Source organism: Bidens hawaiensis, unplaced genomic scaffold (genome assembly GCF_021521415.1).
Source record: "Bidens hawaiensis isolate Kalapana, Puna unplaced genomic scaffold, B.hawaiensis_p1.1 tig00001032_1, whole genome shotgun sequence".
NCBI classification, from domain to species: Eukaryota; Viridiplantae; Streptophyta; class Magnoliopsida; order Asterales; family Asteraceae; genus Bidens; species Bidens hawaiensis.
Genome location: NW_027491060.1, coordinates 3123585 through 3195673, shown reverse-complemented (window position 1 = coordinate 3195673; position 72089 = coordinate 3123585). Strand labels below are relative to the sequence as shown.

Here is a 72089-nt window from a genome sequence, read left to right as displayed (position 1 = left end):
ATTGTTGTTGATTAGGTTGATAACATAAAACGTTAAAATATGAAATCAATGCCTAGTTTTTTTCCATATTATTTCTAGATGGTATATTCTGGTCTTTATTTTCTATAAGTTTAACTCTTTAACATAGCCTGATTTGGTATATGTTGGCATGTTGCAACCTTGAGATTTATACACCTCCTTATTACTGTCCATCACCTGTCCTCTTTGTCAGTGAAGAATTTTCACTACACTTGAACTAGCTAGGTAGAATTTTCACAACTTTAGTACTTTCAGAACTATGTTATATTGGGTTAATTCTAGAATAATTTTAAAGGTGTTTAAAGATTTGTCTTTTTTGTTCAAAAAACTATGTTTTTATTAATTAAGATATGTTTTTTTGTTAATATCTAAATACTAGTTATTAAGTTTATTATGTTTTATATTTTCTTTATTATTAAATATTATTTTTCATCAATTACTCATATAGTATATCGTCTTAAAGTTGGTATATATAATTATGCAACAGTGTATATGACATATATTTTATATATATTATTCTATGTTAATGCTAATGTACACTTTTTAGGTTTGTTCACACTGATAAATATAAAATAATTTCCACCTTAAAAGCGTCATAAACAATTATATGTTCTCATGAAACATGAACAAACAAAATATGTTCTACAATTTGGTCGTTTAATGTCTTTTATTAAGAAACCCAATATATCACATCCTAATATCCCATGACAATATTTTGCTTTTCAAACACTTATTTATATTTTCTTAATTAAGGTCAAACCCATTTCAAATACTTAAATCTTTTTCTTCATTTACGATATACGATTCATCTGTTAATCTTTTTTAACAACAAAGATCATGACATCCGGATCACCTAACAAATAGATTTGAATTAAATTATCATAGTCACGGATAATATTTAAAAATTAAAATATTAGAAAAAGAAACAATATTTAAAACTTAAATTATCATAGAAACAATCTGAATTGACTTCTAAAATATGAACCACAAAATTCAAAGTCACGAATAATTTTTTTTAATAAAAACAAACGATTCCCAACGAATCCACGTCTTTGTTTGTCGGGTATAGTCATGTGAGGTGCACAATTCACGTCAGAGTGAAACATGGGCTGTACATGTGGGCTAAAAATTGTAGCTGGCTCGAGACATAATAGACCCATGGTGTCTAACCGTGGGGGCCAGTGTGAGCACTTGGGCAGTCAATACTATTTTGCCAACCTTAAATTAGAGCAAACACAATATCAACACAAGTGAACACCACAAAATTGATCAAATGATATAAGATCGCCAGTGAATAACAACCAAATGCGTATTGAATTATTGATCATTGGACTTAGTAGGTGTACCCTACTATATTTGAGACTCACAACCTAGTCACTATAGTTAACTTTGGCTCGTTACGTGTATTATGTTAAAAGATACTTGTTTAACGAGTAATATTTACAGTTTTTACTTTTGAAGACATGTTAGCAGATGGTTTGACCGTTGTAAATTGTTAGACAGGATAACTTATACAATACTGAATGCTACGAATGAAGAGATGGAGACTGGAAAAGAATCGGGTGTGACAAATGAAAGTTATCAAATGAGAGATTGGCTCTCTCTTAAGTCAAATGATACATGTTTGGTAAAACAATATAAAGAAAATACTTGTCAAAACATCGGATATGAGTTTAACATCGTTGACACCTATTTGAAATGATCTTCCCTTAGGCTTCCCAACTTTGAACTTTATCATTGACTAGTTTTAAGTAGCTTGGCATTAATCTACCATTGAACCCCGCCTTGATTTTTTGGCGTGCTTTTCTGATGTGGTCCGACTCGTGATAATTAAAGCAAACCCCAATACGAATTTGGCATTATGGGCAAGTATAGTCCTCGGTGTCACATTTCAAAGAAACGCAAGTACATTTGATATTCCTTTACATCTTGATTTCAATCTAGTTTTTGTTCGAAATGGCACTATGGTACATGCGATGGTTGTGAGCCAAACAAATAATTATCATAAACAATAAAGATAGACAATAGTGGATCGAAAGTTATGACTAAAATTAAATCCGAACATAAAATTACTTAACTTTCTTTCCAACCCGGATGAGCTCTCCCAAGGTGGTGGCTCACTGAAGAAACACTAACCGGACCCCGGACAGATTACTGGTAACCTGGGGGTTAGATAGATGTTTCCCACGAGGGGTTAGACCCTTGGAAGATGGTTCTTCTGATAACCTGCAAAACAGACACCGTGAGCTCGTCACTGAGAAGGGGGGGTTCCTCCTTGTGACCACCCTCCGGCGTGAGAATCAGACTAGATTGCTCTTTAAATATAAAAGTATATTAAGAGATTGCTAGAGCAGATATCAGGTATATTATGATGATATAAGATAATGTAATAAGATATGATAAGATGAGATGGTCATACCATTTGTGGTATTTATAGCCGAAGGTAGGTTTCCAAAGAGGTATGGCCGGCTGCAACAGTGTTCCTGTTCCACCAACAGTAGCCTACGCACGTGCCCTGCTGGTAGTTGGTGGGTAGGTAGCGGCTGATAGTGACCAGGCCTGCTGTATACTATTCCTGTTCCACCAACTGACGGCTACGCACGTGGTATGGCAGTAGTTGGTGAGTAGGCAGCGGCTAATAGTGATACAGTACAGGAGCATGCTGCTCGCCATACTGTATCAGTGAGCTGTCGTATCTCTGATCAGATCTTTCGCCCATACCTCGTCAGGTACAGTAAAAGATCCTTCAGTATACGGCCTGGCTTATTTGGGCGGGAGTATTCCCCCTCCTGCCTCTGTGCGGGATTGCTCCCGGCTTGGCTCATTCCTTCAGGTGACACTGAATGATCGAGAGCTAAGTGCCTTGTGCGTGTAGCCATGCTGCGCGGGTGGCCTTCCCTAATGGCTTGTATCCGAGGCTGCGGGGACAGGCGGAGTCCTTCACCATTGGGAGGCATTTCCTGCGGGACCAGCTTGCGTACTGCGCGTAAGGACGTCACGTCTCTGAGCATGGTTGGTCATGCGGATCCAGTTGGTCTCTGCGCAGACGTCCCTGTTTAAGGTGAGTCTTGCGGGTCCAACTGGGCTCTGCTGGGACCTACCTCTTCAAGTCCCCCAGTCCAATGTTCTTCTCATGAGTGTTTAATAAAGTGAGGTGAACTTTTGGACTTGAGCAAAGGGTTTTGAAAAGGGTTTTGTAAGGTTTTCCATGGGGATTCTTTCCGCGGAAGTCCTTGTCACTTGCAGAAATGCCCGAGTTTCCTGCTTGGTCTTTGGGTATGATGCGGGTAGGTCTGTAACCTCCTCGCAAGTCAGGAGCATTGAGTCCCAGTTGTATGTATTTTCCCTGAGGTTTTGGTAGTTTTGAACATAGTGATCAATTATGTTAAGACCACCAATTCCATCCTGGAGCTTCAAACAACGTAGTTCTCGACGTTCCCGCTATGCGGGGATGTTATTTCCGTTTCCGCAAGCATTGCCCAGAAGATCCTTCTTGGTTTCAATTCCCAGCGGAGCGCTAGGTATGTGAAGGGTTTTGCCTTAACACTGTACCTGCACTCGTCTTACGGTTACTTTACTTCCAAGGTATTCCTGGCGTCAATTCCCTGCGGGTGCTAGGTATGTGAAGGGTTTTGCCTTTACACTATACCCGCACCCGTCTTATAGTTACTTGGTTGCCGAGGTACTTGGCTTCAATTCCCTGCGGGTGCTAGGTATGTGAAGGGTTTTGCCTTAACACTGTACCCGCATCCGTCTTACGGTTACTTGTTCACCAAGGTTTTCTTGGCTTCAATTCCCTGCGGGTGCTAGGTATGTGAAGGGTTTTGCCTTAACACTGTACCCGCAGCCGTCTTACGGTTACTTGTTTGCCAAGGTTTATTTGGCTTCAATTCCCTGCGGGTGCTAGGTATGTGAAGGGTTTTGCCTTTACACTGTACCCGCATCCGTCTTACGGTTACTTGCTTGCCAAGGGGTAAGGGGTATTTTCCCGCTTACTTTTTAATATTTTCAAATTTTGAATTTTGAAATTCGAAGAGTTGGTGAAAAGATAACAGTCCAAACCTCTGAAACGTCGTGCGACGGTTTCTTCTGACTGTGTCAGGACGTGCAAGAAGTTATGGTGACGTGACAGAACATGGTCATTCCAGTCGCTTTTTCAGGCGCGTGGGCGCGATTTTTCGGGCGCGTGGCCGCGAAATTACTGGCATACGTCCTTTCAACAGCTGTTGCCAGCTTGGTTTTTGCCACGTGTCATAGTTTCATTGCACATTCGATTTCTCTCTCCTCCGCATTAATTTCACCGCATTAATTGCGATTACTATATAAAGGGGGAGAGGGTTATTTGCAATTCACACTTTTAACTCTTCTCTTCATCTTTAAGGCGATTTCCGGCGAATACTCCTTTATTCAATCGAGCATTCTCTCGAAATCGTTCTCTTCTCTCTGCAAGATGTCTTCTCGTGATGCTGAAGCTATAGCCGATGACAGGGGTACTGCTGGCGAGTGCCAGTGTGCTCTGCCCGGCGATCAGTACCGGTATGTTGTCAGGAAGTTCATGCTCGATCATCTCGAGCCTGAGTTTCCTGAATCCCACCAGACCGTGTACGATGCCCCCAGAGGCAAGATCGGGGTTTATGCTGCATTTTTTGTCTATGGGAATCTTAGATTCCCGTTGACAAAATTTGTTTACCGTGTCCTTGAGAGGCACGGTGTCCATTTGACCGAGCTGCACCCCATGGCGATCGCCAAGATTCGCCATTTTGAGTGGGTGTGCCGGATTTTGGGCATCGAGCCCCATGTGGACCGCCTGATGACCTTCTATACCTGGAGGTGCATCCAAGGGTGGTACACCCTGACGACCCGTATTAAGGGTCTGAAGATTTGCGACACCGAGCGCAGTCTTCGCGCGTAGAAGCAGGAATTCTTCTACATTTCTGCCCGCGCCATCCCCCTTGCCATGAAGTTTAAAAATGGCCAAGCGATACCGAGCCTTCACGCCCCCAACTACCAGGAGGCGGAATGGTTTTCGAAGATATCCCGGATCCAATCTCCGGTTTACCGGTTTGCGGAATCCGGGATGGTTATGTTAGGGATGAGCCGGGTGTGGAAAGATGCGTCTCAGGTTCCCATCCTTCTCGAATACGGTTTGAACTCTATTCCCTATGGTATGTCTTGTCTTTCTTTTTGATACAAGTTTGTCTTCTAACTGTTTATTTTCTTTCAGAGGGAAATAATTTGGAGTCGCTTCTGTTCCCGCGGGAAACCGACGGTCCCGCGCGGATGGGTACTTGTGCTCTGGACGAGGGCGAGTTGCCCATCCTGGAGCAAACGGCGGATCGTTTTGTGGAGGTCTATCCGCTGGGCCACGAGATCCTGAGCCACCGGCGGCCAGGTAAGGCGATATTCTTTCCTCAACCCCTTAATGCTGTACCCGCTGTTGGAATTCTTGACCTGTCTTCTTCTGAGGAATCCTCAGATGCTCCTCCACTGGTGCGGAAGAAGAAAGCTGCTGCCCGGCGGGAAAGGGAAGGAGAAGGCCTCCACGGCTGGTCCGGTGGTTCTATCTGACTCGGAGTCAGATAGTGAAGAGGTGGCGGGGAACCCCGGTGGTGAGGAGACCACTGCTCCGGAGGCAACGACCGTTACCTCCGGAGAACCAACGAAGACGACGGTGACCGGTACCAAAAGGCCGGCTCCATCGGGTTCCTCCCCGCCCGTCCGTACGTTCAGGGTCAAGAAAACCCGTAAGTACAATCGTAATGTCTTTGCAGATTTATTACTTCATAAATTTATCTAACACTTTCTTCTTTGTGCAGGCGTGGATGTTGACGCATTCCGGGGTGAAGCGCAGAGGAGTACCCTTCCGCCAATGACGGTAGGCTTGGTCAGCCTACCTGAGGCGTCGACCAGGGTGCCTGCGCCTGCTACCCGCTGGTTCAGTTGCTCCCTCTGAGCAGACTGTTCCAGCTGAGATGACGTCACCGCCGGCTGTGAGTGCGATTTTTACAGCATCCTTCACAGAGCCGGCGGTTACTGCTGCTGCCTACGAGGCGGCGACCGCGGCGGCGACCACCACGGCGACCTCGGCGGCTGCCACCATGCCCGCGCCACCGGCACCGATGGCCGGACCATCAGGTACGCGCAGGGCTTCCCGCCGATCTTTGCCACCTTCCCGTCTGCCTGACCTGTTGGATGGATTTCCTTTAGGTTCAGGTGATGGGTTTGGCGGCTATCGGCCTGTCATTGACCCTACAGGTGCGTAGGGTTCCTTTCTTTTCTTATGTTTTTTATCATCTTTTCCTTACTGCCTTTGTTTCTTTTGCAGTGTCGGATTCCAATGAAGTGTATGTTCCACGATGGAACATACGCCGAGGAACAACCCTTCGCACACCTGTGGAGTGCGTGGACTGGGCTCGCCACGCTGCTCCTCCGGGTGCGTTGGGGGAAGCCATGGTTAGCTACCAGGAGGGTAGGCTAACTAATGAGCTTCGGGTTCTCCAGGCCCGGATGCAGCCGCGCGTCGAGCTGCTTTGTCGTGAAAACGACAAGTTGAAAGCAGCTCGCGCCAAGGACATATCTGAGGCGCGTGCTCTTCGGGAGGAGAACCAACAGCTGGCGGCAGCTGCCGCCGACAAGGAGAAGGCCTTCAAGGCCCTCGAGGTTGAAGTTCAGGCGCGACTCGAGGCCCGCTCCAAGGCTGCCCAAGCTGTGAATGAACAGCTTCGGCTGGCCAGGGAGACTGCGCGAAACGCAACCGAGAGGGCTGCCAAGGCTGAAGCCGTTGCTGAGCCTTTGCGTGTGGAGAATGAGGAGCTCAAGGCCAAATTAGAGGCTCTCCAACGCGCTCATGATGCCTTGGCAATGGAAGATGCCAAGAAACTCCAGGAAATCCTGGACCAGAGGGGGGTGCTTGACCACACCGAGCGGAAGCTTATGGGCGTCGAAGAGGCTGCCGCAAAGGAAGTTTTACTTGCCAACCTTAACAAGAGCGAAGCCGAACGCGCCCATAAAGAAGCTCAAGCTGCCCTCCAATGGCTTCTTCTAGAAGCGTTGCCTCAGGTATGTTTAGTTTTATCTTCACGCTTTTCTTTTGTAAGAAAAGGTTCTAATACTTGTGTTTTCTATGTAGGTTGTGCGTCGGGTCTTTTCAGAGACCTCTTACGATGATGCTATGACCGCAGCCCTCAACGCTTCTCATGAGGATGGGGAAAAGGCCGGCTTCCTGCTTGGTCTAGGGTTTGTTGAGAAAGGCGTCCCGCCTTCCAACTTCCCTTTGTTCGATGTGGATACCGAAGCCATTTATGACCAAGCATTGAACCAATACGCCGCCTTCCCGCATCCAGTGGTGGAGAAGGTGGACGAAGTAGCTGCTGCTGATGATGGGTTAGCTGTCCTCAAAGCGTTCCTCGAACCACCCCGTTCTTCTGACGGAGCGGGTCCAAGTGGAAGCGGCCCTGAAGCTTGATCCTGAAGATCCCTTCCCATTGCTAAGATAGACTTGTATAGTTTTATTCTTTTGGGCGGGTAGTTACCCGGCCATTCTTGTAATAGTTAATTTGTGAAATATAAATCTTTTTGCGTATAAGATTGTTATTTCCTTCTTTGGGTTCCTTGCTTTATAAACTTATGACTTGCATACTTAGTTTAAATTAGCAATTTTCCAAGTGTTTAGAATAAGAACCTTTGAACGTGGTTGATAATGGGTTAAAGTTTCGCTTCCTCCTTCGTGATTGTGCGGGTAGAACCGTCACTTGCACTTGGTAGGATGGCTAAACTTTAGCCTTCATCTGACCTGCGTGTAGGTTTTCCTTTTCGAAATTTCTAAGGCATTAAGATAAGTTAACCTTTGAACGTGGTTGATAATAGGTGTGAAGTTTTGTTTCCTCTTTCGTGATTGTGCGGGTAGAACCGTCACTTGCACTTAGTAGGATGGCAAAACTTTACCCTTATCTGACCTGCGTGTAGGTTTTCCTCATCCTTTGAGGATAAGTTAACCTTTGGACGTGGTTGATAATAGGTGTGAAGTTTTGTTTCCTCTTTCGTGATTGTGCGGGTAGAACCGTCACTTGCACTTAGTAGGGTGGCAAAACTTTACCCTTATCTGACCTGCGTGTAGGTTTTCCTCATCCTTTTAAGAATTTTGTTTTTGACCATTCGACGCGCGGTTGTCGATAGGTTAGTGTTCAGTTTCCTTTCATGATTCATGCGGATAGACCGGCACTTTCATTTAATGGGAGAATTGAACTTTTCCTTCAACTGACCTGCGTGAAGGTTTGCCACGTTATTGGGTTCGTGCGGGTAGGACCGCCTTCCCACGCAACGACTTCACGTAATGTGAATGCCGTCACCAGTGTTGCATAGTTTAACCGTTCGACGCGCGGTTGCGTGAAGGTTTGTCACGTTTTTTGGGTTCGTGCGGGTAGGACCGCCTTCCCATGCAATGACCTCACGTAATTATGCGGTGAAAACCGGCATATTAGTGTTCAGAAAAGTATAAATGTAAAATCATCAGCTTCGATGTTCTTAAAAGAGAATCATTTCCATTAGAAGTGGCTCTTGGCCTTTTCTTTACAAATTGGAATTGATTTACATGCAAACTGTGTAAATGAGCTCCCTTCCATGTTAGGATGGGAGCGCCATCGAGCCGATACGCACCTGGTTCGGGATCTCGTTCTTTACGCAGCATGTAGTCTCAATGTTGAAGCTGGAATTTTTATTCGTTTTCCCCAGCTGGGGTTCTACACGCATCCGCCTGCTCAGCCTTTATTGCGCCACGAGGTGCGCGAGCGTCCCATCTCTGACAAATGCTTCGACCATGTCATTTACATCTATGCATTCTTCAGTGTTGTGGCCCTTTGTCTTGTGAAAGTCACAGTATTTGCTCCGATCAGCATCGTGACGATGTCGGATTATCGGAGGTTTTGGCCATGGGAGCTCTTCAGTGGCGAATATCTCAGTGACGCTTTTGGTGAGTGGCGTCCATCTGGAGTTTCGGTGCGACTGTACATTATCCCTTCCGCCCACTCTATGTTGCAAGCCGGATGAGGTGTCAAAGTTTACCCTTGACTGCCAAATGCCTAGCTTTCGCTTTTTATTTAGTCTGGCGGTGAGGACGTTGTCCTCTCTCGTCCTCTGGGTGTAGAGGTTTGTGCTCTGTGGGAGATCTTTACCCAGTTGCTTCTCCGTTTCCGCATAGCGTTTTGCTGCTGTCATGATGCCATCCCATGTGGATGGCATGCCATCTTTACCCGTTAGGGTGCGGATGAGCTCTGGGTCATGCGCGCCCTGGATGAAGGCAGCGCGAACAAGATCTTCGCTGATATTGCCCAAACTTAGCTTCTTTGAGTTGAAGCGAGTGATGAAGTTTGGCAGAGATTCATCTTCTTCTCGTATGCATTTGAGGATTGTCCATTGCTCCTCGGTATACTTCCGTTGCTGGCTGAAGTGTTGGCTAAACTTCTGCTGGAAGTCTGCCCAGTCGTAAATGTGGTTGACCGGTAGACGATCAAACCAAGCTCTAGCAGCCCCAACAAGCGTCATTTGGAACATGTAACACCACGTGGGTTCCGTCCAATTGCTGACGGTTGCCCCCGCTATGAACCTGTTCAAATGATCCATCTTCTCGGAATGACGCGAAACTTTTTCCTTCTAATTGTCAATAACTTTTTTAAAATTTCCAATTCCAATCTTATTTTTTTATGGCCTAGATTATTTTAGTTATTCATCTTCTTTTAGCGTGTGTTTTTATTTTTGTTATTGGTAGCTTACCGATACTATATTTCTAGTACGTTTTGTTTTCTGATATTTCAAATTCCATGAGAAGTACTTTTAAGTCTAGTATAATTTCAAGTCCATATATATAGTTTTGGAGTCTCACTTGAAGGAATATCTCTATCCTTTATAATAGTTTTTAATACCCCGCCAATAGTTGTGCTATGGACGTGCACGTGAATTTACTTGGCATGCTTGTATTGTTAAAAGTGATTTTAATCAATAATACATAACATATATTATATAAACAATAAATAACTATAAAAAACTAACATATACAATAGCAACTTCAACTTCAAGGTGCACTCCGAAGTGTCAACTTCGGCCCAAACATAGGCCTCAAATAAGAATAACGTACTTGCTCAAACTTGCAAAGCCCAAAGACTGAAATAGAGTATACACTAGGCCTGTTCACGAGATGAGCCCGAGCCAGGGCTAGCTCGAGCTCGATAATTATTCGAGCTGGCTCGGCTCGAGCTCGAATCTTAATCGAGCTCAAAATTTGAGCTCAAGCTCGGCTCGGTTTTAAATCGAGCCGGCTCGGCTCGGCTCGGCTCGATTTAGCTCGAAACCTGTAAGAAGAGAAAGAGTACGGCGAGAGAGAGAGAGAGAGAGAGAGACGGGAAGAAAACGAGAGAGAGAGACGGAGGGCGAGAAAGAAAGAGAGAGAAAGAGAGATCGGAGAGCAGAGAGAGAAAGGGAACAGAGCACCGCGGCCACGGCGGCCGGCTTTCCGGTAGCCGGAAATACGACCCAGAGAGGGAGAGAAGGGGCTTTTGGGTGTGGGGGTTACCGGAGAACCGAGAGAGGGAAGGCGGGTGGCCAGAGATTGGCGTCGGGGAGACGGGGTGGCCGGAAGTGTCGCCTATCGCCGGAAATCGGCTAGGGAGAAGATGGAGCGGCTGGCCGGCTGATAGTATAATGAGATTAGGGTTTTTTTTTCCTTTATATATATATTACATAGTTTCAAAACACCCCCTCAAGTTTCATCAAAGTTTAAAACGAGTTTAAAGGTTCGTAAAAACTTATAACGACTTTACGCGAGCCAATCGAGCAAGCCTATCGAGCGAGCTCGAGTCGAGCCGGGGCTAGCTCAGGCTCAGCTCGTTTAGAAATAGAGTCGAGCTAGGCTCGGCTCGTTTAGAATCGAGCCGATTTCGAGCGAGCTTTCTCCGAGCTTTTTTCGAGCGAGCTTCGAGCCGTGAGCTTTTTGAACAGCCCTAGTATACACTCTTAATGCACCAAAATCAAGTAAAGGAAAATTAAACGACCAACTCAAAACAGTCATCGAGCAAATCCAAGCTAATATCCTTCAATTAAGCTTTATAGGGGTGGATGAATATGGTAAGGATATTGTTATATCGGTCTCATATTTGATTGTAAAAGTGTCCCAAGCCTGTTCCAATATCCCTTAATTATCGAGTTATTACCCATTGACCCATTAGGTATCAGTATACCCTTTATTTTGTTAAAGTTACATTATCACTATATTTGTTTTAGGGATTTTCTAACATAGAAAACATTAGTTATGATAATATTCTTGTTAAAACTATATATTTATATTACTTACATTAATAATTACCATATTTAACTTTATATTTTTCTCTTTTAAATTTTACACTCATTAATGACTACTAAATAAAAAAATTTTAATTCTCTCTAAAATTACTATTTTATTTCCCACCATTTTTATAGTCATTTACATGTAAAGAATATTCAAATATGTAAGTGACTTTCGAAATTCCTATAACGTCTCCAAGTTTTGAACCCCCCCCCCCCCCCCCCAATTGCAAATAGGATCATTATTTTCTGTAAAAGATTATGTAATATCCAAAGTTTTTTCTTGGTGTAATTAAGAGAGGTTATTGAATTGAGCCTCTTCTCGTCTCCATCGTGATAGCCAATAACTAAAAGAAATTTCAAAACAACCTGTATAGAGAAGAACACTCAAAACATGACGACAAAGTATCATGAGAAATTCAAAGTTTTACAAGTGCTGGCAGCCATCTTACCATACAAAATAACCTTATGCCATCGAGCTGCTTTGTAATGTTTGACAACAAAACTTGTGTCAATTTCTTTGCAAGCCGAATATTGAATCGCTAGAGCAAGCTGATCTTGAGTTGGTTCAACAATTGAAGACGTTATAGGAATTTCAAAAGTTATTTTCATATTTGAATATTCTTTACATAAAAATGATGGGAGATGAAATAGTAATTTTAGAGGAAATTATTTTTTTTTTATTTAGTAGTTATCACTGGAGGTAAGATTTTAAAAAGGAAAATATAAAGTTAAATATAATAGTTATTAATGTAAGTAATATAACTATATAGTTTTAAGAAGAATATTACCATAATTAATATTTCTTACATGTGCCTAAAGGCACATGTTAGAAAATCCCTTTATTTTATTATATAATTTTATTACACAGTCAAATTCGAACTCTATAAACTAAAATGAGTGAATTATTAGATTACTATAATATGCAAAGACAAAATAAAAATAAAAAATACAAGGGGTGCAAGTAATTCAGTTGGGCAGCTTGTCGCACCTAATATAATACCCATCTCATATAAAATTAATCTCATACCGACTATCTCTTGCAAATATTTTGGGTTTCAGGATTTTTTTTTAAGATTGGGTTTCGTTTCCCACCTCTAAGCTTCTATAAACAATATACAAAGATCAAGTTTTATACTGTACCTCATCAACTATACTCAATGCAATGGTCAAAGATTTGATGTCGAGATAGGTGGCGAGACCTCGAATGCAACCAATATATATATTTTTCGCAGTTATTATTTACATGTAGGCTTTCATGTTTAAATGGCCATTTTGTGCATGCTTTCTTTTAGTAGCACCTAAGGTGTTTGAGATTCCTTATTTTCATCAATTTAAAACTTATAAACTTTTTGAAAAGTTAATAAGGTGTATAAAGTGTTTGGCAAACTATAAAACCTTATAGATTTTAACTTATAGAGAATGCAAAACAAAAGGGTTTTGAAAAGTTAGAAATGTGTAACTTATTAACTTAATGAGTTTGATATATCTATTACACTCCTCTAACCCTCAAAACCTATTACATCCATTTTAAAAAAGAGTGTCTTTTTTAGTCATTTTGGTTTCCCCAACACATAAGCTAATCCCAACATTTTTTTGAAAACTTCTTTTAAAAAACTCATAAGTTAATAGGTTTTTTTAACAAAAAGTCCATTTTCACCTAAATAAGCAATCCCAAACACACCCTAACTTTTGTGTATGCTATTTATGCTAACTTTTGTGAACAATAATGAATTAAATACAATCCATTAGTCTGAGTCCGATAACCCGGATCCTACCCGAAATATTCATGTTAATAAACCCGAACATCGATATTTAGTGACATGTTAAAAGAATTTCTGATTCCGCTACTTTATATTAGGAATATTGTTGTTTGGGTCAGGTTTTGGGTTGGTAGAGAGCAATGAAAGAAACACGTATGCTGAACTAATTAGATATCTTCCTACTAGTATTAAAAGGTATAAAGTTTCAAAACAAAAGGAATCAAGTTTTTAAACAAGAAAAGGTAACCAAAATATAGCCAAAAAAAATACGTGTGCAATTTCCGAAACCATAAGTTATAACCCAATATACAACATAATCAGCAAAGGAATACAAACTGATTGCAAACGAAGGAATACAAGCGTTATTGGATTCCAGAACGGTTGAGAGATGGTTGATTGGAACCCTTTGGGGACTAATTATGAACAACTTGATTCACAGTCTTAGCGGGAGATAATGGATAAAGTTAATTTAAGGTGACGCAAAAGCAATTTACTTTGTATGATAATATCGTTTCTTTTTTCTTTATCACATTTCCTTTAAAATTGTGTGCTTTTTATCTTTAATACTGCTATACTTTTGAAAACAATTTAAAAAATTCATTTGCGTAAAATACAATGGACAACAAAACACTCCAAGATACACGATAGAGAAACACAATTGACGGTAAACTAAAAACAAAATGATCAAAACTAGAACACAATGTATTAAAAACTCAGTTGAAAAACACAATGTATAAAAGACCATGTTCAAAAACACAAAAACCAAAACCTATAACACATTGTATAAAAACAACTATTTTCTTTTTTATTTTTATGTAGAAATTCTATATTCAAATTAAAGATTACAAAAATGTTTGTTAATAAGATGAAATTTAAAAAAAAAATGTAGTACAAAAAAGTTATGGAGGTTTTAAAATAATAGCGGGATTGATATATAAGAGCATTCGCAGCCCATCCTCTATCTATATTTTTATAATTACACTAAAAAACACTACATTTTTATCTATTGTTCAATTAAATAATATTTCTTTATACATTTATCATACAGTTTTCTCTCTTTTATACTCACAACCAATTCAATAAATATTAAAAAATAAATAGGGGCAAATAAAGTTTTCTCAAATTTATAAGAAATCACTATATTTCTCTCTTTTCCTATAATTTACACTCACAACCACACCCTATAATTTACAAATTCTGCTCACATAATATAGGGGACGGGTTGGGAATGCTCTAACTTGCATACGGAAAGAAAAAGTAACACATGCGATATATTACTTTTATGCTCTTTCCTTCATCTTTCCCCCTCAAATTAATCTCAATTATTTGAATATAAGATCAATAAATTAGAATATTTCTTACAAAAATGAAACTTTATATTTGAACTCAACCCATATAATTCAATCATCGAGTAGACACTACATAACTTACTTTTTTGTACATTTTTAATAGTAATTTTCTAAATAAACTTGTTTTTATTAAAAGTTTTATGTTTAGATTTACAAATATCCACAAATTCAAAATATGTTATATAAATATTTTTGTGAAGAAGAAGCAGAATGGTAATTATCAATTTTTTTTTTAATTTTTTGTGAGTGATTGGAAAAGTTAATTCTCTAAAACATTTCTTGACAAATGTATGTAGATTATTATATTTTATTCAACTAATTTAATACTCGTATTTAGTCAACACTTGTAATACACTATTATTAACATAGTATAAAATGTATTGTTATTAGCTATTTGATCACGCAAATATCACGCTTTCATTCCAAAAGTTTTAAAATATTATTAATCATTAATCTCTGCGAGTTTGATTCATAGAATGTTTTGAGATGAATCAGATTATTTAAAAGGAATTTGAATTTGTATGAATTCGGATTATTTCCATCAAATTTTAAATATGTTTGGTTGATAAATTTGTAAAAGAAATAGAAAAATATTTCCATCACCCCTAAATTTGTGGGGACTATTGTTAGCAATATTCTATAAAATAATGAAAACCACGTAGGGTGTAATGTATTATTGATCAACTATATATAGCGTTACAGTGAGATAAATACAATGAAACATGATCAAATACAATCTCCTAATTATGGTAACATTATAATACTAAAACTCTAATAATATATTATTCTACAATATTCTTTAACATTCCCCCGCATTCAGATCGGTAGGAAATCGGACACCCGGACTGGAGCGCAAAGCTTGTGAAGATATACGACCGGCTGTCACGTAGAGCAGAAACTCGATCGGTTATAGGATCTAAGAAGATCAGCGGTGTCTTGACTGTGGCCAAATGACGACTAGGTTTGATCATAGGTGCTTCGACTGCAACGACAGAAGCTAAAACTGATTTGGCCGAAGCAACAACTTGACGGCACAATGGCGGCATAACAATAAAAAATATATAAATAATAAAAAAAAAATTAACGAAACACACGAAGCAGAAGAAAAGCTAAAGGAATTACAAAGGAGAAAACCTTCGTGAATGGAATAAAAAACTAAATATATGGATAGAAAAAAAACGAAAAATATAAAAAATAAAAATACTAACGCTAAAACCAAAAGGTTATTGATGAGATAAAAGGAATTGCCATTGATGAGATCGAATGTTTAATTTGCATGAGCAAGAAAACAAACATTGTGTTTGGTTTGAATGAAATTAAACAAGTAAAATAAAATTACCTTAGAAGGTAGAAAGCTAAATAAAAAAGAAAACAAAGGAAAAAAGAAAATTAAGAATAAAGATCAAATATTTAAAACGTCAAAAGTGATTATCCGAGTTTAAAACATGATTCAGTATTACACTTAGAACCAAAAGACCAAACCGGCTACTTGGTGGTGTGTGATGAAGCGGTGGTTTTTATGTCTGTCCATAGGTGTGTCGTGTGTGGATTTGAGATAGAAAGAGGAGATCGGGATAGACCGTAGTCTATGACGGGGCTGTAAATTTTAATCTATAGCAGCTGATCAAAAAGCGGTAGCGTTACACCGTAGTTAACGATATATGTGTACAAACGTCCCCGGGGTAGGACGAGAAAAAGAAGAAGAGAAAGAAAAAAAATGAAACAGGTCAGAACCTTAAGGCTTAAGGCTTTGATACCATGTAGAATAATGAAAACCCCGTAACGTGTAATGTATTATTGATCAACTATATATAACGTTACAGACTTACAGTAAGATAAATACAATAAAACATGATCAAATACAATCTTCTAATTATGGTACATTATAATACTAAAACTCTAATAATATATTCTTACATAATATTCTTTTAACATAGTGGAATTAGATTGTAATAGTTCATTACATTATATTGACCAAACAAAAAACTTTTTTTTTCATTCCTTCATCGTAACTTATTTTATTTTTTATTTTATTTTTGCATATCAAATACTATTTAAGATTCTATCTCTATTGAATGTAACGTTTAATTATTTAAAAAAAAGTGTGTCCCAATTTAATAAAATAAAACTTCAAATATCGTATATTAAACTAGTATGTCGGCATGAACGGTAGCATACTTTTTTTTTTAATTTTTGCTTCTTGGCTCTTGCCTAAATAATTTTTAACACGAACATTTGCAAAAGGCTCTCTCTCTTAAAGATGTCCGATGTCGTGAGTTGTCAATAAAAACCATCAAATTAATTAAGCTTTGACTTGGTGGCAAGCAGCCAAGCATGGGTGGATTTATGCTTGTACCACCGTAGTTACTGTACTACAGTTTTTTTTGTTGTTATGTATAGTACTACTATGTCTGAGTTTTTTGAGTGACTCCATGTGACTTCGTTTAAAATATCAGATGAGGATGGGGAGGATTAAATCTTTTCTTTTGAATGATCAACGAAGGCCTGCCAATCGCATACGTAAAAGGTCACCCACGACCGTGATCGTAAACAACGATGATTACCTGACCTACCACAACTTCTAAGGGAACCCCATCGCCTGAAGACCTGCTATGGTAAAACTTTGGTTCAAAACAATATTTTGTCATTAACGAGAATTAAACTGATGACCATCTTTTAAAAAGTCAGCAAGATACCACTAGAATACTCTTATGCACAGAGGGAATCAGAGTTCGAGCTCCATCCACAGTACTCGATGGAAACATCTTACTAAACCTATGGTACTAATTACTAAAAGATTGATATGGTAATATATATTTTTAAATCTTTTGTTGTAATTTTTTAGTTATCAGTTACACTTAATACTTTAATTTACCTTTTTTATTAATTTTTGAATGGCACAATTATATTATTTAAAAATAAAAACTAAAATTAAAATTAAAAATTCAACATGTAACTGATAGACAAGAACACTTAAATAAGGAAAAAAAATTAAAAAATAAGTAAAAAAGGCATCAACAAGAATCCATTCCACTTCACTAGTGATCTCTCCTAGAAACATTTTATCGCATTGTCGAGTTACGATTCCCATACCAAAGAGTTCCACATAGATCTATTTTTAATCTAATTAAAACCAAACATCATAATCTCTTATGTTATCGAGTTGACCAATCGTATATCACATCTTTAGACACAAAATCATTTAGAATTTTTGGCAACCTTCAACAAGTTGTATGCGAGATAGATAATCGAACCTTTTTAGTCACCTTAGAAACCTGCGCCTTTGCAATATGCTCCAATAATAACTCGAATGAATCACCTGTAGCTTCACATCTGATCCAGTTATAATTTTTATTCCATACCCATGAGGTTAATTTAAGGTTCCAAAACGTATGGACATCATCTTCTAAACACGAATTAAACAATTTACACAAATTCAAACTCAAGCTCACCCACCTTCCGTTATTAGCTTTATTTAACACTTAATCCTTCTGTATTTCAATGTAAATTTTACTCAAACCAACCCTGATCAAATATGATATAATGATATATATTTTACCTTTTTTTAGATAGACTTTAATGTTTCTTAACACTCATTTTTACATCAACGTTACTTTCTCTTGATTTACGCATTTTTCTATCTACGTTGTGCTGACTTCTTTATATGTACTTAAACTTGTCAATGTCTACACAACCAAAGTTCTACTTATTAGACTATATATTGTGATGGCTTCAGCATGGGCTCTAACTCCTTCCCTGCCACATCACACGCGAACTTCGGTTGGCTATTTACTGTGGGAGGGGAATGAAAGTGGCTCGCAAGCAGGGGCTTTATACACGACAAGGTCAAGTGATCGAACATGAACTTTATTCAAAGCCTAATTAGCGTCCAGGTACGATGTAGCGTACATAATATTAAAGGATAAATTCAGAGCCAATAAAATCTTAATAGTCTTAAAAAAACATGGAGTTGAAAGAAAAGAGGATAATTACTAGGAAAATATTATGTAATTAATGTTTTCAACTTTAATTCAATTCCGGAAATGAATGAGTTTAACCCATTAATGGTATTGTAATGATGTGTTTATCCAGATGGGTGACACTTGTCCCGGACACTTGGGCCAATCTTATCCATCCTAATCCCCCACAAAACAGTATAAATACAACCCATCCACCATGCCACCACCACCACCACCACCTCAACCAGCCTTCAAAACTTTGCAACTCATCCTATATATTCAACAAACATGTCTGTCCTAATTCTACCACCACTGCATTTCCTTCTTTCACCATTTCTGGTTTTGTTGTTTCTTGTGGCGCTCGTTTGTAACGTGTTACTCAGGCGCATGCAAAGCGGACACCGGCGGCTGCCACCTGGCTCGATGGGTTGGCCTTATATCGGTGAAACCCTCAGCCTCTACACCCAAAATCCAAACACTTTCTTCTCTAAACGTCAAATGAGGTTCTTATATTAATTTTATTACACTCGGGTTTTCTATATATGTGGATATTTGATCATATTATTAGTTTCCATAAATATTGGATTCTTTTTTAAGGTACTTAAAAAAATAAAAATAAAAACACACACATTCATAAATGTTGTTAACCTTTTGCACTTTTGTTTAAAAAAAATGTAATTTCAATCAAAAAGTTTATATCAATTTGGTATTGCATGGTTCGATGGGTTGGCCTTACGTACATCCTCGATCGTGTTACTCCAATAATTCGAGCACTTCCTTCTCCAAGTGTCGAAGGAGGTTTTTGTTACGTACGTTGAGAGTTATTTGGGGAAAATGAAACATAATATTAATTTCCCCTTCCCCATATATTAATGGATTGTTTGGTTTATGCAAATGATATGCTTGACAATAATGTGATCAAGATATAAATTGCCACGTTTATGCAATTTTTTTTCTTATTAAAGTTGTTTATTTCGTTCGTATAAGATTTGGTAGATGTTTTTATGAATATAAATGGTTACATATTGATTAAACATATCATCATAAATATCAAATCGTGGTTATAATACCTTAATTTAATTTAAAATCATTTTTATAGTGAATTTGTAAGCTTTTTGGTTTCTGAAGGTCTAATATTCTGTTTTTGCTTTTTTTTTTGTTTGAAGCTAGCCACATTTTTTTAAAACAATTAATTAACATTTTTCTGTATGAATAATAATTAAAAGAAAAAAAGGCGTTTTAATGATTTAATTTAATGACTTTACTCAAATGTTGTAACTCACATGTATAAATGTTTAGAGTCTTAAAAATCAAATCAAATAAATAATTATAATTATAATTATAATTATAATACTAATAATAATAATTAAGAAGAAAAGCATGTTTGAATGGATTAAAACCATACCATTTTTTTTTCTAATTTCGTTTTCTTTATTTAGATGTGTCAAAAATTGGGTTCCAATATGTAGAAACATAGATATTAAATCAATATAGCAGGTAGGCGGGCAACAAGCTGCGCCGCCACCCCTTTCTGAATTGCAAACCCTAACCTGCTAAAGACATACCCCTGCTCCTTTGGAGTCGACACATTGCTATGCACAACCTGTTGGACCCTGGTTAGAAAACAGATAGCTTCCGGTGCCAAGGAGCCAAATGTATCAAAAGCACTATTTATGAAAAAATTTCCAATTTATTTGGATGATTATAATTACCCTTTTGCAAATTATATTTGTTTAAAAGTTTAAAAAGTAGTTTCTCACAATGTTTTTATTTATTTATTTATGATATCAATTTGGTTAATTATTAATTATTTCTTTTCTAAATTACTTGTATTTGAATGATTTTACTTTCTTGTCAACTAGATATGGAAAAATATTCACGAGTCACATACTGGGATGTCCATCTGTAATGATATCAAGCCCTGAGATAACCAAAATAATCTTAGTGACTCAGTCTCATCTCTTCAAACCCACATATCCTTCAACTAAAGAGAAGTTGATAGGCCCTCAAGCAGTCTTTTTTCACCAAGGTTCATACCATTCCCACCTCAAGAAACTCATCCAATCTTCATTTCTTCCTTCCGCGATTAAAGATCAGGTTCGCAACATTGAGAACATTGTCCTCGGTCTTCTTGCCACCTGGGAGCGTATGGACTCTATCAACACCTTGCATGAGATGAAGAAGGTATGCATGATACTTGTATGTTGGTCGAGTTACCATGAACAACTGTGACACATGCATAATCTGACATTTATGTATTTTTGCTTTGTGGGATACAGTATTCATATGAAGTGGCAATGATATCAGTATTCGGGAACGACGTAGAGGAGAAAGAAATTGAAGGATTAAAGCATTTGTATCATTGCATAGAGAAAGGGTATAATTCAATGCCTTTGAACCTTCCAGGAACTCCATTCAACAAAGCATTGAAGGTGAGAAAATCACCATCCATTATTTTTCTAATGATCACATATAGTAATAGATTACTTGTCAGTTTATTGGAAATTAAATACTTTTTTTGCTAAAATGTTTGATTACATTGCGCTTTTCGGTTATTAATATATAGTACATGTTTTGGGGAGTTTTTCGCTTAATTACTAGCTTATAAACTTTATGGATCATCTATTAACTTCATGAATCATCAAGCTTTTAACATATCTAAATATTAGTTTACATGTCTATATGTATATGGAAAAATATTATACATATTTTGGGGAGTATTTTTACTAACACCATGAATTATAGGCTAGGAAACTTCTTAATGAGAGATTGAAGAAGATTATGCAGAAAAGAAGGGAGACTGGAGAGTATGGTGGAGGACTGCTAGGAGTATTCTTGGGATTAAATGGAAAAGACCAGTTGAGTGATTCACAGATAGCAGATAATATAATCGGAGTCATATTTGCAGCTCATGATACAACTGCAAGTGTCCTAACATGGCTGCTCAAGTACTTGCATGATCATCCTCTTCTTTTGGATGCTGTTAAGGTAGTTGAATCTCGGATGAGAATAAAATCGACGGATTGTGTTTAATGGGAATCTATAGTAACTAATTAAATCGACGGATTGATTCAATATTTCAATCTCATTATAAACAATTACTTTCAACAATTTTATTGGTGTTAACAAAGCTAGTTTAACTATTTGGTACATATATTTACCCAAGTCTTATTTCATAAACAGAATGAACAAGAAGAAATCCATCGAGAGAGACTGGTAACCAGGCGTGGAATGACATGGGATGACACTAGACGCATGCCAATAACTGCTCGCGTTATACAAGAGACGTTGAGGAGCGCAAGCATTCTATCGTTTTTGTTTCGAGAAGCCGTTGAAGATGTGGAAATAGAAGGTTATATCATCCCGCGAGGTTGGAAGGTTCTTCCTCTCTTTAGAACCATTCATTACTCCTCTGACTTCTTCCCTGACCCTAACAAGTTTGATCCTTCACGATTCGAGGTTAGAACCTAAATACTTTATAATCATGTTGCTTCTATTTATTGATAGAATATGCATATATATAGTAAGATACACCATTGTTATTAATTTGATTTCATATACTATAGGTAGCACCTCGCCCGAACACATACATGCCATTTGGGAGTGGAGCTCACGCTTGTCCGGGGAATGAGCTAGCTAAGCTTGAGATGTTTATCCTTATCCACCACCTTACTACCTCCTTCAGGCAAGCCTACTTTCACCTAATTACTGATTTTAATTATGCTTAATAACTAAATATACCATCTACACTGGCATATAATGGCACAAAATTTCTAAAACCGTTTGCTTGGATATGTGTTTGCAGATGGGAAGTGATTGGAGAAGATAATGGCATACAGTATGTCCCCTTCCCCGTGCCCAAACAAGGCCTGCCGATCAAGGTGCACCGCATTAGAGAAGTCTAGCGCCATCAAGTGCTAGTAATAGTCGTTGAGAGGAAATCAAGATATGTAATATAGGGTAAGAAAATAAATGAATAGAAGATCAAGCTAGATAGTTACAGAAAACACAAGTATGTTGTATAATGTTTCATATTTGTTTTCCTAAAACTATATGATATATGATCTTCTATACCCCAATGTTTTACTCCAATAATCCCGCTTCTAAATGAAATTATTATAATCGTTTGAACTTGAATCACACATAATGACATAAACAAAGAAAATCTCTCGGACTAACGCCTAATTTCACTAAAATTCTCTATGAAAACCGACAACGAGTTTTAACAAACCAATAACTTATCCCACACCGTTTTCCTTTCCACCTCATTTTTAGGAGCATAAACATTAACAAGAATTAAAACATCCAGAAGCAGAAAAACTCTTTTATCCTTTAAAAAGATGTGAGGATGTTTACAGTCCGGTTTTATTTTAAAACGGAATCGTACCATTAGATCGTAAAATGTTCAATAAAAATGGTATTAAAAGTAAGACTCAACATTTTAGCTTCTTAACTATTAAAAAATTAAGAAAAGTAAACTTAAAGAGCACATAATCAAACACAATATGCGCATTATAACTAAAATATTTATGCGAAATATAATTTTAAGATTCCTGTATGTTAAAAAATATTTTTTCTTGTTTATTATTATTATTAGAATTATACAGAAAAAAGGTATTTCTAGAGAGGTTGTGTTAGGTTGATCTCGCATTCAACTATATAATCCAATTGCCAAATTTCTTTCATTGAAAATACTAAGTTATGGAAGTCTAGTATACTACGGATTATTGCAAACTTAAATGCATATTCAAGTATTCAACCCGTGACATTAAATCAAGGTTTGCGTCGTAAGTGATAATTTAGAGGCTATTAAGAGAAACATAAAAATACTTTCTTTTTCAAAATTGTTTGATGCATATATATGTTTTCAGCAGTTCTTAATTCATTGATCGATCCTGATATAAATCACACTTTCTTTTACAAAATTGTTGATGGTTATGTAAATTGTTGAAACACAGATCCGGCTGGGTGGACGAGCTTCCGCACGTCCTTTGGGCAAACAGAACGCTGAAGAAGGCCAGTACGGGAGAAACCCCGTTTAGTCTCACTTATGGCACTGAAGCCATGGTCCCGGTCGAAATTGGTTTACCCTCACCAAGGGTCTTGATCCAGCCAGAAGACAATGATGCGGAAAGACGGTTAGACCTTATGCTAACCGAGGAACGCAGAGACTTAGCCGCAGTGCGTGAAGAGAATTACAAACGACAAATGCAAAAGTACTACAACACGCGGGTAAAACTCTGCAACTTCAGTGAAGGAGACTACATACTGCGTAACAACGAGGCTTCGAACCAAGAACGCCCAGGAAAGCTGGCCCCAGTCTGGGAAGGGCCATACGTTATCAAACAAGTTCTGGGAAAGGGCGCATACCGGCTCGAAAGGCTCGATGGCACTCCCATCCAAAGAACATGGAATGGAGCTCAATTACGCAAATGTTATATGTAGATCAATTCCAAACTTGTAAAGAAAAGGCCTAAGAGCCACTTCTAATGGAAATGATTCTCCTTTCACAATGTGTTGATAGCCTTACCTTTAACTTATGAACTTCCCATGTGCCGGTATTCACCGCATCAATGTGTGAAGAAGTAAGTAGTTTTGTGTGGAAGGCGGCAAAACCCGCATAAACACAACGCTAAAAATGTTAAAAAGTTCTAAGGAAAACCTACACGCAGGTCAGATGTAAGTAAAGTTTAGCCATCCTTGTAAGTGCAAGTGACGGTCTTACCCGCACAATCACGAACAAGGAAGCAAAACTTCAACCTATCATCTACCACGTTCAAAGGTTAACTTATTCTGAACACTTAGAAAATTTCAAAGGAAAAGATGAGGTAAACTTCCACGCAGGTTAAATGTAAGTTTAGCCATCCTACTAAGTGCAAGTGACGGTCCTACCCGCACAATCATGAAAGAGGAAGCAAAATAAACTTATAATTTACCACGTCAAAAAGTTAACTTATCTAAGTACTAAAGAAATTGCTAAGTGTAAACATGCAACAAAGAAAAGGACAAACACATTCTTTATTTCATCGAAACTCGAATATTACAAACATTGCTGGGTATATACCCGCATACAAAAGAAATACAAAAACAAATATCTACGCTAGTGGTGGAAAGGGATCTTCTGGATCATGCTTCAGGACCTCTTCCACTTGGACCCGCACCATCAGCAGAGTGTGACGGTTCAAGGAAAGCTCTAAGGACAGCAAGCCCATCATCAGCAGCAGCAATTTCATTCACCTTCTCCACCACCGGATGCGGGAAGGCAGCATACTGGTTCACTGCTTGGTCGTAAATAGTTTCAGTATCCGCATTATACAAAGGGAAGTTGGAAGGCGGGACGCCTTTCTCAGCAAACCCTAGACCAAGCAGGAAGCCGGTCCGTTCCCCATCCTCATGAGAAGCGTTGAGGGCTGCGCTCATAGCATCGTCGTAAGATGTCTCTGAAAAGACCCGATGCACAACCTACAAAGAAAATGTACAAGTGTAAGAAACTTCTGTCGCAAAGGAAAGCGTGAAGACAAAGCTAAAATACCTGAGGCAACGCTTCTCGAAGAAGCCATTCCTTGGCAACCAGAGCTTCTTGAAGGGCGGCTTGAGCTTGGGTGCAGGCGCGTTCGGCTTCGCTCTTATTAAGATTGGCAAGAAGCACATCCTTTGCAGCGGCCTCTTCAACGCCCTTAAGCTTCCGCTTGCGCACACCCCTCTGGTCCAGGATCTCTTGAAGCTTCTTTGCATCCTCCATAGCCAAGGCATCATGAGCCTGTTGAAGAGCCTCTAATTTGGCTTTAAGTTCTTCATTCTCCAGGCGGAGAGGCTCAGCAACAGCTTCAGCCTTGGTGGCCCTCTCGGTCGCGTTCCTCGCAGTCTCCTTAGCTAGCCGAAGCTGTTCGTTAACAGCTTGGGCAGCCTTGGAGCGGGCCTCGAGTCGCGCTTGAACCTCAACCTCGAGGGCCTTGAAGGCCTTATCCTTCTCCGCAGCCACTGCGGTTAGTTTTTGGTTCTCCTCCCGGAGAGCACGCGCCTGAGATACTTCTTTAACGCGAGCTGCTTTCAACTTGTCGTTTTCACGACAAAGCAGCTCGACGCATGGCTGCATCCGGGCCAGGAGAACCCGAAGCTCGTTGGTTAGCCTACCCTCCTGGTAGCTAACCATGGCTTCCCCCAACGCACCATGGGGAGCAGCGTGGCGAGCCCAGTCCACGCACTCCACAGGTGTGCAAAGGGTTGTTCCTCGGCGAATGTTCCATCTTGGAACATACACTTCATTGGAATCCGACACTGCAAAAGAAACAAAGCAGTTAGGAAAAGATGATAAAAAAAAATGTATAAAGGCCAAAAGAACCCTACGCACCTGTAGGGTCGATCACAGGCCGATAGCCACCGAACCCATCACCTGAACCTAAGGGAAATCCATCCAAAAGGTCAGGCAGATGGGAAGGTAACAAAGATTGGCGAGAAGCCTCGCGCGTACCTGAAGGTTCGGCCGTCGAGGCCGATGGCGGAGGCGGCACGGTTTCCGCCGCAGTAGATGGCGGAGGCATGGTATCCGCCGCGGTCGCCGCCGTGGAGTCAGCAGCAACAGTAACCGCCGGCTCCGTGAAGGATGCTGTAAAAATCGCACTCACGGCCGGCGGTGACGTCATCTCGGCTGGAACAGTCGGCTCAAAGGAGTGAGCAACTGGACCAGCGGATGCAGGCGCAGGCGCCTGGGTCGACACCTCAGGTAGGCTGACCGAGCCTACCGTCATTGGCGGAGAGGTACTCCCCTGCGCTCCACCCTGGAATGCGTCAACATCCACGCCTGCACAAGAAGATAAGTTTCAATAAATTTATAGTGATAAATCTACAAAGATAAGGACGTTTGTACTTACGGGTTTTCTTGAGCCTGAACGTACGGACGGGCGGGGACGAGCCCGATGGAGCCGGTCTCTTGATGCCGGTCACCGTCGTCGTCGTTGGTTCTCCGGAGGCAACAGTCGTAGCCTCCGGAGCAGTGGTCTTCTCACCACCGGGGTTCCCCGCCACCTCTTCACTATCTGACTCAGTGTCAGATAGAAGCACTGGATCGGCTGTGGAGGCCACCTTCTCCTTCCCCTTTCCGCCGGCAGCTTTCCTCTTCCGCACCAGCGAATGACCTTCTGCGGATTCCTCAGAAGAAGGGATGTCAGGAATTCCGGCAGCGGGTACAGCACTGAGGGATTGAGGATAGAATATCGCCTTACCTGGCCGCCGGTGGCTCAGGATCTCGTGGCCCAGCGGATAGACCTCCACAACCCGATCCGCCGTTTGTTCCAGGATGGGCAACTCGCCCTCGTCTAGAGCACGAGTACCCATCCGCGCGGGACCGTCAGCTTCCCGCGGGTACAGGAGCGACTCCAAATCGTTCCCCTCTGAAAGAAAAGATACAGTTAGAAGACAAACTCATATCAGCAAAAAAGTCAAGACATACCATAAGGAATAGAGTTCAAACCGTATTCGAGAAGGATGGGAACCTGAGAAGCCTCCTTCCACACCCGGCTCATCCCCAACATCACCATCCCGGACTCCGCAAACCGGTAAACCCGAGATTGGACCAGGGATATCTTCGAGAACCATTCCGCCTCCTGGTAGTTGGTGGCGTGAAAGCTCGGAATTGCTTGGCCATTTTTAAACTTCATGGCAAGGGGGACGGCGCGGGCGGATATGTAGAAGAACTCCCGCTTCCACGATCGGAGACTGCGCTCGGTCGCGCAAATCTTTAAACCCTTAATACGGGTTGTCAGGGTGTACCACCCCTGGATGCACCTCCAGGTATAGAAGGTCATCAGGCGGTCCACATAGAGCTCGATGCCCAAAATCCGGCACACCCACTCGAAGTGGCGAATCTTGGCGATCGCCATGGGGTGCAACTCGGTAAGATGAACACCGTGCCTCTCAAGGACACGGTAAACAAACTTTGTCAATGGGAACCTAAGATTCCCATAGACAAAGAATGCTGCATAAACCCCGATCTTGCCTCTGGGGGCATCGTACACGGTCTGATGGGGTTCAGGAAACTCAGGCTCGAGAGAATCGAGCATGAACTTCCTAACAACATACCGGTACTGATCGCCGGGCAGAGCACACTGGCACTCGCCAGCAGTACTCCTATCATCAGTTGTAGACTCGAAATCATGTGAATACATCTTGCAGAAGGAAGAAGAAAACGATTTCAAGGGAATGCTCGACTGAATAGAGTATTCACCGGAAATCGCTGTAAAGATGAAGAGAAAATGTGAAAGTGTGAATTGGAAAGGATCCTCCACCCCCTTTATATACTAATTGCAATTAATGCGGTGAATTTAATGCGGAGGAGAGAGAAATTGAAGGTGCAATGAAACTATGACGCGTGGCAAAAAGCAAGCTGGCAACAGCTGTCAAAAGGACGCGTGCCAGTAATTTTGCGGCCACGCGCCCGAAAAATCGCGCCCACGCGCCTGAAAAAGCGTCTGGAATGACCATGTACTGTCACGTCACCATAACTTCCTGCACGTCCTGACACAGTCAGAAGAAACCGTCGCACGACGTTTCAGAGGTTTGGACTGTTCTTATCTTTCCACCAACCCTTCGAATTTCAAAAAATTCAAAAAGATTCAAAAAAGTAAACGGGAAAATACCCCTTACCTTGGCAAACAAGTAACCATGAGCCGGGTGCGGGTACAGCGTTAAGGCAAAACCCTTCGCATACCTAGCACCCGCAGGGAATTGAAGCCAAGAATAACTTGGCAAACAAGTAACCATAAGCCGGGTGCGGGTACAGTGTTAAGGCAAAACCCTTCACATACCTAGCACCCGCAGGGAATTGAAGCCAAGAATACCTGGGCAACCAAGTAACTATAAGACAGGTGCGGGTACAGTGTTAAGGCAAAAGCCTTCACATACCTAGCACCCGCAAGGAATGGACCCCAGTACCTTGGAAGTAAAGTAACCGTAAGACGAGCGTGGGTAGTGTAAGGCAAAACCCTTCACATACCTAGCGCCCCGCAGAGAATTGAAACCAAGAAGGATCTTCTGAGCAATGCTTGCGGATAGAGGAATAACATCCCCGCATAACGGGAACGTCGAGAATTATATTGTTTGAAACTCCGTGATGGAATTGGTGGTCTTAACATAATTGATCACTATGTTGAAAACCACCAGAACCCCATGGAGAATATATACAAGTGAGACTCAACGCTCCTGACTTGCGAGAAGGTTACATACCTACCCGCATCATACCCAAAGATCAAGCAAAAAAATCGGGAATTTTTGCAAGTGACATTAGGAAACCCGCGGGAAGAATCCCCACGGAGAACCTTAAAACTAAAAACCCCTTTTCAAAACCCCTTGCTTAAAGTCCAAATGTTCACCTCACTTTATTAAACATTCATGAGAAGAACATTGGACTGGGGGGACTTGAAGAGGTAGGTCCCAGCAGAGCCCAGTTGGTCCCGCAAGACTCACCTTGAACAGGGACGTCTGCGCAAAGGCCATCTGCTCCCGCAGGACCCACCATGCTCAGAGAACCTTACGCGCAGTACGCAAGCTGTACACGCAGGGAAAGCCTCCCAATGGTGAAGTACCCCCGCCTGTTCCCGCAGTTGCGGATACAAGCCATCAGGGAAGGCTACCCGCAGACAGCAGGGCTACACGCACAAGACACTAGCTACTTCAGTAGTCACATGAAGGAATGAGCAAGGCGGGAACAATCCCGCCTAAATGAGCCAGTCCGTATGATTCTGAAAGATCTTTTGTACTATACCTACCAAGGTATGGATAGGACAGACGATCTGACCAGAACAGCCCATGAGCCAATCACAGGGTGACAGCTCACCGACAACAGTGCGAGGAGGAGCACCCTCTAGTACTGTTTGTCACTATTAGCCGCTGCCTACTCACCAACCCTTACTGTGGGGCATGCGCAGCCTACAGTTGGTGGAATAGTGTTACTGTTGGCCGTAACCTATTCACCAACCAGCATGGCCTGCGTACAATCCACAGTAGGTGGGACGTGCATAATCTACAGTTGGTGGAATAGTGCAGCCGACTTTGTTACTGTTGGCCGTAACCTACCCACCAACCAGTATGGCCTGTGCATAGTCCACTGTTGGTAGAACAGGAATACTATTCAGCCGGCTGTACCTTCTAGGAAACCTACCTTCGGCTATAAATACTCCAACATCTTGGAATGGTAAGATCATCTGCTATCCTGTTATCTAGCAATCTCTTAATATACACTTATATTCAGAGCAATCTAGTCTGATTCTCACGCCGGAGGGTGGTCACAAGGAGGAACCCCCCCCCCTTCTCAGTGACGAGCTTACGGTGTTTGTTTTGCAGGTCCCCTGAAGAACAACCGTCTCTGTTGGACCTCATTCCCGTGGGAAACATTACTTAACCCCCAGATTATCTATAATCTGCACCGGGTCACTTAGTGTTTCTTCAGTTATGTAAATTGTTTAATGGATATTCCTAACTGTTTTTTAATATTATTATTTTAGATATATACAACCTAATTTATTTGTTTATATAACATGATAACTAATTTAAATATATCGTATTTTATTGTGCCTTGTAAATTAGTTGATTGATTTTAAAATATATCATAATTATATGATACATGTATATCCGCTGCAGTTCATAATAAGTTAAATTAGAAGGGAAAAAGAGGAGAATTCTGGACGAAACCTTAATAGAATGGGGGTTGATTATATCAGAAAGCATGTTACCATTGCATTCAGAAACTGTTTTAGAGCAGCTGCAAGGCATCCGTTGTTGGCGTTCATTGCTTGTGTTTTGTTTTCGACACACCAATTGTTTCCTGCTTTGTTTTCTCTTTTGGAATTTAAAATTTTCCAGTATAATAAAAGGGGTATATAACATTCAATATAAAAAGATAATGTCATAATACTACCATCACCAATTCACCCATTAAATATAAAAAAGATTGTTTCTTTCATCATAAATAATACAAACTAAAACCAGATATAAGAAGTCAAATAATGGGTAGTCAACAATTCAACTTGAACATGAATAACAAAATCTTACACACTAAACATAAATAACCTTGTTGGAAAGTTACATGGCAACTAAACAACTAACCCTGATGGGCCATAAACTTAACTGATCAGCCCGTCCTGTTTTGACTCTTTGGAGATCTTAAAACATTGAAGTCGAGCTTTCCTCGCTTATTCGATTTCTTTCTGCTATCATTTGAGCCTTTTGAGGAAGAACCCGAGTTGCCTTCAATAACATTTACTGATTTATTGGGCTCTGCTGTAGCTTCAACTTGTTTCCTTTTGAGGTCTCCGTTGACGTTATTCTTAGTCAAGCTTACCGGTTCTTCATTTTCTCTATAACAAGAAAACATTAAATCATAATGGGCTGGTTGGGGTAACAGTCTAAACCGTAGTTTCTCAATAAAATAAGCATATTGATCTAAAAGATTTTGTGTACAAAATACACTTCAGTCACCTTTCAAGTTTCAACCAATCAAAACAGTTTCCTTTTTTAAGTTTTCTTCTTTTTTTGGACCCGTTTGAAATAAAACACAGCCAAAATCAACACATTCATAAGAAATGTGTTGAAACTGCAACCACTAATAGCAATTAAGCAATGTACATTCAATTATTCAAACATACAAACAAGGCCTCAATCATTAAAACATGTATTGAAATTGCCACCACTTAAACAAGTTAAGTTTGGATTGGTCCATTTATTAAACAGTTCATGTTCAGGTTGACCTGGTAAGAAATGGGTCACGTCAACCAACCCAAAACCTTTTTCCTTGTGATGTGTTGAATTTACATAATATATGATGCAAAACCATGTATCATATAAAAATAGACAGAAAACCATGACCATTTCAAGGTATATTGATTGATACAATGGTTCTAGAATTCTTTTAACAACAAATCAAACAAGGGCTTTAAACAGAATAACCAACCTATTAGACGGTTTTCCCTGATCACCAGAAGATGTAGCATCACCATCAGATTGTCTAGGGTTTGTAGCCACCTCATTCAATTTCTACAACAAGCAAAAAGGCGAAGACCATAATCCCATATCAGCTTATTACAAAGAAAATACTTCTCAAGTTTTCATCACTTTAGCGTTTATACTTACATCAATGGATGGATTAAAACTTTGAAACGACATTCGGCCTTTGATGGCCGCAGGACTAGGATCCCCTTCCATAATAACCATACTGGATTCAAAAACGATTGTTAAGAAATTTAAAAACCATAAAACAATAACTGTAACAAAGAAAACTGAGAGAACCACAGATATACAAAGTTTCAATATGTCATATGTTCCAATCATAACCATGAATGAATCATTAGTTCTAGGGGTGAAAAAACCAAACCATAACCAACAAAACCGATCAGTTATGGTTGTGTGAATCTAGTTAACCGACCATTCAGTTATGATTACAGTTAATGCGTCTTGTATGTTTTTTTTTCCCAAAAATTTATACCTCTATTTCAATCTTTTATACCTCCAATTCTAGATTCAAACATTTAAAAGTTATGCTGCAACGGTTTGTAACCAAGCTTGGAACCGGCATATTTCAACTTCATTGGAACACCATAACTGAACCATTTTCAACCAAAACAAATTTTAAAAAAAAATACAGTAAACAATTAACCAAATTTAACCAAACAGACTTTGCACACCCCAAATTGGTTCCAATTACAAAACATGCATACATTAAATAAAAAAAAACCATAATAAATAAGTAAATAAATAAATACCATTTTTTGGTAGTGATTAAAGATCGAAAAATTCCATCAGGTACAATAATAACTTGTTCTTCTTCTGCCTTTTTGGTGGTCTCCTCCTTCTTTGCGCCCCTTTGCATAAACTGATAATACAGGTATACAATAACCATTGGTTGAATTTAATCGGATGGAAGAATAAAATTAAAATTAATTAGGGTTTGGGAACGAATTTACGATTAGTAATCAGTGAACGAAAGGAGAATTGTACCTTTAAGTTCTTCAATGTGGTGGATATCTCGCGTTTCGCCATTGAATTGAACAAGGATTTTGTAATTCAAACTTAGGGTTACGGCCAGCCCCTAATTCTGCTACCGAGGAGGGTTTTAGACAAGCCGACACCTTGATTCACAATTACCTCCCTTAAATATTATTATTATTATTATTTATTTGAAATTTTTATAAATCTCTCTACTCATCAGGTATTTGAATAGAATAAGTTTCCGCCTCACATAGGTTATTTAGACATCAGATGAGTTTATATGATTTGTATAGGGCTGTACGAGCCGTATAGGTCAAAAATTATGACATTTTGTGTCGGAGAGTGTCATGTTTTGTTCCATTGTATCGTATAGTCTTTATATGAGCCACATAGGGTTTATATGACTCGTATAGCACGTATTTAACTCGTATAGGCTTCTTTTTTTCAATTACTTCAAAAATACAAAATATTGGAAATAACAACTGGGTTGGTTATAAAAAAACACGTAATTTAAATGCACATATTGTAACACCCTTGGCAAACACAACATCGTCTCACTCTTAGGCTATCCCACATCGGCCGTGGACAAGAGAGATCATTGGTTCATAAGTAATATCCTGTCTCTTAACATCACCAACGCGTTTTGGGCAACCAAAAACAAATCCGTGAGCTCTTCGTGGGCAGAGCGGACAATATTGGTGGTATCAGAGCCACTCTTGTGCCGTTCGGGATGTTGGGACACGCCTCATCGAGGACGATGAGTCCTAGGGGGGCTGTCTGTAACACCCTTGACAAACACAACATCGTCCCACTCTTAGGCAAATCCCACATCGGCCGTGGACAAGAGAGATCATTGGTTCATAAGTAATGTCCTAACTCTTAACATCACCAACGCGTTTTTGGCAACCAAAAACAAATCCGTGAGCTCTTTGTGGGCAGAGCGGACAATATTGGTGGTGCGAGGGGCGGGGTGTTACACATATCTTATAAATTACTTACAACAAAAAATAAAAAATAAAAATTTAAGAATTCGGTTCGGTTTTTTCAGCTTTTATTACATGCAAAACCAAAATTCGAACCATGATTTCGGTTTTTAAAGAAACATAAAACCAAAACGTTAGTTTATATTTTGGTCCGGTTTTTGGGTTTGGATTTTTTTTTTATTTTTTCGATTTCAGATCGGTTTTTTACACACCCCTAGAAATGAGTAACATTTGGATAAGTAAGGCTCATATATGGAGTATTGGATCCGTATAATTGGTCTTGAAGATGGACGGTGGAGAGTCAACGTCCACTAGGAGGTTAAGGATAAGCCCAAATAAAACATGGGTAGATTTGTTCATCGGTGTTAAGAGTATCCATCTTGGAAGCATTAGTTGGCCTATAACGAAAGGATGGGGGTAACCGCAATTTAAAAAAAGTGTTATTTATACGCTAAAATCTCGATCCCCCACACCCACCCCCAACCCCAGAAACAAGTTGGTATCTTAATGAGAGAATCAAGGAGTTGGTCAGCCTTCACCATTAAAACCTTTTTAGGTTGAAGTTGGTCTACCGGTGATTGATTAGTAGAATTGACACACTAATATTTTTTAACTTTAGAGCTTGAACAATACGATTCATTCTTTTGGTGGCCATTAGGAAGCTCATAGGGCACTCAAGGATTTTCATAACTAGGCACCCAGTGTGTTGGTTCCCCGTATACCAAATTGGGTAAACCATGTTTCTCTATATTATATGAGATTCCTCATCTTCTTTCCCATATTGGATTGGTTGAGTCCAAACACGACATAAATACAAAAAAAGTTTTTAAGTGTGTCTGAGTTAGAGTTAATGTCTTTGATAAGAAAAATACATAAAAGTTGTCTTCACGTTCGCTTATTCAACTTGCTAACACGTAGACATGACATGATTGGCAATTAAGTTTAAGCTATTAAAAAGGGCAAGATACGTACACCCTTTTAAAAGAGCAAGACAACTTAATCCTTATAAATGAGCAATAAATTGAGTGAATACCTCACCCTTTCTCGCCCATGTGCAATGATTACTCATGGATTTCACATTTTTGAAGTATAACCATTTGTGTCACCCACTATCTGCTAACATTGTGCTTTCTGCTAGTACAAATGTATGCACCTTCGAGTTCAAGTTACTCGCCCTTCTTCGATTGGAGACCACATTTAACCTAATGCTAGTGTTGCTCAGTCATATCATATAGATTGATTTTATAACTCTTTAGAGGTTATACATTTATATACATAGAAAGATGTGCATAACAAAAAACCAAATTTAAGTAAAGAAATCTCCGACAACTACACAAGATCAGCTTTCTTATACGTTTATCTTCCTCGACCCCGCTTTACTTAAATACCTTCTATACATATTGTACAAATACTTATACGATCATCATAACTCTCCATTCAAAATCAATTTCTATATATCAAACACAAATATATTCTTGTAATTAGTGTTGTGTGAGTGGGTTTAGCGCCCCGATCATCTTTCTTCAGCCCCAATTCACACGGGCTGGTGTTCTCGATCGGGACAATTCAGTTTCTTGCTTCCATCTCGAAATTTTTTATTACATCATATAATTCCTTTTTAGATCTTCGGGTTGAACGGGATGACTACCCCATCGGAATGATCTTCTTTAGGCCCGAACCACCCAGGATGGTGTTCCCGACAACGCTGAAACCATTCCCAAGGGCACTCCGTCCACCCTTATTAAAAACAATATAATATTTCGTTGATTACGAGGAGTGATATAGTTTTGAGTTTTCATAAATTATAACCCACCCACGTCCAAACACTAGTATGTTAGTTGTGATTTATGATTTATGATCTATCACTATCGCATCACAAACCCTAGATAATATATCAATCAAAATCCCCAATTCATCACCAACACTGCACTTGACTATTGCCAATCATTCATCTCTCAATTTCACCATCCGAACCCTAATTGCATCTCATCAAGTATGAAAGACAAGAAATCAGCAAAGTCAAATCTTCAGCATAAACAGCATCAGAACGATCACTTGTCTCCCTTCAAGTTCGCCAAATTGCTTGATCCGGATGCTTCTTGGGATAAGGTTTGATTGTTATTTGATTCAAATTACCGTATTCTGTTTGTTATTTGACCAGAATTTAATTGATTTGAGTAATATACGATTGAGATTTAACTAGTGATCTAGAATTATTAACGTTTGATAAGAAAAGTTTCCGTCTTTATTAGATTCGGGTCGGTTCGAATGACTGAATGAAAACTGTTGAATAGGTAGGAACCATTGTAACTATATAACAACTATCATGAGGTAGGGCTGTTAACGAGTCGAGCCAAGCCTGGTTGGGATCATTTGTAAAATGAGATCGGATTGCTTCGTTTACAAACTTAGCCTAGTTGGTTCGTTTACAAACTGAGTCGGCTTGGCTTACCTTATTTATCTTAACCAGCTGAAATGTTGAGCTCGAGCTAGACTCGGCAAAAGCTTGAGCCAGCTAGTTTGTTTCTAATTTTTAGTAATTTTGTGATTTTACACATTTCGATATGTTTAAAAGAAACAAAAATATTTTTAAGATAAGTTGTCATACAGAATTTTAAACTTCATAATTTTTAGTTTTTATACATTAAATATTTGGGATTCATCTTAAACGAGCGAGCTTACCCAGGGCTCTACCCGTTTACATATAGTAAAAGGCTAAAATCTTTCTTTGTTAAATTTTGGGTTATGATTTATATATAGTAAAATCTTGGCTTTAATTTATATGAGCCAAATGGGCGAGCTTACCCTGCTCGAGCTCGGCTCGGTTCGGCTCCTTACAAACCTCCCGTGATTTCAGATTGAGCAATAACCTTTTTTCCAATTATTGGTTAATCTAGCATTTATTATCTTCATATTATTATAAAAAGTGAACTAATATTAGGGAGTTTATTGCAATTGCCTAGTTGGTTTCTTCAATTATTTATTTGATTAGTTGCGTAGATATAATTTAGTACATCTTGAATATCATGTTGAAGACTATGGCCTTATGATTCGCTTGGCTTCATAGGTCAACTATGTCATCCTTTGTTAACGTGATCGATACTTTGAGATGATAAGCATCTTGTTTGTTTGTTTGTTTGATTGCAGGACCAATTAGGAGATGTACTTCATTGGATTCGACAAATAGTGGCCCTTGTTTGCGGGTTACTCTGGGGTGCAGTTCCTTTATCTGGGGGTTTCTGGATTGTCGGGTAAGTTTACATCTTTTGCACCATCTCTGTATATTATTATTGCTATACTCTTAGAGCATTATTTAAAGTTTTAAACCCTTCATACCATTTATTAAGCCATGTTTGGTTAAAACCAAAAAGAATCTCCAATCGACTCATATCAGGGCGGTAGATGAGATGAGTTGAGCTCAAGCTCGGCTCATTTAACTTAAGAGAGCTTGAGCTTGAGCCTATCTAATTTATAGCTCTATTTCTAAAGCTCAAGCTCAGCTTGTTAGTTTCTCAAGCTCGAGATACGCTTGTTGATTATATATTAATTAATTAATTTATATTTTTTTATATCTATATAAAATATATACATATAATTTTAGTTATTATATATAACATAGCGTGTGCCTTATTATTTAATTATTGTTGTCATGTTTTTACATATAATAATAATAATTATTATTATATAAATATACATTTGATATATTAAATAAAATTTATATAAATAAAAGGCTCGTTTAGGCTTGCGAGTTCGCTTGATCTCGATATGTGAAACTTGGGCTCGTTTATTAAATGGCCGTCAATATAAGTTCGAGCTTAAGCTTGGTTCGAATCAAGTTTTAGTGATCCGATCTCGAGTAGCTCGCGAGCAGCTCAGCTCGTTTACACCCCTAAAGCTGGTTCATACTTTTACATGATACCGATGGATAAGAAAGTAGATTAGAATTGAAGTCGGGCATTTTTGGACAACTAAAAACTTCAAGATTTTCATTTTTTGTTGTTGAAGGTTTTAGTTTTCTAGAAATAATATTGTGTAATGATTTCAGATTTTTGGTTATATCGTCTGGTATCATCTATGGATATTACGGGGTCATACTCAAAGTTGATGAAGAAGAATTTGGTGGTCATGGAGCTCTTCTTCAAGAGGGTCTTTTTGCTTCATTCACTCTCTTTCTGGTATGATATCCATTGATCCCGTATTCCCGTTATTTCAAACATTTTGATTGTTTTCGCTAACTTTTATGTTCTTTTGTTCAGCTGGCTTGGACTCTAGTATACAGCTTGGCACATTTCTAATATTTCAAGATTGTCATGCGTATTGGTAATTCTTCAATCTTTAGAATTTGGGGATTTGTTTACGCAAAGCAGAAACCGAATCTGAAGTTTTGATATCTGTGTTATTGGACTTTCAGATTTTGATTTTCATGGTTGTGCAATAGTAGGTGGATTAATGTGTTTTCCTTGTCAGCATATTTTGATAATTATCAGCAGGAATTTTTTCTATATATTATTGTCTTAAGCCTTGAAACACGGTCGGATCGGGTTGTGCAGCGGGTTAAAACAAAAGTTTTTACAAAAGTATCTAACTAAAGGCAAGCCTTGAACCGTAACTCATGAATGGGTACCATAAGCGGGTAAGTAATCGATTTGAACCAACCAGTTTAGATGGTGATCAAAAAAATCCACTGTGTTTTTTGGTTCATGGTTTTGTTGGAAACCTCTAATCGGTGTGTATCAGAGGGATGAGTTTGGTTCAGGCATTTTGATCAAACAGTTGGTCTGTGTAGTCTATGAGCTGCTGACGAAGTTTCTAATGGGAGATTTAAATGTCTGTTTGTAAATTTCATAGAAAATTATAGTTTTGGGTTTTTCGGTTAGTGGCAGGATTCGTAAAATAGTCTGGGTTACCTTATTTTTAACTATGATTTTTCCATTATGTTGTTATTTCGCAATACAAAAGTTTTACAAGAAAACAAACACAATCAAGTACATTGTCGAAACTAAAAGCTGTAGGAAATTCAAAACCAATGACTGGATCTTTATAAAATGAGCCGGGTTTGAATATGGTTTTTATATGTTTAAACTTTATATGCTTCACTTTTTATTTTCATTCGGACCTAACCAAATTTGGACTACACTGAACCCGAATTTACCCCAAAATTAGGACCTAAATCTAAACCAAAATTACTTAATCGGCCTGGTCTTGGATTGATACGAGCTAGATATCTAAGTTACTTGGTCCAATCTGAATTCCGCTCGATCCTAGTCTCTACCACCAACAGTTCAATTGTAGCATTTACCAAATACCATATTTAGAACAAGTAAATTGTCTTGCAAAAGGCAAGACAAAAAAATTTAAAAGAACATTAATATATAGAAGAAAAAAATAACCAGGTTTTGGTTTGACCAATACAACTTATTTATTAAACGGGTCAATGTGAATTTGACCCGTTTATTAGTAACTCAAACATGGTCTCTTACAAGGCCGGCCCTTAGGGGTGGCAGGGTGGTCGACAGCCACAGGCCCGACACCTTGCTAGGCCTAAACATTTTTTATTTTATTTTGTTAAATTATATATTTTTATTAAATACAATATGTATATTTAATGTTTAAACTCAATTACATAACTACTATCTTGGTCTAGTTGTAAGAGTATTACTCCAAGCCAAAATGTTATGAGTTCTAATTTCATTTGAGACATGTTTAATTCTATTTTTATACAAAAGTTTTTTACACAACTCAAATTATAACCAAGTAAACACATAAAAATTAAACTGTTTAAACCCAACAAAATACTCCTTTTACTTAAGGTCCAAAAATTTTTCATCTTCGGCCCAAATTTTTTTTTTGCTTTCTCGGATTCGGCCCTGGTCTCTTATATAGTTTAAGTTTAAAGGTATTTTTTTAAGAAAAGCGAGGACTCTTTAAAATATGTTGGTTATACAAACATATTTTAATTATACTCATGTTACAATAAAAAGCTGTTTTGTTTTTGCATATACACGAGTGGAATAAAAAAGTTTTGACTCGATTAGATGAGTATATAATTTAAAACCTATAAATTTTATGGGTAGAGATATTATACGCTAATGCCTTAACGTACGATAGGTACGCGAGACGCTCAAAGGCAAAAACAAAGACAGAGGTACTAAACGCTCAACCAAATCCTAAAATGCTCAGCCAAAAACCTAAATGGCTCAAAAAACGCTCAAAAACGGGTTTCGTGAAAAAAAATGAAAAATTGATCGATTAACCATCCAAAACTGTTTTTTCGGTGAACCAATGATTAATTGGATATGTATTGACGATTCCGAGATGTATGGATGAGATTTCATGGATCGATTTCGTGAAAAAATGGATTCGTGTACCTATTATACGTTAAGGTATTATTGTATCGAATCTTTTCCCAAAATTTTATACTGTGACTAGATATACGAATCGCGTTCAGATTCACAAATTTAACTCGATAATCCAAAAACTTTTAATACACGTACAACCTGACACAATTGACAGGAAGTTATATTATGTGGTGTTAATAAAATATATTTTAAGTTCCTCCACAGAACACTAAAACTAAAGAATCCAACCATTTTAAATTTAGATACAATCAAATAACCACTTATAATTTTCAAGAATCAAATTAGCAAAATCCATTTAACAAAAACAAATTTCACAACACACCCACCAGAATTTCCCCGCCACCCATTGATCACAATCACATCAAACATTTTCAACAAATGAACATTAAACCACCTGCACCCAAATCTTAGAAACCATCGACTAATTGGATGTCATGGTGCGGAAGGATTCACCGGAGATTGAAATCAATGTCCACACCACCCCCGTACCCGCATCATCTCAACCACCCGATCAAAATCCCCCTGAGGAATGGACCCCGTGGCTAGTTCCTTCCATATTCGTCATCAACGTCGCATTGTTCATACTCTCCATGTATATCAACAACTGCCCCGCACATTCAAGGAGTTGCATTGGCGTCCAAAGCCTTCATCTGTTCGCATTTGAAAACATCCACGAAAACCCCCTTCTCGGCCCTTCAACGTCCACGTACGTTCTCATTCGTTCAATCCGGTTATCTTAAATACTTGATTCATGCATTAAATTAGCGGCAAAACCAAAGGGTCAAGAAGGTCCGCTGAACCTTGGTGATCATAATTTGTTTGATTTATATATATATAAAAATATAAGTATTCTTTTTTAAAATCATAAATTGGACCATGTAAACGAGGGACAACAAAATTTGTTTGATTTATATATATTTTATCTAAGATTTATTTATTAAAAAAAACATGAGTTAGACCCTATAACCGGGGTTTATAACTTATAAGATTTTGTTTGGTTTTTTATATATAAAATGTAAGTTTTTTATAAAAAAAATATGAGCTGGACCCATGTAACCGATAGAGAATAGTACCTCATGAATATGATAACCCTGACTAAAAATTCTGGTTCCGCCACTATATGAAATTATAAATTTTTAATGCAAGATGTTGTTTTTAGGCTACTAGAAATGGGAGCCTTGGATGCGAATAAGGTGATTCAAGGACAACGTTGGCGAATCTTCACCTGCATGTGGTTGCATGCTGGAGTGTTCCATATTTTCACGAATATGTTGAGTCTTCTTAGTGTTGGGATTCGCCTCGAGCAAGAGTTTGGATTCGGTAACAGAATATATACTTTTACATCTGAACCTTTATACAATCGTCGTTTATGAATTTTTTTGGTGCAGCAAGAATCGGATTGCTTTATATAGTGTCCGGAATGGGTGGTAGTTTGTTGTCGTCATTGTTCGTCCGGAAAACGATATCCGTTGGTGCGTCTGGAGCCCTTTTCGGGTTGCTTGGTGCGATGCTTTCCGAATTACTTACCAATTGGGGTATTTACGCCAATAAGGTACGCGTTAGTTTGATCAAGTAGAGCTGGGAAAATAGATCGGTCAGCCCAGTCGTGTAACCGTTTTAGAAACCTAAAACAACAAAATTCCGAGGCTTTTTTTTATTAAAAAAATGGTTCTTACTTTCGGAATTCATTTTCATTGTGAGATTCGATCAAGCAACCCCCAAGAGACACAATAGACCCTTACCATTATATTAGCGTTGTGTTTTAGTTTCTAACTCTCAAAGTGAACCTAATATACATTAAGTATGCATTTACATATTTTTAAAAATCGACCGTTATTGATCAAGTGATAGTCTATATCTCTAACTTGTTTATAGTGGCTCTTGAGCCTGCCTGACTCAAGGTTGGTTGATTTTAACATTTTTTTTTAACATTTCATAAAAATGAACTTTTTCTAAATTTGGCTATAAAAATTATGTTCTTACAATATTACTGAATTATTGCATGCATTAAAATTTTGACCTTTTTAACATGCATGACTTGACATGTTTTCATCTTAACTAAATGTTTTTATATGACCTATGTGGACGACAAAACACAACTCAAGTCGATAATTTTCTTGATAAACTAATAAGAACGCCACAAAAATTGCCACCTCTAGATTGGTTGTCGATTAACTAGCACATAGACATGATTCATTTTTGGATTTATTGCATATGCGCAGATTGCGGCATTGGTAATGCTCGTAGTCATGATTTGCATGAACCTATTGGTCGGAATCTTGCCACACGTAGATAATTTTGCGCATATAGGAGGATTCATCACAGGGTTTTTCCTCGGGTTTATCCTTTTGGCTAGACCACAACTCGATTGGATTGTTGCTCCTGGTTACTATGGGCACCCTATGAAACCACAATTCAAGATCTACCAATATGTATTAATCGTCATCTCGGTTATAGCTCTATTTGTGATGTAAGTCTTGATCAAATCTTTCATTCTTTGCATTATGCACACGAGATACTGAGTTAGGTTTGTGCATTTGCAGATTTATATCCGGCTTCATGCTCCTTTTCCGGAAAATAGATGGAAACGATTATTGTTCATGGTGTCATTACCTAAGTTGCATGCCTACACCTCTATGGAGCTGCGATCCGCAATGTAATGTAAGATTTTTCGACAATTTAGTCAGGGAAATTGCACGAAATAACGACCTATTTTGCCTTGACTTGCTTAATAATAACATACTTTACATTCATTGTATTACCATTTATAGTTTGCTAAAAATATTGAAACCCTAAGTTGATATTCTAAATGATAGTCTTAACTATGTTGCTATAAATGGTAATAAATGTAAAGTATGTTAGTGTTTAGATATATGTGACTTGAGATTTGACCGCTTGTTTATTTTTTGTGGGTTTTTACAGTCGATAAAGACAGGTAATCAACTAAACTTGACATGCTTGAACAATGGAAAGTCGAAGTTGTATATGTTACCCAAGGGTGGTGATATTGAGACGACACAAAAACTTTGTTCATTGCTTTGCATCTAAATACGTATCGATTGTAGTTTTAGAAGGAAAAAAATTGTTTTAGTTTTTGTAGGTAAATTATGCGCATAATAGAATTACATGTAAAATGATTAATGCAACTAAGATTTTAATTATTTCATGAACTTGTTATGTCTGTTTGAGCTACGTACCTTCGGTTTAAGTTTGAGTGAGGTTTGGGCTTTTAAAAATGGGGGTGGGTTTTTTCCTGTGTACGTATTGTGTTGGCTTTTAGTTAGGTTAATTTAGACAAGTTTCATATTCTAGCGAGCCCCCCCCCCCCCCCCCCCCCCCCCGGGATTGAACTCGATTTGAAATTTATACGAGTCAGCTTAGCTCAACTAAAAAATTATATGAGCTGGTTTTGAATGAGTTTCGAGCCATGAGTTATCTGTAGAATCCTATCACATATCAACTCAATTGTAGTTAATCTGTTAAGAGATTGCAATCGTAACACATCAACCATAGAATGAAAATGAATCTCATGATGTCACCGCTGCAAATGTTTGTTTTTGAATCATGTATTGTGTTGAAACATTCCTAGCCTAATCTCATTGGAAAATAAGCAAGTCAATTTTAAATGGTTTAGTTTATAATCACCAACATTTTCTTTACTTTATACCGCGCTTTATTGATAACAATGTTTCTGTTTCTCTTAAAAAAGTACTATTTAATTCTATATTTTCGATGATTTGTTTAAATCAATAGCAAATATAAAATTATGTGATTTATTTGTTTTTAAAGGTGAATTTTTTTTATCATCTATGAGACTTGAACCTAAGATCTCTCAAGTCTTTCCAACCCAATGTGTTTAAAGACTTTGCCTTTATGAGTGCACCACCAACCCATTGGTGCAGAATTATGTAATGTAAAATGCTATTTTTGTTTAACTCAATTTCAAATTTTATTTTATTACATGATACATCCTAAAGAGCTTATATTATGATAAACTCATTTATAACTAGCAGAAAACAAAAGGTGGCCAAAATGCATAAATTGTACACACTTCTTTTAGCTATACATACAATTGAACTAAAATATATATATGAAATATTTTCATGGCAACAAAGTTTTCTCTATGTGGGCCTTTACCATCTTCATTGTAGGTTTAAATTTACTCTACCTTCACATAAGCAAGAACGTGTTGTTGGGTTGTGTCCAATTGCACATGGAAATGTATTGAATAATAAAGACAAGGCCATCATTCTTTGGATGAGACAAGGCCTTCATTCTTGGACTGTAAAAATTCCACATTTATAGGAGGGTTGTCCGTTGTCGTCAACTAGTTTTTCCAGTGTGCATTTAATTCAATACAAAGCACCCCAATGAAATTTTAACACCACATCCATGAAACTTTTACAAATATCCTTAAGAAATTTTGACAATGACCCAAGAGAATTAGAGAAATTGATTTAAGATTCAAATTTTCAAAAGTATTATAAAATAATAAACTAGATATTAAAAAAAATCATATTAGCCCAAGCTCATCACTCCACTGTCCCAACCAATGTTACAAAAATCGCTAGTCGGTGGTCGGGCGGTGGGGGACTAGCGATTAATCGGGATTAGTCGAGATTAATCGGATCGGACTTTAATGTATATTTTTCAGTTTTATACATACACACACACATTTTTATACGTAATTTTCAGTTTCATACATACACAAACATATTTTGGCCGGAAATTGGCTGGAATCTCATTGGAAACCGCTAGTTCTTGCTGCAATCTCGCCGAAAATAGTTGATTTGGGTCGGAATCTCGCCGGAAACCACTTATTTTGGTCGGAATCTCGTCGAAAATCGTCGATTTTGGCCATATTTGACCGTTAACCGATTAGCCCAAAATTAATCAGTGAAGTTGGGACTAGTGATTAATCGGTGTCTAGTCGGAATTTTTGCATTCCCAACCATTTTTACAATTAACCTAATAAGTAATAATTAACTAACACACAATTCAATCACAAAGATTAACGTGAATTGAAATTTGAAGAATTGAAATTTGGTCACCTATTCTATATGAAGAAAACAACTAAGCAGATGTGTGTCACTATTTGATGAAATGCTTAAGAGAAATATCGGGGAGAACAAGAACTTTGTGGGAACATCCTGGGTCCCGGTTTGATTCCAAGAACTCTAAAAGTGTATGTCACTTATAAGGGAAACTCAAATGAACCATTTGATTTTAGTGATAATACTTATATTTTGAAATCATGCATCTAGGGGACGTTATAATTTCAGGGGGCTTCAAAGTTCTTGATACTGATTCGTTATTTAACATTATGCATAACTATTCACAACTAAAGATAATATATATTTTGGTTTATCACCGAGTGTTTGCGGAATTATTGAGCCATGGCTTCAATGTGGATCTTAAAAGAGCTTTAGAACTCTTGCAACGTAGGCGTGTTATCCGTACTGATATGTTATATCAATTTTAAACATTATATTTGAACGATGTCATCATTGTTACGTAGTTACGTACATATGAGAATGCCAAAAGTTAAGCTTGGCATTAGACAGCAAAGCATTTCAATTAATGTTGTAACCAACAAGCCATACAATTATTAAGATGTCATGTCGGTAGATTATAAAATGAAATGGGACATTAGCCGGTGAGATTTAGAATAAAGTTTCAAAAAGAGAGCCCAGAAAGTCATAAACCAAAAGTCATAGTTGCATAGTAAGTGCCGGTGGCGAGTGGGACAAGGCAGCATTCAAAATTAGCCCATTATTCACAACCAGCCCGCACCCACAAATCCCTTTTGTAAACATTTTTTTATTCATATCCCATTTATATATAACCAACTGGCTTAGAACCCGACAACTCGTGTGCTACACATCGTGAAAAATATCAATACATAAAATTCTTAAACTATAAAGTACATTTTAGATGAAAAAATGTTTTATATATTATAACAATTTTGAGAAGAAAAAAAAAGCATGTGGATTTGTAAAAAAAATGAATATGCAATTGATGTTGGGGATACAACCAATTAAGGACAAACTGTCAAAGTGCCCCTCAAGTAAAGAGATACATTGATTGATTTAATGATTAGTGTTAACGGAGTTAGTTGGATTAGGTTTAATCGCAAGTAAAAACAAAACTATTAGACGAAAACCACAAATGCTAATGAACTAAAACCAAAAATTTAGTCAAACCACAATGACGAAAACCACAAATGTCTTAAAGAATCGGGATATAATCTGCTAAAGTATCCCCGTGTAAGAGCATTCTCAGTATGTATCATATAATTATGTGAGTGGGTGTTGTAAAATATATAGTATGGTTGTGAGTAGAAGAGAGAGAAAGAGTTACATGAGAAAGTTAAATTTACGATTTTATTATTCACCCCGTATAATTTTTAAATATTTTCTGAAAGTATATATGAGTGAAAGAGAAAGACTAGATAATGATAAATGTATAAAAATATTATATAATTGAACAAAATATAGTGATTTTAGTATGATTGTATGGATATGAAATAGGTTGAGAATGCTCTAAAGTCGATCTCTGGGGAAAGATATGCGTATATAGAATTATTTATTTATGGAAAATATAAATTAAATAAAAAAAAACAACAATACATATAACTAAGAATAATCTATCTATCTACATAAATGTATACTTAAAAATTTTATGTGTCACTCTCTGATTGTTCTCTCTCCCTCTCAAGCCAGTAACTTGTTTAATTTGTAATTTGATACTTCTCATGTGTTTAACTCGAATTCGTAGGTATTGGTCTAACAAAACTCGGATAGTCCTTAAATGAGTTATATCTTATTTATTTGTGAAACCCTTTCATAATCAAATAATAATTTTTGCGGGTCATGAATCTCACCAAACTCGTATAGTCTTTAAACGAGTTATAACATCTCATTTATTTGTGAAATAACCCATTAACCATCAAACAATAATTTCCGTTGATTATGGGTCTCATCAAATCTGAATAACCCTTAAACGTGTTACAACATCTTATTTATTTCTAAACCCTTTCATCATCAAACTTTACTTTAATTTCTCTCTACATATTCTCTATCGTCGGTCTAATCTCTTTATCACCAGTTAACTTCTAATTACCCCCAACCATCGTCAACCTCCCCTCTCATGCATCAACCACCATCGCCACTTACATCAATGCCCTCTTTTCATAAAAAAAATATTTATGTTATTTATGTTTGTTCGTTTAAAAAAATCAACATGTCCATTCTTATTTATGTTCGTTCATTAAAATCTACACATCACAATGAAAAGAGACTGGACATTGAAAAAATATAATGAACGTATACTCTGTAACACGAAAAAACTCAAAACTAGTGTATAATAGTAGGTAAATACTCGGTAATTAATAGAATAATTTTAGTATGTAATATTAAGAAAAAAAAAGTTATTGATGAATATTGAATGATTTATACATATTTTGAACTATTTTTACTCGTATAAAAACTCCATTTAGAGAAAAACAGAAAATAAAAATTTCCCAAACAAATAAACCGCAAATTAAGATCAAGATATATGTTTTTGTCTCAAATAACCTTAATCCAAAACAACTATACAATTACTCGACCAAAACCACTACCAATCTAGACATATAACGACACTATTATTCTTTCATGTGATTCCTCAACTCACTAACTATATATAGCCGAAGCCGAAGGACGGGGATAGGCTGTAGACTGACCATCGCTAGAGGCAGCACTCTTTTGGGAAACCGCACGCCTTGTTTGTGCCCCGTTATTGGAATGTCTTCGCATTCGTGTAACACCCTTAGGATCTTGAAGTAATTCAAGTTCTTTGACCACATCAGCCATACTCGGCCTGAACCGGGGGTCCATTGAAACACACCGTAGGACCAGGTTAGCTGCGGCATGGGCCCCGTCTAACGTGTATTGGCCTTCAAGACGGTTGTCAAGAACTCGAAAAAGCTTTCGTTTGTGGGGAAGGTACGGTTTGGCCCATTGGACAAAACTTTGTTCACCCTTGGGTCGATTTTTGTCCACCGCTCTCCGGCCCGTCAACATTTCAAGAAGGACCACACCAAAGCTATATACGTCACATTTTACTGTCAATTGACCTACGATGACCAAATATAGCGCATATAATCAAATAACCTATGGTGAACAATAACTATGAACCATTTTAGCATACCGGTGGCTAAATATTCAGGGGCGGCATAGCCATAGGTGCCCATCACCCGTGTTGACACATGGCTTTTATCGCCTGTGGGTCCATCTTTGGCTAGCCCGAAGTCAGATAGCTTTGCATTATAATCCTGCATAATAAAAACAAACAATCATCCCCGAGAAAAAAAGTGAACTAAACGTTTAATAATCTAGCTTCAAAGGAGCATTCTATACCGAATCAAGTAAAACATTTGACGTCTTGAAATCCCGATAGATTACTTTCGTTTCAGCACTATGAAGAAAGGCAAGTCCTTTAGCAGCTCCAAGAGCAACCTTTAACCGAAGACTCCAAGAGAGAGGTTGAAAATATGATCCTCCTGTCGAGAAAACTCATCAATAAGATAAAATTCTTTTTTATTTTAATATTAATAAAATTATATAGATTAAAAATGTTTTTTGTTAGTATCTATGCCGGTTCACGCGTCAGGTTCCAAAGCTTAAACGGGGTTTTAAAATGTATATTGAACCGCATTACAACTAAAGCAACTGAACCAATCGATTACTTCATTTAATTCATATTAAACGGTTTGTTAGAAGACATGAACTCACTCCGAAACAAGTGATTCTCCAAGCTCCCACGAGGCATGAACTCGTAAACCAAAAGCCGATGCTCGTCTTCCAAACAATACCCAATCAACCTCACAAGATTTGGGTTGGAAAATTGCCCCAAATAGTTCACCTCCGCCTACAACAACCCGCCAACCCGACACAACATTACTCATTGAAAGTTTAAAAACCAGCACAAATACAATAACTAAAAATTAATAACTAATAATTAAACTCTCACCAGCCATTCCCTATGACCTTGAAACCCATCCGGATTAAGTCTTTTAACAGCAACAACGACCCTGGTCCCGGGCTTTGAAGACGCGAACGATTGTTCATCTATCCACCCTTTAAAAACTGACCCGAACCCGCCTTCACCCAAAACGCTATCGGGTCGGAAATTTCTAGTGGCCGTTCGAAGATCTGAATAACTGAAACTCTTCAGACCCGAAGATTGCAAAATTTCGCCCTCGCTTCGGGGAGTTGGTGGGACCCACGAGCCCTTGCTGCCACTTGAATTGCCATTATCGGTTCCATTTGAACTTACATTTCTTGAACTCGAACTCACCCCTAAATAATTACAAAAATAAATAAATATTAAATATGATACGAAAATTTTACACAATAATATATACAAAAAATAACCGATATAACTAAACCGTAGCAAATAAAAAAATTTCAGTTTCGGTTGGGTTTAAAACCGAATAGCACTGTAACCGAATTAACTGTAAGTGGGTTTAAAAACCTAACCATAACCGAATTAACTAAAAAAGTCAGTTTCAGCAGTGCTTAAAATCAAACCGAACCGTAACCACAACCATAACCAAATTAACCTTTTTTTTTACTTGGACATAATACCGTAACCAAATTAACCGAATTTTCAGTTTTGGTTGGAGCTTAAAAACCGAACCGAATTAGCCAAAACTTTCAGTTTCGGTTGGGGGCTTAAAACCGAACAGTAACCGAATTAACCAAAAAATTTCAGTAACCATAATCGAATTAACCAAAATTTCAGTTGGACTTAAAACCGACCCAAACCATAACCGAATCAACCAAAACTTTCAGTTCCGGTTGGGCCTTACAAGTTACAACCAAGCCAAACCGAACCAAAATAACTGAAAATTTAGTTTGTTCAGGCCTTAAATCAGTGTCTTTTAACCAATTCTTTCATGGGTATATCAAATAATATAAATAAGATTCGTAAAAAAAAACAAAACTTAGATGATCAAAACAGTAAAGACATAATAATAATCTAAGGGAAGTTATTATTATACCAGTGTGACAGGGGCTTTCAGCTTTGATTCTAGCACTTAAACAGACTCCCATTGAAACTCAAATGATTCTTTCTTCGAAGAATGTCGCTAACAGTACTTGTTTAATAATATTCCAAAAGCAGATCTGGGTCCGACAAACGAGGACAACTTTGTTCGTTCATCCCATGAAAGAAAAGTGGGCACTGAAATCAAGATTCATCATTGTTTCCAACGTAACAATTTGAGGAAAATAATGTCTTTTTGTTAAAAGGTTTGTTGCACACGAGATGAAATCACGGAAACCGACAACGAGGTTCAATGGCAAAAGATGATTAATCTGTACCTTGGAGACAGAAGGATGTGGTGGTGATGGGTGGAGGTTAAGAATGAAGAGTTTTATATGAAGAAGGTTATATATTAATGGTGGGTTTGCAGTTGATGTTGATGGTGATGGTGGGGATAAGGATTACAGCCGGTGGCTAACTCATTCACATTAGTTCGACCTTACTTATTATTATTCACCTACCATTTTTGTTTTTAAGTAACAATATTAAATGAATTGGTAAAAGATTTTTTGTAACTATTATAACTTATAAAGAAGAGATTTGTTATGTAATAAAAAAAATAGATTACAAAACCAAAAAAAATATATCTTGAATATATTTACTGCATAGACCAAATACAAAGTTTTATGAGAAATATACCAATACATTCACGATCCCACTATTCCACAAAGATGTCTCTCTTCCGGTTGATCAATACTTCCAGTTCGCCACTTTTCTCTAGCCGAACCAAACTGCTCGATTTCAAACTTAATAAAGTTCAAGTATAAACATATCACTCATTTCTTTAAATTCAAATAGTTCAGTTCGGCTTGATTTCAAACCAAACCAGGTATAAGCATCCTTGCGTTTGGTTCGACTCGATTCGTGAACAACCCAATACACGGTGTTAGGCTTAAAGCGTGAAAGCTTGGATAATTTGATTAATTTCTTACATTTACTTTTACTTACACTGTATTCCCGAGTTTCATTTAATGAGGAAAGGAAAGAAAAATGAGGGATACAAAAATATGTTGTGTTCCCGAATTTTATTTAAAAAGGAAAAGGAAGGAAAAGTTAAAAGATGTGTTCCCGAGTTTCATTAAAAGAGAGAAAATGATGGGAAGGAAGAGAAAATGATGAGTAAAATAAAAGAATTTGTATCTTTCTAAATTGGAAAGATTTAAAAGGAAAATAAGTTAAAGAAAAAGAGGAGATTCCAAAAAAAAAAATAAGAGGAGTAAACTTTGTTTTCTTTGCCTTTCTTTTTATAAATGAACTTGAGGGTTACTCTTTAAACATAAGCAACCATTTTCTTGTATTCAGTAACAAGAAAATTCTCTTCCCTTCCTATAAGAATTCTTTGTTTATTTATAATAACTAGCTTTAGAGCCCGTGTAACACACGGAATAATTTAAATAATTAAGTTATAAATAAAGTAATACATAATACATATAGAAAAATTAATTACATCTATACTTCTATCATTATATATAAATTGATTTTATTTATATCACAAAATAATAAAGAGAACTTAATAAAAAAAATAATGCGCGTGCAAAAACATACACAAGTACACTCCGTATATTGAAAAATTATTCGCAGTATCATGTATGTATAAATGAAAGAAATTTGGTTATGAACCAATTTCGAAGAATACTTCTCTTATAATAATAGTTTTAAGCTACACCATGAAAAATATTTTGATAAGTTTGAGAGACATCTCGACTTTGCCAATTGACAAAAAAATAACAGGTTAACCCGTCTATTGAAAATTTATTCACAGTATCATGTATGTATAAATGAAAGAAATTTGGTTATGAAACCAATTTCGAAGAATACTTCTCTTATAATAATAGTTTTGAGCTACACCATGAAAAATATTTTGATAAGCTTGAGAAACTTCTCGACTTTGCTAACTGACAAAAGAATAACAGGTTAACCCGTTCCATTTTGTGAATGTTTTGCTTCACTTGAGCATAATTTTGTACGACATGTTTCACATACAATATTATGATCACTATTCAAGAAAAAATCAATAATGACATAAATGTTTTTAATTTGATAAAAGTTAGAAGTGTTGATAGGCTTTTAGGTGGCATGTCAGAAGTGGTTGTCATTTTTTCTTAAATTTTAATAGTCTTGTGAAAAAATACTCAATATGCAAACACCCGAATTTTTTTACTATTTCCAAAAATGTCATTAAGAATAAATTCGAAACTCAGTCATTTAAAATTCTAACTTTCATTTGTTTTACATTTTCAAGTCCAAACTTTGAACCCGTGACAAATTTGACGCTAAATCTACTTTCATTCTCAAAATCTTAAAAATATTCAGATTACACCTTTTTTACGCGTAACAAATTTGAGCCAAATGTTGTTAATTTGTACCAAACGATCTATTTATCAACTTTTAACCCGTAACAATCAAATTTAAGTTTTACCAAAAACTCGAAGCAATCCTTGATAACACAAAACCCAAGAAACTAAATATGATAAACTTTATTATATATGAAAGGGATTGATATATACTATACTTACAATTACAATTTAACACATATATGTATGATTTACTAAATTAACCAAAAAAATAAATAGATAGATTTATGCCACATATTTATAATTTATAAATTTATATGGCAATGTACAAAAAAACAATAGTTAAATGGATTTATTTTAAAAAAAAAATGGATAGAGTTTTAAGCATATATTTATAATTTAATGATAAAAGATACTTTGTAAATTGAAAGAATATTAGTTTTTTTTTTGTTTTTTTATTCACAATTTTCAACAATATACATAGTATAATATGCTAACGATAACATTTAAATTATATTCTTTTTAATATTTGATAAACGTGGTTTGTTGTAGATTTTTGGATTTCACCAAATATGTTGTAAAATATATTCTAACAATATACATTAATATAATATGTAAATATTTAACATGTAATTATTTATTTGTATAAAAGTTATAGATATAATATAAATAGAGTTTAAAGAAAATTGAATAATTTAATTAGATATAATATAAATGGAGTGTAAAATGAAAATGAATAATTATTGGTTTATGCAATATATTAGTTTTGGAGGGAAAAAATTGTGAGAATTAACTACAAACTGACATGTGTCACAATTATTTTACTTTATTAGAATAGGTAAATACAACATACTCCATATCTATAAAAGATATGTGAATCTATTTTAAAAAAACCTAAAAAATGATGATAAATAGTGTGGTCATGTGTCATGATACAAGATAAGTCTTAACATTATAAGAAATATTGTTGACACGTGTAATTATATGTAGATCTTTTCCCTTACGATGAAGACTTTTCTTGTGGCAGCATCATGACATGTAAGCATCAATATATTTTCTACATTTCTAGCGAATGCTTCTCATGATTATATACATAAAAGAGTAAAGCCTTAAAATAGTAAAATCGTTAACAAAGTCAAAACAAACTTTGTACATCAAAGTCTAAAAGATGGCCGGGCACATAGGGTGTGTTTGACAAAGAGATTTTAGGAGTTTTTAAAAGCTTTAAGTTATAAGGTTTAAAGAAAAAACTCATATTTACTGAAAAGTCTTGTTTGATTGGAGTAGCTTGAAACTTTTAGGTAAGAAGAAAAAACTTGAAGCTAAGAGCTTCAACTAGTAATGTTTAGAAAAACCTACAAGCTTTTAGTATTTCAAATTTTATAATTTTGATACTTGAACTTCCATCATCTTTTGTTAATTCATATAATAATGACATATTTAACCCATATTCAAAACCAACTACCCTCGTGACTTTTTAAAAGACCATAACTTTTTCACACGCTAATATGTTTTTAAAAAAATTGCATCATAAAAACGAGCATTTTATTCTCTTTAATATGAGTATCATATAGTTATACTTTTTTAACTTTAAAAAATTAACATATTATGTGAACACTGGTTAGGATCGACAACAAGTCGAGCCAGGCAAGCCCGGGTCATGTGTATGACCAAATTAGGGTCGGAACGAGTAGATGCTAAAAGGGCTAATTTAGTTTGGTTAATGTTGGTACGGTTTTAAGTTGAAAGGGGTCAAGTCAGAATAGGTTTCGGATTAGAATGGTGCACCGCGCGAGCACCCAGCTAGTTTTATTAAAAGCTTCAGCTACTTTACCAAACACCTAAATATTTCTAAAAAACTACAGCTAACAACTATCAGCTAAAACTTTTAGCCACCAGCTTCCAGCTACAGCTACCAGTTAATTTTGCCAAACATACCCATAGTGTTAACAATAAGCGAAGCTTATTTATGGCCTGGGGGTCTTCCCTTCCGTGTTTTTGTTCAATCTTCGTTTCCGGTGTTAACGATATGTGTAATGCTGCATGAATGTTATACGTAAGAAATTCATTTATGGCCACGATAATTAATTATTGGTATTACTCAGGCTTCCTGGTTTCACTATGTATCAAAAATATTGAATAATTACTAATATTTTGGTTTTCTCACGAGTCATGGAAAATAAAATATCTTAATTTTGGGTACACTTGGCGTTCACTTACATATATATTTTATGGGTAAGAATCCTAAGATAAAACTTTACAAATTGAGAACTTTGAGAATTATTTTGGATCACTAAAAACACTTTTTAAAAAAATGCTTAAAAAATCATAAAACAAAAAATAATAAAAATTTTAAAAAAGTAAAACAACCAAAATTCTTATATTTCATTCCGGTTTCATTAAAAAAACAAAATTAAATTAAAAAAAACGTTGTATTATACTCATATGTATAATTTTATATAATCTTTAGTTACGTAATATACACATATGTAGAGTATCATTTATCTTAAATTATACACATATGTAAAAAAACATGTAATGTACATATATGTATATATTATACATATGTGTATATACTTTAGCTAAACCGAGTTTTTTTTATGAAACCGGGATGATAAAATAAGAATTTTGGTTTTTTGATTTTTGTGTTTTTTTGATTTTATGATTTTTTTATTTTTGGGTTTTTTGGGTTCAAAATAGTTCTCATAGTTCTCAATTTTAAATAGGTTCTCTCATGATCCTGATCCTATTTTTTATTATTATTTTATAAGTTGAGAATGAGCGTACACCAATAATGAAAGAGAAGGATCATAACTCATAAGTCCATCACTATATTCAAAAATTAGAGCAAATATTATAAATAATTGCTTCTCCTGTCTGAACTCTATATAGTAGAGTATTTTCTTAATTGAGAATTATATTTTCTTACCATATACAGACGTACTGTTTAATTTTTCTGTTTTATCTAAGAATTTTATTTCTTTTTTTAAGTCATTTTGAACGTGTAATGTGTTTCTTTTAAATTGAATTATATTTTCTAAGAAAACCTGTAAAAAATGAATAAGTATGTTTCCCCTTGTTCTATTAAGGCCGGGTGTCGACTAATAATTTTTTTTTTTGTTAAAGGCCGGATTGCATGTTTGGGATTAAGTTTGAAAATACTTTATTGGCTTATTGGTTTTTTCAAAAAGCCAATAAGTTAAATGGTGTTTGGCAATCACAAAAAAACCTTTATTTTAACTAAATAAAAGGGTTAAAAAACAGTTTCCCAAAAGACTCAAATCCTGGCTTTTTAAAATGCCATAAGCACTTTTCAAACTCAATCCCAAACATGACCCTACTTCTCCGGTAGATGTTGCTTAAGGAGAAATTAATGGATGTTAATGGCAGGATTGAAGATTGCAAGATATATAAGAAGCTGGGGCTTAGTACTAATATCTGTCTATCTTGACTACACTTTGGTAGGGCTGTCAAACGTGTCGGGTTGGCAGGTTGGCGGGTTAACAGGTTACGGGTTGGTGGGTTGACGGGTTGAAATGTGCAACCCGAACCCGACCCATATTATTATTCGTGTCAAATATGTCAACCTTAACCCGCACACACAAAAATTCGGGTCGAACCGAACACGACCCGTTTAACCCATATTTTTAAACAATTTAATTTATATAATCAGACATACAAATTATAATAAAATCAAAACCATATATTGCAAAATTCAAATGAAATTTAAGCATACAAGAAAATACAACTATGGGGACAATTTGTTTTAGGCCTTTAGGGACAACATGTTGTATCCAAACGTTTGTCCCTAGAAAGCCGTCCAGATAGGTCCCTTAGGTCGTCCCTATAGGTGTTGTCCCCATAGAATTACTTTTAGGGACGACATGTTATCCCTAAAAACTAGACATTTAAAAAAAGGGGGAAAATTATGTAAATTCTATAGGGACGAGATGTCGTCCCCATAGGGTAAACATTTAAAAAAAGAAAAATTATGTAAAACTCTATAGAAACAAGATGTCGTCTCCACGGAATAAACATTTTAAAAAAAAGAAAATTATGTAAATTCTATATGGACAAGATGTCGTCTCCATAAAGTAAACATTTAAAAATTATGTAAATATGTAGGGACAACGTGGTCCCAAAAAATATAAATAAAAGAAAAAACAAAAAATTATAGGAAACAACTTGACATCCCTTTTCCTTTTTTTAAACTAAATTCTAATCTGATTGAAAATAATTTAAAATAGCAAAATCCCACATAATATTAAACAAAAGTTCAAAATACCAAATATTCAAAGTACAAAATATTCAAACTTCAAAACAGAAATTAAAGACACGTATCAAATTCCTACAAAATAAAAATTAAAGGCAAGTACCTAATTCCTAATCATCTTCGTCATGTTGAGGCAATTTGCGTCTCATTTCATTCATTTCCCTTTGGAATTGTCCTTCCATTTGTTGCATATGATACTGATATTGTTGCCTTTGTTGTTGCATTAGTTCCATCAATGTTTGGTATGACAATGGTTGCACTTGTTGCTGTTGTTCACTTGTTCTTGTTCCATGTGTTGCCATTGTGGTAGGGGGCGTGTACTCGATATTTCGGGGATGACCTTTCTCACAACACGACCGACAACGCAGCTAAGGCACGTTCGAGTACCCTTATCTCATCAACTTGTGTAGACGAATCAGCCGCATCTCTCAACGATTTCACTAGCTTATCTTGAATTTTACCCTACATTAAACGAAACATTAGATTTTTAATAAAATTCACCAGCATAACTGCTTTAAAACGGATAAAACCCAACCTGTTTAATAATTAATAACAGACAATAACGCTTCATATATTCAATTTATATATGCATTGTACTAACAAAAGTAAAAACTATATGTTAGTTGGCAAATTCATCATCATCACACTCACTGACTGATTCTCTCCTCTTATTTTCATAATCCTTTTAATTTTATTATTGGCTAAATGCCATTTTAAGTCAAGGAAAGGCCTGTAAACTGTTTTTCATTTTGTCCATATCAGTCCAAAATGACCTTACCTTGTCCAACTTTTAGTATAAATGGGTCAAAATGATCCGAACCTACTTTAGACTCGTTAAACTAAAAGATGAAAACATTATGTATACATAAGTGGATTCCGGTCATTTAGAATCAGTAAACTAAAAGATGAACATAAAAAGTGTAATGACATGGGCTAGGGGCACTTGACACACATAATAAGAGGATACTAAATCATACAACAAAAACATGTACTTACAGAAACAAATAACAAAAACATGTACTTGCAGCATCTGCCATTTTTCAACAAAAACAAATAACATGTAAAAAAAAGATATAATAAACATACAAAATAGATTTAAACAATTTAACATGAATACCTAATCAGTTAGATAATATCACTTCACTCAAAACATGTACTTACAGAAGGGCATATCCAACAAGAAAACAAACAAACTATCATTAAGTTAGTGCTACTAAAACCTTTTAATGTTCCCTTTGTTCCCAAAAAGTGTAATGTTTAATTTAAGCAAGCTAAAACTAATTAAACACATATATCATGCCAATAACAGTATGCATAAAAGTAATTACAGTGGTAATATAAAAACTTAAAAAAGTAACCTAAGTTTAAGTGTTGAGTAAGATTTAGAACAACAATTAAGATTCACATTCTATTAACAATTCTTAATACATGTGTTTGGTTCACAATTTGCAACTCACATCACATAACACTAATAATATTTTCCTGGGCAATTAAATTTAAACCAAACGTACAGGTTAAGCCATTATCAGGGCAATTAATTAGAAAAAAAATAAAGAATCATCGATGAAAAACCAAACTGTTGGCCAATTCGAAGAATAATATATGTTTCTGACTTAAAAAGTTGTTAACTTTCGACAAAGAATAATATATCTTTCTTACTCTCAAGTTTTGATTTCGAAGGCAGACGTTGTGTTATGTCGACTCAATAGTACTCGAGGTGGTACTGAACAGCCTCGATGGTGAGCAATTGGGAACAAATGAGCAATTGCAGGGACGAGGTTGCAGAGCAATTGTTGTGATTTGCTTTGCAGGGACATGAGGTGGAACAGGAAATCAATTGCAAGAAAGAAAAAGAAAATTTTAATAATTGAATACCAAGTATCCACAGGTTTCACCCAAAATAATGTATCAGTTTTGGCGCCTATTGTCGTCTCTACCGCTAAATCCTTTTTTAAGTCTTTCTGTGCCGTGCTTATTAAAAGAAAGATAAAAATTAAATTAGCTATAGAGACAACGTATTGTCACTAATTGAGCATATTGGTCATTTATGGTCATGCTAGATCTTAATGGACCATGACAATTATTCGGTGTTGAAGAAACACTGATCTAATCTCCTTGACAAGTCCTAGATCCAATTAATCCACAGGGTAGGATACGGATAACAACCAACTATGATATGAGCACAACTTCCCAAAGTCCAGTGACCGGAACCTGCAAAACAGACACCGTGAGCTTGCTACGGGAAAGACAATAGGGGGGTTTTCCCGTAACCACCCTCCGGCGTGAGAATAAGTATCGTTATTAAGAAGAGAAAGTACTTGAATATTGAGAGTAGATGGTGTGGGGGGGGGGGGGGGGGTGAATGCGTACCTCATGGAGATTGAGAGGGTATTTATAGCCGAAGAGCGTAGGAATATAATTGGGCCAGTTGTCCTATTCTAGAAGATCTCCCGTAACCGTCTGGACACGTGCCCTCTGATGACAGGTTGAGCTATACGTTGCAAGTGCAGGGGTATAACAACATGGACACGTGTTGATCCATGATAGGACGAGTTATTCCCTGGCCATATGCACGGTTATAACAACCTGGCTAGATGTCCTTCATTCATTGGCCGATGGGTCACGTATTCTCCAAGTAACAATCTTGGTAATTCTTCTAGAAGGTAGTTGCTTAATTACAGTTGTCCTGTTGGCATGGCATTGCCTCCTGGTCATTTTGGCGGGTATATGTGCTATCACGCGGATGACGTATGAGGGTGCCTGGATGCTTCCACATGATATGGGAATTTTCTTCCTTTAAAGGTTTATGCGGGTTGATCCATATGTCCCGCGGGTGACTTGAAGGAGGCTTCTTGTTAACCCGCGGGTGATACTTTAGGGTATTTAGGTTTTTTTGGTATCCTACCTCTATAGGTGTTATTAGATATAAGGGTTAGGTTGGGCTGTAACGAGCCATCATTTACCCTAACAAAACCAATGTTGGATCAAATTGACCAACAGATACCTTAATCAGCCAATGTTTACTATACTTGAACGTTATTTATAACATTTAACCTAATGATCAACATTGATCCTAACTCGCCGTCATTGACCAAATTTTAATCTATATGTCGATTATCAACCAATGTAGACCCAAACTGAGCACATTGATTTTAACTAAGCACCATAGACCAATATTGGCCCTAATTTATCAATATTCACTCTACCCGACTATCGCTAACCAATCTTGAGCATGCTTCACCAATGTTGGCCAAAACCAAATCTAACCATCATTGACAAATATCAACTACAAGTAATCAATACTTACCATCATTGTCTAATATTGGTCATGAGTCATCATTAATGACTAACTAATCATCATCGACTATAATTGACCGTTGGATAACTTAACTGAACATTATTGATTATTACTAACCCTAAGCAACTAGTAGTGCCCTAAATATCAATAGTGTCTTAATCGATGATTAATGGCCCTAATTAACCATCAACAACCTTAATTGACTAACAATTTTTCTAAATGGTCATCAATAATTATAATTGATCACAAATAGACCTAAATGGCCATAAATAATTCTAATCGATCGTTGATTCTTGATTCACGAACGGATACGGGTGAATGTTTCATACTTGTGATTGCTCTTCATCCAACACATTTACTCTCTCGTCTTTTTCAGTTACGCAACGGTCACTTCTTGATCATCCATACTTTCTTCTTCAACAGGAATTTCCTCGTCATCTAGATTCCTGATCACGATAGATAATTCCAAGGTTTCTCTCAACTGATTTGACTTTCGCTTTACTTCCTGACTTGTCCTCAAATAGGAGCCCGCTTCAAACCATTCATCTAATAGGCTTGCTACCCCGAGTATGATCAATACATACATACACACATATAAATATAGTGAAAATGTTTTTCTTAATTATATATCCAATCACAATCACAATAATTATTATACTAGATATAAAATTAATTATATAAATTGATCAAGAAATAAAAGAGCATATATATATATATATATATGACGTCGTCTCTGTAAGTGAAAACTTTTAAAATTTTATATTTACTTACTTACCAATCAATTATTATAAAACCATTTAAAGACGACATGTAAATGATGTTTTTTTAAATATTTTTTTTTGGATTGGTGGGAAATTTGGGTGCATAAAGTTTTAGTTTTTCATTTATTAGTTAAAAATTATGAATAAGATAATTAAGAAAATATGAATTTGGTCTGTAAGGACGGCATGTCGTCTCTATAGGCTGAATTACTTTTTTAATTTTTTTTACTGGGATGGTGGGAAATATTGCCGCCAAAATGAAAAATAAATTTATCACTCAAATTTCGTAGAGACGACATGTCGTCTCTATAAGTTCATATATTTTTAATATTATAGTTTTTTTTATATTTTAATTATTAATAAAGAAAATCAAAATATCTATACACATGTGAAAACGTTTAGAGACGACATGTTATCCCTAAAAGTAGAAACATTTTGTAGGTTTTGATTTCATCAAATTTGAATAAAACAAAAAAGCAAAAAAAAAATATTTTCACCATATAGGGACGACTTGTTGTCACTATAGGGTTGCCAAGCTTAAAAATCTGGAAAACCATATAGAGACAACATGTCTACCCTATAGGGTGAACTATAGAGACGATTTTTGTTGTTCCTATAGGTTTGGTCCCTATATGGTAATTTTCTTGTAGTGGCATGAGTCGATTTAGATATAGATGGATTTGACGATATGTTCATGTATATTGGTGAATGGATAGAAGAAATGCATCTTGGGTAATGAAATTCTGGTTGAGAATTTAAAAGTTTCGTACACAAAAAATAGAATTTAACAGACTTAAGAAGGTAATATAAGAAATGAAAAATAATTAAATTCTCAAACACATTTTAAAACAAAAGAGGGAATATAAAATTAATTTTAAAGTATCTAAAATTAAACGGGTTAACGGGTCAACCCGTTTTTATACATGTCAACCCGAACCCGACCCGTTTTTTAAACGGGTCGTGTTAGCCGACCCAAAACCTGTTTTTTTTCGTGTTGGGTTCGGGTTGGGTTTCGGGTCGTGTCAAGAATTGACACCCCTACACTTTGGTTTATATAAGAATAAAAGGTTACGAGACTATTCAACGTCGTTTGTATAGACTCGGAGAAGATTGCGGAGGAGATCCAAGTGAACTTTATAATTTGTGGATTAGAAAAGAAGCAAGTTCAATTTGATAACTTGGAATTAATGATTACTTGATTAGTGTAAGTTTGAGGTGAAATTGTGTTGGTTATAGCTTATCGTTTTAGCACCTTGCTATGATGAGGTTTCTTATCTTTTTCTTTTTTTTTTTAATAAAATTTTACTTGCCGTTCAAAAAATTTATTTTTTTGGTTAGTTATATGTATCTATATTATGATTGTAGCTTGTTGATTTGTTGGTTCCATTAATGTGATTTCGTTTTGTTTTTAACACTACAATGGATACTCCCACTTCACCTAAAATTGGATTTGGAAAATCTGAATACACTAGAAATCAAGTTTAAAAAAAACATTCTAGAAGTTTAGTCAACTTGTTTTATTTTTAGTAGGATAAAACACGTTGACTAGACTTTTTTTAGACATTCTGCGTGTGGATTTGATTATATACGATCCAGAGTCACATGTTATGATATGTGACGGTATAACTAGAGAAGGAAATACCTTTATAAATGTAACATAAATAAAATGAATAATAGATGGAGAGCACGTGCGATGGCATGTTCAATATGTAGTATATAGGGTGGAAAAGTAAGTGTCACGAGAAAAGCTAGTAAAAGTGGTCAAGTGCCACCAATTTGGCTGTTCAAAACACCCAATTTCCAGCGACTTTTGACCTCAAAGGCTCAAACCTTATGTTCTCAATCATATACATAAATACCTATTTCAATATAAGTATATTCTAATAATTAACTACAAAATTATTGAGACCAAAAAATTATTATTTGTTATGAATTTTACAACAAAGGAATAAAATATTAAACATATAGTTATAAAATTTGCAATATATTACCAAAAATGTCATTGTTTGTCATTTTTTTTTAAATAAAGATAAAAACCAATATACTCAAATGAACAACAACGGACATTAATTAATTATAATATAGATTAAAGAAAAATAATTTTAATATATGAAGATATAAACTTTAATGTGAAGTATTTTTTGATGTTTATAAGAGCATCTATAATACACTCGCATGGCATATAATTAGATAGAGTTACAATGAATTGATATTGAGTTTATTGTGACGAACGTATTAGATTATTTGAAATTGAGTGTTATATCAGTTTGATTTATAAGTCTAAAAAAATTCTTGCTAACAGTTGAGATTAATAACATATCAGTACAAGATCAGTTTCTAATCAAACATGAAATATCACTTCATTATTATTTCAATAAGACACAATCAATAATAAAACAACTTTCAAACATATCAGTGGCGGCCCAATCGTTTTGGTGGCCTAAAGCGAATAAAGAATCTGAGGCCCTTTTGAAGAGGTAGGTCCCAGCAGAGCCCAGTTGGACCCGCAAGACTCACCTTGAAGAGGAACGTCTGCGCAGAAACCAACTGGATCCGCAGGACCAACCATGCTCAGAGACGTGACGTCCTTACGCGCAGTACGCAAGCTGTTCCCGCAGGAAATGCCTCCCAATGGTGAAGGACTCCGCCTGTCCCCGCAGCCTCGGATACAAGCCATCATGGAAGGCCACCCGCGCAGCAAGGCTACACGCACAAGGCACTTAGCTCTCAATCACTCAGTGTCACCTGAGGGAATGAGCAAAGCCGGGAACAATCCCGCACAAGGGCGGGAGGGGGAATACTCCCGCCCAAATAAGCCAGTCCGTATGATACGGGAAGATCTTCTGTACTATACCTGACGAGGTATGGGAAAAAGATCTGACTAAAGATACGACAGCTTACTGACACAGTATGGCGAGCAGCATGCTCCTGTACTGTGTCACTATTAGCCGCTGCCTACTCACCAACTACTGCCATACCACGTGCGCAGCCGGCAGTTGGTGGAAAAGGAATAGTACACAGCAGGCCTGGTCACTATCAGCCACTGCCTACCCACCAACTATCAGCAGGGCACGTGCGTAGGCCACTGTTGGTGGAACAGGAACACTGTTGCAGCCGGCCACACCTCCTTGGAAACCTACCTTCGGCTATAAATACCACAAATGGTATGATCATCTTATCTCAACATATTATCATCATATAATACCTGATATCTGCTCTAGCAATCTCTTAATATACATTTATATTTAAAGAGCAATCTAGTCTGATTCTCACGCCGGAGGGTGGTCACAAGGAGGAACCCCCCCCTTCTTAGTGACAAGCTCACGGTGTCTGTTTTGCAGGTTATCAGAAGAACCATCTTCTCAGGGTCTAACCCCTCGTGGGAAACATCTATCTAACCCCCAGGTTACCAGTAATCTGTCCGGGGTCCGGTTAGTGTTTCTTCATTGGCGCCATCCGTGCATAAAGCTAGAACTTCATTTTTCAACAGTTTTTTCAAACTTCTAAGATGGTTAAAGAAATTCCGGTAACCACAACCCCAGCTACTGGGGGGAATACCGGCAACACAGTTTTTACAAACACTACCCCGGCTACCCAAGCCGGGGCAAGTGAAGTAAATTTTACGAACACTACCCCAGCTACCCAAGCTGGGGCAAGTGCAGTAAATAATCGCTCACTGGGATTCACCGATACCCAGTTAGAGAAACGAACAAGACTCCCCCGCCAAACACTCGATGAAGTTAAGGCATGGGCGGAGGCACGTCAGAGGGAATTCCAAGCTGAGTTGGACGAACGCTTGCGTTCCGTCCAACAGGCTGACGAATTCGAAGATTACTTGGATGACTCGGAGGAATCCGACTCCGACGCGAACCCTCGCCATAGGGCAAAAGGGAAGCGTAAGGAAACGGATCCCCAACCGAGAAGGCATTTTGGAGAAGCCTACAAACCAAAAAACACAGGTGGAAGTCCACGTGACTTCTCCAAAACATTCAGACCAAACGTTGCAAATGCGGGAACGTCCAAATTTGCAAGGGACATTGCAGAAGCAATCGCCCCAAAAAGTGCCAAACAAATGTCCAGCATAGGCACATATGATGGTATATCCGACCCAGATGATCATTTGAACAGATTCATAGCGGGGGCAACCGTCAGTAGTTGGACGGAACCTACATGGTGTTACATGTTCCAAATGACACTGGTCGGGGCTGCTAGAGCGTGGTTCGATCGTCTACCGGTCAACCACATCTACGACTGGGCAGACTTCCAACAGAAGTTTAGCCAACACTTCAGCCAGCAAAGAAAGTATACCGAGGAGCAATGGACAATCCTCAAGTGCATCCGAGAAAAAGATGAATCTTTGCTGGACTTCATCACTCGCTTCAACTCGAAGAAGCTAAGTCTGGGTAACATTAGCGAAGATCTTGTTCGCGCTGCCTTTATTCAGGGCGCGAACGACCCAGAGCTCATCCGCACCTTAACGGGTAAAGATGGCATGCCATCCACATGGGATGCCATCATGACAGCAGCTAAACGCTTTGCGGAAACGGAGAAGCAACTGGGTAGAGATCTCCCACAGAGCACAAACCTCTATACCCAGAAAACAAGGGAAGACAACGTCCTTACCGCCCGATTAAACAAAAAGCGAAAGCTAGGCATTTGGCAGTCAAGGGTCAACTTTGACACCTCATCCGGCTTGCAAAATCAGTTAGGCGGAAGGGATAACGTACAGTCAAATAAGAACTCCAGATGGACGCCGCTCACCAAAAGCGTCACCGAGATATTCGCCACTGAGGAGCTCCCATGGCCAAAGCCTCAAATAATCCGACATCGTCACAATGCTGATCGGAGCAAATACTGTGACTTTCACAGAACAAAAGGCCACAACACTGAAGAATGCATAGACGTAAAGGACATGGTCGAGGCATTCGTCAGAGATGGGACGCTCGCGCACCTCGTGGCGCAATGAACGCTGAGCAGGCTGATGCGTGTAGAACCCCAGCTGGGGAAAACACGAATAAAATTCCAGCTTCAATATGGAGACTACATGCTGCGTAAAGAACGAGATCCCGAACCAGGTGCGTATCGGCTCGATGGCACTCCCATCCCAACAACATGGAAGGGAGCTCATTTACACAGTTTGCATGTAAATGAATTCCAAATTTGTAAAGAAAAGGCCAAGAGCCACTTCTAATGGAAACGATTCTCCTTAAAACATTGACGCTGATGATTTTACATTTTTATGAACTATCAACACGGATATGCCGGTTTTCACCGCATAATTACGTGAAGTTGTTGCGTGGGGAAGGCGGCAAAACCCGCATAAACCCACAAAACGACAAACCTTCACGCAGGTCAGTTGAAGGGGAAAAGTTCAGTCCCATTAAATGAAAGTGCCGGTCTATCCGCATGAATCATGAAAAAGGGAACTGAACACTAACCTATTGACAACCGCGCGTCGAACGGTTAATTTATTCAACACGGATATGCCGGTTTTCACCGCATAATTACGTGAAGTTGTTGCGTGGGGAAGGCGGCAAAACTCGCATAAACCCAAAAAACGACAAACCTTCACGCAGGTCAGTTGAAGGGGAAAAGTTCAGTCCCATTAAATGAAAGTGCCGGTCTATCCGCATGAATCATGAAAAAGGGAACTGAACACTAACCTATTGACAACCGCGCGTCGAACGGTTCAAAACAGAATTTCTAACAGAAGGATGAGGAAAACCTACACGCAGGTCAGATATGGGTAAAGTTTAGCCATCCTACTAAGTGCAAGTGACGGTCCTACCCGCACAATCACGAAAGAGGAAGCAAAACTTCACACCTATTATCTACCACGTTCAAAGGTTAACTTATCCTCAAAAAGATGAGGAAAACCTACACGCAGGTCAGACGGTAAAGTTTAGCCATCCTACTAAGTGCAAGTGACGGTCCTACCCGCACAATCACGAAAGAGGAAGCAAAACTTCACACCTATTATCTACCACGTTCAAAGGTTAACTTATCCTCAAAAGGATGAGGAAAACCTACACGCAGGTCAGATATAGGTAAAGTTTAGCCATCCTACTAAGTGCAAGTGACGGTCCTACCCGCACAATCACGAAAGAGGAAGCAAAACTTCACACCTATCTACCACGTTCAAAGGTTAACTTATTCTAAACACTTGGAAAATTGCTAATTTAAACTAAAATATGCAAGTCATATAACGTTTATAAAGCAAGGAATCCAATAAAAGAAGCGGTCTTACCCGCACAAAGGTTTATATTTCATAAATATTCATTACAAGAATGGCCGGGTAACTACCCGCCTACAAGAAAATAAATCTATACAAGCTAAATCTATCCTAGCAGTGGGAAGGGATCTTCAGGATTAGGCTTCAGGGCCACTTCCACTTGGACCAGCACCGTCAGTAGAGCGTGGCAGTTCAAGGAAAGCCTTAAGGATAACTAGCCCATCATCATCAGCAGCAACTTCATTCACCTTCTCCACCACCGGATGCGGGAAGGCGGCGTACTGATTCACTGCTTGGTCGTAAACAGCTTCAGTATCAACATTGTACAAAGGGAAGTTGGAAGGCGGGATGCCTTTCTCAACGAACCCTAGACCAAGCAGGAAGCCGACCTTTTCCCCATCCTCGTGAGAAGCGTTGAGGGCTGCGCTCATAGCATCATCGTAAGAGGTCTCAGCAAAGACCCGATGCACAACCTACAAGAAAATATACAAGTATCAGAACCTTTTCTATTTACAAAGAAAAGCGTAAAGACAAGAAAAGCTTACCTGAGACAACGCTTCTCGAAGAAGCCATTCCTTGGCAACCAGGGCTTCTTGGAGGGCAGCTTGAGCTTCATTACGGGCGCGATCGGCTTCACTCTTGTTGAGGTTGGCAAGCAACACTTCTTTAGCCGCAGCCTCTTCGACGCCCTTTAGCTTACGCTCAGCATGGTCAAGCACCCCCCTCTGGTCCAGGATTTCTTGGAGCTTTTTGGCGTCTTCCATCGCCAAGGCATCATGAGCCTGCTGGAGAGCCTCTAATTTGGCTTTAAGCTCCTCATTCTCCACGCGTAGAGGCTCAGCAACAGCTTCAGCCTTGGTGGCCCTCTCGGTTGTGTTCCTTGCAGTTTCCTTAGCCAGCCGAAGCTGTTCATTAACAGCTTGGGCAGCCTTGGAACGGGCCTCGAGTCGTGCCTGAACTTCAACCTCGAGGGCCTTGAAGGCCTTCTCCTTTTCCGCAGCTACGGCGGAAAGCCTTTGGTTCTCCTCCCGGACAGCCCGCGCCTGAGCCACTTCTTTAAGGCGAGCTGCTTTTAACTTGTCGTTTTCACGACAAAGCAGCTCGACGCGCGGCTGCATCCGGGCCAGGAGAACCCGAAGCTCATTGCTTAGCCTACCCTCCTGGTAGCTAGCCATGACTTCCCCCAACGCACCACTAGGAGCAGCGTGACGAGCCCATTCCACGCACTCCACAGGGGTGCGAAGGGTTGTTCCTCGGCGAATGTTCCATCGTGGAACATACACTTCATTGGAATCCGACACTGCAAAAAACAAAGAGCAGTTAGGAAAAGATGATTGAAAAAAAAAAATAAAATAAAATAAAATAAAATAAAATGGGCCAAAAGAACCCTACGCACCTGTAGGGTCAATTACAGGCCGATAGCCGCCGAACCCATCACCTGAACCCAACGGAAATCCATCCAAGAGGTCAGGCAGATGGGAAGGTGGCAGAGATTGGCGAGAAGCCCCATGCGTACCTGATGGATCGGCCGTCGTTGCCGATGGCGGGGGCATGGTAGCAGCCGCCGCCGTCGCCGCCGCGGAATCCTCAGCAAAAGTAACCGCCGGCTCGGTGAAAGATGCTGTAAAAATAGCACTCACAGCCGGCGGTGACGTCATCACAGCTGGAACAGTCGGCTCAAAGGAGTGAGCAACTGAACCAGCGGAAGCAGGCGCAGGCGCCTGGGTCGACGCCTCAGGTAGGCTGACCAAGCCTACCGTCATTGGCGGGGAGGTACCACTCTGCGCTCCACCCTGGAATGCGTCAACATCCACGCCTGCACAAAGAAGATAAGTGTTAAATGATATTAAGCTATGAAGATAAAAGCTAAAGGAAATTTGTACTTACGGGTTTTCTTGAGCCTGAAAGTACGGACGGGCGGGGATGAACCCGATGGAGCCGGCCTCTTCACGCCGGTCACCGTTGTCATCCTGGGCTCTTCGGTGACAGTTGTCACAGCCTCCGGAATGGTGATCTTGTCACCACCGGGATTCCCCGCCACCTCTTCGCTCTCGGTCTCCGAGTCAGACCGAGGCGCTGGATCGGCTGTGGAGGCCACCTTCTCCTTCCCCTTCCCGCCGGCAGCCTTCTTCTTCTGCACCAACGGAGGATCATCTGCGGATTCCTCATCAGAACATACGATTAGAGGAATTCCAGCAGAGGTTTCAACATTGAGGGGTCGAGGGTCGAAGAGCGTCTTACCTGGCCGACGGGCGCTAAGGATCTCATGGCCTAGCGGATAGACCTCCACGAACCGATCCGCCGTTTGTTCTAGGATGGGCAACTCGTTCTCGTCTAGAGCGCGAGTACCCATCCGAGCGGGACCATCAGCCTCCCGCGGGTTTAGGAGCGACTGCAAGTCGTTCCCCTCTGAAATAAACAGGAAAAAAGTTAGAAGAAATTCTAAATCAACAAAAAGAAAGAAAGCATACCGTAAGGAACAGAGTTCGAACCGTATTCGAGGACGATTGGGATCTTATGCGCATCCGCAGCCTTCCACACCCGGCTCATCCCCAGCATCACCATCCCGGACTCCGCAAACCGGTAAACCGGAGATTGGACCCGAGATATCTTCGCAAACCATTCCGCCTCCTGGTAGTTGGAGGCGTGAAGGCCGGGAAGTGCTTGCCCGTTCTTGAATTTCATGGCAATGGGGATGGCGCGAGCGGATATGAAGAAGAACTCCCGCTTCCACGAGCGAAGACTGCGCTCGGTCGCGCAGATCTTTAAACCCTTAATCCGGGTTGTCAACGTGTACCACCCCTGGATGCACCTCCAAGTATAGAAGGTCATCAGGCGGTCGACATAGGGCTCGATGCCCAAAATCCGGCACACCCACTCGAAGTGGCGAATCTTGGCGATCGCCATGGGGTGCAACTCGGTCAAATGAACACTGTGCCTCTCGAGGACACGGTAAACAAACTTTGTCAATGGGAACCTAAGATTCCCATAAACAAAGAATGCAGCATAAACCCCGATCTTGCCTCTGGGGGCATCGTACACCGTCTGATGGGGTTCAGGAAACTCAGGCTCGAGAGACTCGAGCATGAACTTCCTGACGACGTACCGATACAGATCGCCAGGCAGAGCACACTGGCACTCGCCAGCAGTACTCTTGTCATCGACTGTAGATTCGAGATCACGAGACATCTTGTAAAAGAAGAAGAAAACGATTTCGGGAGAATGGTTGCCTGAAAAGGTGAGTATTCGCCGGAAATCGCAAAGAAGATGAAGAGAAGAGTGAAAGTGTGGATTACAAAGGACCCTCTCCCCCTTTATATACTAATCGCAATTAATGCGATGAAATTAATGCGGAAGAGAGAGAAAACGAAGGTGCAATGAAACTATGACACGTGGCAAAAAGCAAGCTGGCAACAGCTGTTGACAGGACGTATACCATTAATTTCGCGGCCATGTGCCCGAAAAATCGCGCCCACGCGCCTGAAAAAGCGTCTGGAATGACCATGTACTGTCACGTCACCATAACTTCCTGCACGATCTGACACAGTCAGAAGAAACCGTCGCACGACGTTTCAGAGTTTTGGACTGTTCTTCTTTCCACCAACTCTTCGAATTTCAAAATTCAAAATTCAAAAAGATTAAAAAGTAAGCGGGAAAATACCCCTTACCTTGGCAAACAAGTAACCGTAAGACGGATGCGGGTACAGTGTTAAGGCAAAACCCTTCACATACCTAGCACCCGCAGGGAATTGAAGCCAAGAAAACCTTGGCAAACAAGTAACCATAAGACAGATGCGGGTACAGTGTTAAGGCAAAACCCTTCACATACCTAGCACCCGCAGGGAATTGAAGCCAAGAAAACCTTGGCAAACAAGTAACCGTAAGACGGATGCGGGTACAGTGTAAAGGCAAAACCCTTCACATACCTAGCACCCGCAGGGAATTGAAGCCAAGAACCTTGGCGAACAAGTAACCGTAAGACGGATGCGGGTACAGTGTTAAGGCAAAACCCTTCACATACCTAGCACCCGCAGGGAATTGAAGCCAAGTATACCTCGGCAACCAAGTAACTATAAGACGGGTGCGGGTACAGTGTAAAGGCAAAACCCTTCACATACCTAGCACCCGCAGGGAATTGACGCTAGGAATACCTTGGAAGTAAAGTAACCGTAAGACGAGCGCGGGTACAGTGTTAAGGCAAAACCCTTCACATACCCAGCCCTCCGCTGGGAATTGAAACCAAGAAGGATCTTCTGGGCAATGCTTGCGGAAACGGAAATAACATCCCCGCATAGCGGGAACGTCGAGAACTACGTTGTTTGAAGCTCCAGGATGGAATTGGTGGTTTTAACATAATTGATCACTATGTTCAAAACTACCAAAACCTCATGGAGAATCCACACAAGTGGGACTCAACGCTCCTGACTTGCGAGAAGGTTACAGACCTACCCGCATCATACCCAAAGACCAAGCAGGAAACTCGGGAATTTCTGCAAGTGACAAGGACTTCCGCGGGAGGAATCCCCATGGAAAACCTTAAAAAAAAAAAACCTTTTCAAAACCCTCTGCTTAAGTCCAAAAGTTCACCTCACTTTATTAAACACTCATGAGAAGAACATTGGACTGGGGGGACTTGAAGAGGTAGGTCCCAGCAGAGCCTAGTTGGACCCACAAGACTCACCTTGAAGAGGAACGTCTGCGCAGAAACCAACTGGATCCGCAGGACCAACCATGCTCAGAGACGTGACGTCCTTACACGCAGTACGCAAGCTGTTCCCGCAGGAAATGCCTCCCAATGGTGAAGGACTCCGCCTGTCCCCGCAGCCTCGGATACAAGCCATCAGGGAAGGCCACCCGCGCAGCAAGGCTACACGCACAAGGCACTTAGCTCTCAATCACTCAGTGTCACCTGAGGGAATGAGCAAAGCCGGGAACAATCCCGCACAAGGGCGGGAGGGGGAATACTCCCACCCAAATAAGCCAGTCCGTACGATACGGGAAGATCTTCTGTACTGTACCTGACGAGGTATGGGAAAAAGATCTGACTAAAGATACGACAGCTTACTGACACAGTATGGCGAGCAGCATGCTCATGTACTGTGTCACTATTAGCCGCTGCCTACTCACCAACTACTGCCATACCACGTGCGCAGCCGGCAGTTGGTGGAAAAGGAATAGTACACAGCAGGCCTGGTCACTATCAGCCACTGCCTACCCACCAACTATCAGCAGGGCACGTGCGTAGGCCACTGTTGGTGGAACAGGAACACTGTTGCAGCCGGCCACACCTCCTTGGAAACCTACCTTCGGCTATAAATACCACAAATGGTATGATCATCTTATCTCAACATATTATCATCATATTATACCTGATATCTGCTCTAGCAATCTCTTAATATAAAT

The 72089-nt window shown here is 38.3% G+C and overlaps 5 protein-coding genes across 8 annotated transcripts; 3 read left to right on the top strand and 2 right to left on the bottom strand.

Annotated features, from left to right (window-relative positions):
- The first annotated feature begins 18708 nt into the window (after positions 1-18708).
- On the top strand, positions 18709-22412 carry LOC143553552 (abscisic acid 8'-hydroxylase 2-like). Its single transcript, XM_077043534.1, has 7 exons — positions 18709-18923; positions 20283-20604; positions 20700-20852; positions 21166-21408; positions 21604-21879; positions 21987-22105; positions 22226-22412. Exons 1-7 carry the CDS (start codon positions 18709-18711, stop codon positions 22323-22325), a joined length of 1428 nt encoding a protein of 475 aa, XP_076899649.1. The 3' UTR covers positions 22326-22412.
- Positions 22413-30100: 7688 nt separating this feature from the next.
- LOC143553544 (uncharacterized) lies at positions 30101-32556 on the bottom strand. Its single transcript, XM_077043527.1, has 5 exons — positions 32407-32556; positions 32172-32281; positions 31543-31624; positions 31364-31446; positions 30101-30770 (listed from the first exon to the last, which is right to left on the bottom strand). The coding sequence occupies exons 1-5, from the start codon at positions 32446-32448 to the stop codon at positions 30545-30547; spliced, it is 543 nt and encodes a 180-aa protein (XP_076899642.1). The 5' UTR covers positions 32449-32556; the 3' UTR covers positions 30101-30544.
- A 2551-nt stretch (positions 32557-35107) lies between these two features.
- LOC143553534 (uncharacterized) lies at positions 35108-37802 on the top strand. The gene is made up of 4 exons (XM_077043521.1): positions 35108-35489; positions 36528-36631; positions 37426-37555; positions 37637-37802. Exons 1-4 carry the CDS (start codon positions 35376-35378, stop codon positions 37673-37675), a joined length of 387 nt encoding a protein of 128 aa, XP_076899636.1. The 5' UTR covers positions 35108-35375; the 3' UTR covers positions 37676-37802.
- Positions 37803-39936: 2134 nt separating this feature from the next.
- On the top strand, positions 39937-42924 carry LOC143553510 (RHOMBOID-like protein 2). 4 transcript variants are annotated; one of them, XM_077043512.1, is made up of 6 exons: positions 39937-40445; positions 40899-41059; positions 41128-41291; positions 41962-42189; positions 42263-42400; positions 42662-42924. In XM_077043512.1, the coding sequence occupies exons 1-6, from the start codon at positions 40174-40176 to the stop codon at positions 42785-42787; spliced, it is 1089 nt and encodes a 362-aa protein (XP_076899627.1). In that variant the 5' UTR covers positions 39937-40173; the 3' UTR covers positions 42788-42924. The 4 variants fall into 4 exon arrangements, with proteins under 4 accessions (XP_076899627.1, XP_076899618.1, XP_076899621.1 ...); XM_077043503.1 differs by having other exon boundaries at positions 41962-42204; XM_077043506.1 differs by having other exon boundaries at positions 42263-42782.
- A 4281-nt stretch (positions 42925-47205) lies between these two features.
- LOC143555200 (putative serine/threonine-protein kinase PBL10) lies at positions 47206-50336 on the bottom strand. The gene is made up of 6 exons (XM_077044796.1): positions 49785-50336; positions 48752-49080; positions 48514-48649; positions 48139-48281; positions 47930-48053; positions 47206-47855 (listed from the first exon to the last, which is right to left on the bottom strand). The coding sequence occupies exons 1-6, from the start codon at positions 49834-49836 to the stop codon at positions 47413-47415; spliced, it is 1227 nt and encodes a 408-aa protein (XP_076900911.1). The 5' UTR covers positions 49837-50336; the 3' UTR covers positions 47206-47412.
- Between the last annotated feature and the right edge of the window lie 21753 nt (positions 50337-72089).

Bases quoted from the DNA above. Each gene is read 5' to 3' on its own strand.
- LOC143553552 (XM_077043534.1), top strand. From the start codon at position 18,709: ATGTCTGTCCTAATTCTACCACCACTGCATTTCCTTCTTTCACCATTT. The intron at 18,924-20,282 runs GTTCTTATATTA...CTTGTCAACTAG, and splicing joins TTCTCTAAACGTCAAATGAG to ATATGGAAAAATATTCACGA. The intron at 22,106-22,225 runs GCAAGCCTACTT...ATGTGTTTGCAG, and splicing joins CACCTTACTACCTCCTTCAG to ATGGGAAGTGATTGGAGAAG.
- LOC143553544 (XM_077043527.1), bottom strand. From the start codon at position 32,448: ATGGCGAAACGCGAGATATCCACCACATTGAAGAACTTAAAG. The intron at 31,625-32,171 runs GTATTTATTTAT...TTTTGAATCCAG, and splicing joins TTAATCACTACCAAAAAATG to TATGGTTATTATGGAAGGGG. The intron at 30,771-31,363 runs GTTGGTTATTCT...TTCTTGTTATAG, and splicing joins CAGGGAAAACCGTCTAATAG to AGAAAATGAAGAACCGGTAA.
- LOC143553534 (XM_077043521.1), top strand. From the start codon at position 35,376: ATGAAAGACAAGAAATCAGCAAAGTCAAATCTTCAGCATAAACAGCAT. The intron at 35,490-36,527 runs GTTTGATTGTTA...GTTTGATTGCAG, and splicing joins CGGATGCTTCTTGGGATAAG to GACCAATTAGGAGATGTACT. The intron at 37,556-37,636 runs GTATGATATCCA...TCTTTTGTTCAG, and splicing joins CTTCATTCACTCTCTTTCTG to CTGGCTTGGACTCTAGTATA.
- LOC143553510 (XM_077043498.1), top strand. From the start codon at position 40,174: ATGGTGCGGAAGGATTCACCGGAGATTGAAATCAATGTCCACACCACC. The intron at 40,446-40,898 runs GTACGTTCTCAT...TGTTGTTTTTAG, and splicing joins CTCGGCCCTTCAACGTCCAC to GCTACTAGAAATGGGAGCCT. The intron at 41,292-41,961 runs GTACGCGTTAGT...GCATATGCGCAG, and splicing joins GGGGTATTTACGCCAATAAG to ATTGCGGCATTGGTAATGCT.
- LOC143555200 (XM_077044796.1), bottom strand. From the start codon at position 49,836: ATGGGAGTCTGTTTAAGTGCTAGAATCAAAGCTGAAAGCCCCTGTCAC. The intron at 49,081-49,784 runs GTATAATAATAA...GTAATTATTTAG, and splicing joins TGAAAGCCCCTGTCACACTG to GGGTGAGTTCGAGTTCAAGA. The intron at 48,282-48,513 runs GTGAGTTCATGT...TTTTCTCGACAG, and splicing joins GGAGAATCACTTGTTTCGGA to GAGGATCATATTTTCAACCT.